Source organism: Arachis duranensis, chromosome 2 (genome assembly GCF_000817695.3).
Source record: "Arachis duranensis cultivar V14167 chromosome 2, aradu.V14167.gnm2.J7QH, whole genome shotgun sequence".
In the NCBI taxonomy this organism is placed as follows: Eukaryota; Viridiplantae; Streptophyta; class Magnoliopsida; order Fabales; family Fabaceae; genus Arachis; species Arachis duranensis.
This window is the reverse complement of record NC_029773.3, coordinates 90,522,951-90,588,715: the sequence shown is the minus strand read 5'-3', so window position 1 is coordinate 90,588,715 and position 65,765 is coordinate 90,522,951. Positions and strand designations below refer to the sequence as shown.

The window sequence follows — 65,765 nt, the reverse complement described above, 5'->3', positions numbered from 1 at the left end:
GTCACCGCTTCGTGAAATCAATGATGTGATGTGGTGTTGCAAGGAGAGGAAGCCACGAAGTCTTGCCTCACCAGCTCATCCTTCTCTACCTTCCCCCTTCTTCTCTCACAACCGAACGTATTTCAAAGGAAATGATGGTCACCGCTTCGTGAAATCAATGATGTGATGGGGTGTTGCCAGGAGAGGAAGCCACGAAGTCTTGCCTCACCAGCTCATCCTTCTCTACCTTCTATACATATATATGGCAGTGATTCGGACCTGTCAAAAATTGGGTCATTACAACAAGCAAGTCTAATACTTGGTAAAGAGTTATTTAATTATTATTTGAATTTAATCAAATAAATAATAAAAATATTATTTGTATACCAAAATTAACTACTATGTATTTTTGTGCAAATACATTTGCTATTTAACTCATTTTCAAAATGTGTATTTTATATTTTAATATATATTTTATAATAGTAACGAATTTTGATAATTAATTTTAATTTACACCTAATATAGTTAAATAAATAATTATAACACCTCAAATAGAATGTTATTATAATTAACATGGTGTGGGTACACATCATGCCTTCGTACTATCTAAACAGAAAAACTTTTTTATACTATCTTATTTCGATAAAATTTTAAGTATGTACTATTTAAACATAAAATTTTTTTATACTATCTTATTTCGATAAAATTTTAAGTATAGAATAAATCTGTTATCTAGTTATTTTTTATTAATTTAATGTATAGTTGTAATAATTATAATAAGAGTACATAAAAAGTATATAAAAAATATCAGCTAAAAATTATCTAAGTAATAAAATTAATTTATTATTTTTACTGTATTAATAATATTTTGTAATTAAATTGACTAAAAAAGTTAAACTAAACTGTAATACGTCAGTAAAATTTGTTTGTCAGGGAAGGAATAATAAATAGGTTCATATTTCGGTGATACAAATTTAGTTTTCAGTATTAATATAAGTAGTAATTATTATGATTTGTCCAACTAAAAAAATGAGTTTATAAATTATAATTTTACTTAGACTATCTAAAGTCAAATGATAAAAGCTGTATTAAAATAATAAAATTAATCATACCAGTAAAAAACGAAAAACAAATTACTATAATATATACACTATTATTTCAATCTAGCAAATACTTGTTAGAGATTTTTTATAAAAATTAGTTTTTTTATTTCATTAAATTTGTTTTAACTCACAAAAGTTTAGCAAGATGTGAGAGCGATATTTTAGATTCAATTTTTTCCTAAAAAAATATTACAACTAAGAGAGTATATTAGATTATATTTGAAAAAAAATTCTTTTACTATGATAAAAAAATATTGTTATATATAAAAAATAATTTATCACTTAATTTTTAATATCCATAAGAATAAGACTGTAATATAAAAAAAAATTTTAAAAATATAATCATCACTTAAAAAAGATCATACACCTTATTAGTAATTGATGATAAAAAAAATATTAAAGTAACTATTAAATATTACAAAATTATATTGCATACAACCGTTATTACTATTATTTGATTTTTTATCTCTCATATAAATTATTAAAAACTACTTTAAAAAAGTTTAAATTTGGCACAACATCTTCGTATTAGATATATTTAAATATATAATTATTATAAAATTAATTCATAATTTTATATTATATTTTTTGTATTTTTATTTGAATCCATTTTTTCCTAACTTTTTCTTCTAGTTATTTACGAACAATAAAAATTACAAAGATGTAAATTTGTATTACTTTAATATAAAAAAAACTTGTTTTTTTTCAAAAATAATTAAAGAATTATTGAAGGGTATCTTAAAAAAATAATTTAATTTTTATTTTTAAAAAAAATATTTTAGTAAAAATCTCCTTTATCCAAAATCTCCTTTATCCTTAAGATTTTGTCAATTGAATATTATCCTTTTGTATCAACAATAAACATCTATTTCTAACAACAGCAGTAACATATTCCAAATATATTCACAAATCAAATATATCAAAAGTTGCATTATGTATACTAATAATTCTACAACTCTGAGCGCATCAATGAGCTATCAAATGATGTCTAATAATTCTACAACTCTATAAATATGACAATAATAATATTTGTAAACTACTAATTTTTTCAATTAACATAATCTTACTCAATTTGACAAAAGTATCAAATTTTTTAACCTAATTACTCTCATTTCAGATTTAAGTATACCCGCAAGTATAAGGATGACAAAAATCGAAGATATAGTTAATTATTGAGTCAAGTTACCTTGAAATTTCAATAATAATCGCAACTCAAAATTTGAATGTTTCCTTCATTCATTAAGATGAAACTTATCATTTGGGATTGTAAGAAATAAGATTTGAATAAAAAGAGATAGAGTAGAGGAGAATGAAGTAAGATGAAAAAGTGAGTTGATGGTGATGTAGTGGGACGAAAATCTTGGAACAAGGATAATGAAATGGGAAAAGAAAAAAAAAGGAAAGAGAAGATTTGAGTTCTTTTGTTTAGAAGAAAAAAATGAGAAACAATGAAAAAAATAAAGAGTAATCTAGAAAGAACAATGGGAGGAAAGAGATTAAGTGGGGGTATGTGCCCACCACATGCTATGCTCTCTTTTTTTCTCTATTTTTTGAGGTTTTTATATAAATTGTCTTAATTTACATAAAAAAAGTACAATAGAACATGTTAAATAGTAAGTGTGAAGAGTATAATGAATTAGTCCTATGTTAAACAAAAACAAGGAAGAGTGAAAAGTTTATAAAATGAGAGACCCATTAACTTGATGTCTTAAGGTTTGGAGTTGGATGTGATATTCTCATCTTATGTTCTTTTACTTGGTTCCTCTCCGAAATATCCTTGATGGTCAAGAGCTCTCCATAGTAACCCAACAAGTGGTATCAGAGCCAATGATTAATCGATTTGGTGATTAAGGAGTAATCAAAATGAAGCATCAAAAGTCTTACTGGCAAAAGTGATTCGAGGATGTTGTTAGATAGCAAGTGTTGAATTAGTTCCCACAGTGGATGGCCCCACAGTGGTTTGGTGGTTAATGAGTATTCAAAGTAAAGTATCAAAAGTCTTATCGGCAAAAGTGGGTTAACAAGTGGTATCAGAACCGAGGCAAAAGTAGTCTGAAAAGTGTTATCTTTCCGACAAAAGTGTAGCAAGTGTGAGGAGTATAATGAACTCCCTACAGTGGTCCAACAAGTGGTATCAGAACCGAGACAAAGGTGGTCCAGATCGCAAAAACATGACCTCCTGAGTTGGGGGTTTTGTTATGGGTCCACTTCTTTATTCTAAAATAGTTGAGGGCTTATCCAGATATCTGAGATGGCAGATCACGTGACCCCTCACAACTTTTAAAAGATTTTGGAGTCTTACGATTGAAAAATATTCTCCTCAAGTGTTAAAAAGATTCGAATAATACAGATTCTAACGTTGAAAGAAATTCGTACAAACCCTAAAAAGATGGAATGATGGCGGACGATATAAAAGAGAAGCTTTTTCTTCCCCTCATTGTTGACATATACTGTACCCTAAATTTAATATTTCTTAGACTTTTTTTATTTGGACATCAGAATGTTTTAGCATGTATATGCTTCCTTTTTGGCAAATTATAATCTCATTGTCTTCAGCTCATTTAATCCTTGATTTTATCTAATTTTCTCGTCAAATAACTCAGGTACAAAATCAAGTGCCTTGTATGATGTAATATTTTACTATGAAATGTTTTGAAGTATTTTTACACATTTTTTATTCTCTAAGTTTTGAATTCTCACTTTAAAGGATAAAGTGTGATCTTTCACTATTTATTTTATAGGTGGAACAAAAAAAAATATGAGAGAAAAACTATTCAAGGGTGAGAAATTACACATTATCCTCTAAAGTAAAATTCAAAATTTAGAGAATCTAAATCTTTTTACACTAATGTAAATAAAATGGATTTGGATTCTCTGAAGTTTGAATTTCACTTTAAAGAGTAAAGTGTGATCTCTCACCATTGATTTCATAAGTGGGACCAACAATAAATATGAAGGGCACGGATTCAGTGTGCGGGAGAAGTTTGCACACCAAAACGCCAAAATACTCTTTGGCGCACCAATCAGCTATAAAGTATCAAAATTAAAATATTTATTTTTATGGGGTCTTTTTTCAAATTACACATAAAATAGAGGAGTAACTTTTTTTAATTTTTTTAAATGAATACATTTCAGTATTTCACTTAGTTGTTAAAAGCCACTAATCTCCTGCAAGTTCTCTTTCTCTCCTTCCTTTGCGGTTGCAAGCGCACCCTCCTTCCATTATCTCTACTGTCAAGAACCACTCAATCCTTCACACCTCCTCTCCTACGCTCTTTTGCACTACCAACCAACTCCTTCTCTTCCCCATTCAACCATGGTAGCTTCGGCACCGTCTTCTCTGGCACGCAGTCCACTGCCCACACTCGTCGAAAATTGCAGTGACTCATACCGTCTATCCCTTCAAAAGTGTCCACATCCTCATGCAACAGTTGGATCCACTTCTATAGTATAGAGATTGGTAAAGCCATTGACTAAAGTTGGAGTCTTTGTGAATCACAGTTGAGAAGGAAATTGTGAGATGGGTTGGTGAAAATTATGAACAATGGCGAAAAGAATCGAGAGTATTTAGCTGCATGTGGTTTAGCCAATGCCACCTTTACCACCAACGAAGACCCATTTAAGAATTTTTTGTTCTAAAATATTCTGCACCGTTCCTTCTGGCTGATCCGCCATGCAAGGGCGGAGCTAGAAAAAATATTAGAGGGGGGCAAAAAATATTTATACAATAAAATAAGACTAAAATAAAATTTTAAGGGGGGCTAAACTGAAATTTACATATAATTTACATATAAAAAATTAAAATTAGGGGGGGCCATTGCCCCCCTTTCCTTGTACCTAGCTCCGCCCCTGCCGCCATGGCCACTGCTTCTGTTTCTCTTTCAACTACGTTTTCGAATATTCTGTCAAAGTCTAAAACAAGATTCGGTGTTTTTGAACAATTAATTAATTTTTACGACAACTATAATTAATAAAATTAATTTAGCAATTACTAATTTTTCACAACACATCATATTATAATTGATGGCGCGACGAAAGAGTGAGTAACAGATGCAGTGGGGAGGTTTGGAGTCGTCGTCCGGCGGTGAAGATAGTGAAAGGCGCAGTGCGCTTGCAACAGCGGAGGTAGAAGAGGAAGTCAAAGGAACGACGAAGAGGAGGAAGGCATCTGCCCCTGTGTACACGCGACAACATCTCTCTCCTAATCTCATCCCTACCATACCGTAATCTTCCTCGTCGGGGCATCTGCGTCATGGTTGTTGTCGAGGCGTTGCTGCACACCTGAAGTATTGTCGTCTGCCGCGGTTGCGGGCTTTGGGGATGCCGTCATCGGAGGTGAAGGACCGTGTTGGTGAGGAGGGTCGTGCGCATTGGCCAAGAAGCTATCCTGCCCACACGCTGTGCTATCATCGGAGTTGAAGTCCGATTCTCTTCCACTTTGGTTTGGTGCTCCCACTCCGGCGTTTAATAATGTGCAAAATAATACAATAAAAAATATTTTATTCAATAAAAATTTTATCAATTTTGAATTAATTAAAATATTTAATTTTTTATTTTTTGATATAATACCACAAAACATTTTAAATTTAACAACAATAACCATCATAAAAGTAATATTTATAAAGTTATCCCACTGACACAAAAATTGTATAAAATATTAACTAACCAATCATATGAAACTAGGTTCAGAAAGATCTTTACCGTTAAATTAAAAAACTTACAATAATCTAATGGTTTCTCATTAAAAGTGCTCACGGGTCAGCCAAATCACTTTTTGGCATTTCAGTGCGCAAACACGTTTGGCATACTGAATCCGTCCCCAAATATGAAAGAGAAACTATTCAAGAGTAAAAGATCACACTTTGCTCTCTAAAGTGAAATTCAAATAAAATATTAATAATTACTAAGAGTTAACCACAAAAAACGCTCCCGAATTATTCAAACGCGGACAAAAATACACCCGAATTTTACCATCAACAAAAATGCCTTCAAATAATTTAAAAACACAACAATAATACCTAAAAGTAAATATATATTTTCAAAAAATACCTTAGAAATTGAATTTTGATGCAATTTTTTGCAAGCATGATTATAAAAATAATATATTATTATACATAAAAATTGGTAATTTTTTGTTAAGTATATAATTTTTTATAATTATTTTTGTTAATAACTAATAATACTTTTAAAAAAATCACAAAATAATATATACTTAACAAAAAATCATCAAATTTTAATAATAATAATATCTTATTTTTTTAATTATGCTTGCAAAAAATTACATCAAAATTCAATCTCTAATATATTTTTTGAGAAATACATATTTAATGTTAGTTTTTTTTCAAGATTATCTAACATTAAATATGTATTTCTCAAAAAATATATTAGAGATTGAATTTTGATGCAATTTTTTGCAAATATGATTAAAAAAAGAGATATTAGTATCCTTAAAATTTGGTAATTTTTCGTTGAGTATATGTTTTTTTTGTTAACAACTAATCATACTTTTAAAAAATCACAAAAAATATATATACTTAGAAAAAAATGATCAAATTTTAAGAATAATAATATCTCATTTTTTTAATTATTCTTATAAAATATCACATTAAAATTCAATCTCTAAGATATTTTTTGAAAATATATATTTACTATTGGGTATTGTTGTTATGTTTTTAAATTATTTAAAGTATTTTTGTCGATAGTAAAATTCGGGTGCATTTCTGTTCGCATTTAAATAATTCGAGGGTGTTTTTGGTGGTTAACCCTAATTACTAATTAATAACATCTTTAATAAAAAAAATTTATAGAAATAATATGATTTAAACTTTTTTTGGTGAATATAGTTTAAACTTTAAAGTCACGATGGACCGACAATTATAATAATTAAGTGGCATCAAACAAATTTTTAAATATTGGTTTAATATAGTTATTTTTTATAATAAACAGTTTGATATTCACAAATTATCTATCTATGGGTATTACATTATTAATAATATTTTAAAAAAAATTGTGTGATGATTCAATTAAATATTATAAGATTTTTTTGAAAAAATAAGTGATAAATTTAAATATTTTTGCTAATATAATAGTATACGATTAAATAAGACTAAATATTAATGAAGTACCTATTTATGTACCTAAAAATGAAATAAGATAATTGATGTATTAGTACATTTAAAATCTTGACTATATTAACTTAATTTAAATTTACTAAAATTGTTTAGGTATCAAACATATCAATTCAATTTAAATTTAACATGTTTTATTTTTTACCTCCAAATAAAACCAATTTATGCATGCACCTTTCTAAAATCAGTCCACAATATTTCAATGGATGAAAGAAAAGAGAGTAAAAAAGAAAGGGAAACTACTATTTTGGAGAGGCAATAAAAATTGCATGAGTTACAAAGAAAGAAGCTTCTTTTTTCACCATTGGATTCATTTAGATATTTCAATTTCAGTTAATAAAAAATATCATTATCTTTTTTCTTCAGAGTAAAAATAGTGTTTGGTAAAGAAAACATAAAGAGAAAAAAAATACCACTTTTGATTCAACTTGGAAAACGCTGAGAAAAATCTCCCCTTTGACACAAAGGAGAAAATCATCATCCAGAAAATTCTTCAAAGCTTAAATCTTTTTTTGTTTCGCACTAATTCTTCTTTTTCTGCAATCGAAGCTTTTTTCCTCTTTCCTCATTTGTTCAGGTTCGATCCTTTTGCTTCATTTCTCACTCAATCTTCTGATTCGCTTGTTGCGTTTTTACAAAATCTCGTGTTTGTTTCATTTGATCTGTTTGTTAGCATATTGTAATTTCAGTTCTGGAGGTAATTATTGGTTCTTAATGTTATTTGAGGCTTTTGGATTCAGATTGTTGTTTTTCGATTTTGTTATTTGCATGTTGGATTTCAAGTTCGAAGCTTGAAGTTTCTATTGTGCGATCTCGTGTGTTGTAACATCATGGATCATGATTCATTGTGTTTCAGCATCTAATCATTCATTATTGTTCTTCAATTTCTGTTTTTGGTTTCCCTTTCTGAACTTTTTTTTGTTTTGTTGTTTAGCTGATCAGGATTGTATAATAGAAGCACAAGCATTGAGAGGATCATAGATTGGGAAGCATTGTTTTCTTTTTTATTTTGTTTAGCATTTGGTTGTATATCACAGAAAAACTCACAAAAAGTTTTCTGCAACTATGAGAACTTCTTGGGCAGATTCTGCTGACAATTCAGCCACTCGTTCTTCCAATACCCATGCGCAGTCTAACCGGGCTGCATATGTTCCGCCTCATCTTCGCAACCGGCAAATGACTTCTGAGCCTCCTGTACCATCGAATTCAGCAGCTGCTTTGCCAGCTAATGATCGGTCGAGTTATGGTGGTCCAACTGCTTCTTCTTATGGGGGAAGTTCCTTTAATAAGCCTGATTTCGGGCGGCAAGGATATGGCTCTGGTTTTCAGACCGGTGGTGGTGGTGGTGGTGCCTGGAACAACAATAGAGGAGGAGGGAGGGACCGTGGAAGGCGCGAGGCGAACCCTTTTGAGAATGACGATGCTGCGGATCAGTCAATTGGTGAGCAGGAAAACACAGGGATTAACTTTGATGCTTATGATGATATCCCTGTGGAGACTAGTGGAGAAAATGTGCCTCCACCTGTGAATACATTTGCAGAGATTGACTTGGGAGAGACATTGAATCAGAATATAAAGCGCTGCAAGTATGTGAAGCCAACTCCGGTACAGAGGTATGCCATACCGATATCTCTTGCTGGACGAGATTTGATGGCTTGTGCTCAGACAGGGTCAGGAAAAACTGCTGCCTTTTGCTTCCCTATTATAAGTGGAATAATGAGGGAGCCATTTGTTCAAAGACCCCGTGTAGGACGAACTGCTTACCCACTGGCACTTATCCTCTCCCCTACTAGGGAGCTTTCGTGCCAGGTGTGCTTCTAATTATGATTTCCACTGTGCACTTTCTTGATACTGTATAGTTGTTTATGATTTAACCGTCCTTGTTATCTAAGAATATATTCCTTCTTGGCTTTATCATCTTACAGATACATGATGAGGCCAAAAAATTTTCTTACCAGACTGGTGTCAAGGTTGTAGTTGCTTATGGAGGAGCACCAATCAACCAACAGGTAATAACTTGTGACATTTTGCACTCTGATTCATCCGAAAACCTTTTTGCTTCATACTATTGATTGTTTCTTTCCCCCCCTCATCTCCTTGATGTTGGAGTTTATGCGAATGAATGCAATGTAGTTTGTTAGCCTGATTAGGTCACATCTTAAGTTTCGGGTTGGTTATAATATGATACATTTTGTAGCTCTATAATCTTTATTATGCTTACTGGCATACAGATGTGCAACCAACACACCAGAACAGCACATGAACAAAATTATTAAACTAAGGCACTTGGCTGTTGTTACTGGTAGAATAGTTTGGGCATTCACTTCTTTAATTTGGTATTATTAATGTTGTGTAACTTGTATTGCATTGCTCAGCTGCGGGAGCTTGAGAGAGGAGTTGATATTCTGGTTGCAACTCCGGGGCGATTGGTAGATTTGCTTGAGAGGGCTAGGGTATCACTGCAGATGATAAGATATTTGGCTCTCGATGAGGCAGATCGTATGCTGGATATGGGTTTTGAGCCTCAAATAAGAAAGATTGTTGAACAAATGGACATGCCTCCACCTGGCATGAGGCAGACACTGCTCTTCAGTGCAACATTTCCAAAAGAGATACAGGTATATCTTGTGATCGTTAGTCTGTTACTCAGATTCTCAAGTGGATGCATTAGTATTTCCCCCCTCAAAAGAGCTTCAAAATTGCTTTTGAAAGAAGAAAAATAATTTAGAGATAAAGTTCAAAGTTTGAAAACACATTTTTTGAGGAGCTTTTCTCAAAGATGATTTCTCTGGAACTCTTTAGAATCGTATATTTGACATGAGTGGAGAAAGTGCTTTGTACTTTAATTTTTTACTCAAGGAATTGGCAATAATAAACTAGTTTATCTCTACCTTTGTTGAAGCTTTCTAATTCATCAAGTTACTTATGTTTGGCTTTGATTGACTGTGAAGTTACTTATTTATACTTTATGCTGGGAGGATAATCCCTTGAGAGCAAGTTGGAAACTCCAATCAGTAGAGCTTGGGATGTTGACATCCATGTTGCAATCGAGGATCTAGATATATTTTTCTTTTAGCAATGCCAATGATAGTGCTTGCTCTTATGAAAAAATGTGTTGTTTTAACTGATACTTTTCTTTTTGCAATTTTTCCTAACTGCAGCGACTTGCATCGGATTTTCTTTCAAGCTATGTGTTTCTGGCTGTTGGAAGGGTTGGTTCAAGTACTGACTTAATTGCTCAGAGAGTAGAATATGTGCTTGAGTCAGACAAGAGAAGCCACCTCATGGACCTTCTTCATGCTCAGAGAGAAACTGGTATTGATGGCAAGGTAAACTGTTATCTCTGCTTACTGCTATTTGAACTTTTGGGTTTATGCCATTAAAGTATGCTGTAGCACGGTAGTTGTTTTGATTTGTAAATTTATCATATCCACAGCTCTTTGTTAAGAATTTTCGGGTTTCTTTTGCAGCAAGGTCTGACATTAGTTTTTGTGGAAACAAAGAAAGGAGCTGATGCACTTGAACACTGCTTGTGTGTCAATGGATTTCCTGCAACTAGCATTCATGGTGACAGAACACAACAAGTGAGTCCAAACACATTGAAATTTATATTTAGATGTAAAACATGTCAGCATTAAAGTCCCATTCGAACTATGAACTAAAAAAAGTTCTCTCTCTATATATACTATACATTTCTCTATTTATATAACTTAACTGCTCTGTATGCAGGAAAGAGAACTAGCATTGAGATCATTCAAGAGCGGAAACACACCAATTTTAGTGGCGACGGATGTTGCAGCTCGTGGTCTTGATATTCCAAGGGTGGCACATGTGGTAAACTTTGATCTTCCCAATGACATCGATGATTATGTGCATCGGATAGGAAGAACCGGTCGAGCTGGTAAAATGGGGTTGGCCACAGCCTTCTTCAATGAGAGTAATTTGTCCCTGGCTAAACCATTGGCTGATCTGATGCAAGAGGCGAATCAAGAAGTACCTGCTTGGCTCACACGTTATGCAGCTAAGGCTTCTTACGGCGGTGGCAACAGAAACAGGCGCACAGGTGGATCCCGTTTCGGCGGCCGCGATTTCAGGAGGGAGGGCTCGTTCAACAAAGGAACAGATTACTATGGAGGAGGAGGAACTGGTGGGCATGGGGTTCCGGGCAGTTATGGCGGAGGATATGGTCAAGGCGTGACAAGTGCTTGGGATTAAATTAGTGCCTTCATCACTAATAATTCATTCTCTTGTTGATTGTACATAAGTTTCAGACTCTAATGATAAAAAAAAGAGTTTCATCTTCTCAACCGTGCTTTTCCTGAAATCTTCTGGTGTAGGATTTTGGATTTAAAAGATTTACAATTTGTCTCGGTTTTGCTGGTTTTGGCAAATAAGGTTGAGAATATGAATGCTGCATAAGGAGAAGATAAAATCTGTGAGCAACCCAAAATTTCCTGAATAGATTTCTGTTGAGTCTGTGAAAGAGGGAGAGGGGTGTAACTTGTAAACATATTGGATAGGAGACCATGTTGTACATATTATTCAGTTTTAATTGTGTCATTTCCTCAAGTTAAGTTTATTTACCATGCACATAACATTCATTCCATTGTTCTATCAACGGAAGGTTCCTGCTTAATTACCTTCCTTTTCAACATAGGGTTGGCTTGGGGAGTTCCAATTCTAATTTCTTGGTTAAAATTTACATATAATTATCTTTTTGAAAATTGTTAGATGATTTGATATGTTTGATTAAATTATTATCGAATAATTTTTAATTATTAACTTTATATGAAGATGTGAACTTTTACGGTAATTTACATGTAATTGGTTTTATGAAAAACTTGGTTAGTCATTTGTTCAACATTATAATATATAATTAATTCAAAAAAAAATATTGACAATCATATAACATGACAAAATCATATTCTTGTAATCAATTTGTGTTTTCTATGAAATATTAAGCGAAAAAAGAGTATCAATTATCAAATAAATTAGACATAAATTTTTAATAGTTAAAATTAGGTAATTGCTACGGTAAGATGATAAATTTATACGTACCAATACGTTTAAAATATGGACAAGTAGTAACAAGTCACGTAGAATTTAGTTTTCACGTCACCACTTTTACTAAAATACCCTTTTAATTAAATAAAAATAAAAAATATTTATTTATTTAATTTTATAAAAAGACTTAAATACCTTTTTCTATATATTAGACAAAAATTACTCTTTTAGATTAATTAAATTGTTTAATTTTAAAATTTAAATAATTTAAAAAACAAAAACAAAAATACATTTAACAAAATCATTTGTCTCTTTATAAACCCTAATCAATTATTCATACCAAAAAAATTAAATAAATTTAAAAAGTATTAAACAAAATCACTTTGTTCTTTGTTTACTGGGTTCTCACACAACCCTCATCTCTAATTGTTCATACAAAAAAAAAAAAAAATCATCTGAAAAATTGAGGAAAAAAATAAAAGAACAGAACTTCATGTCTTCAACTTCCTGGATTTTTCACCAGCACACCCTCAACGAGCTTCTCTCTCATTCCCAATTCTGAGACTCAAACTCTCTCCTCTCTCACTGCCACTAGAGTCTCTCTCCGTCTCACTAGAGTCTCTACTCGTTCACACAGTCACACTCACCGGCGTCTCGTTGCTCCTCTGCTATCGTCGCCGGCGTTTCAACGTCTCGCGGCCTTCCCTGGGCTCCTCCTCGCCGGCGACAGAAGCACTCGTCGGATCGTCGTTGCTCGTCGTCTTCTGGTTTCAAGTACTCGCCGTCGCGAGTCGCCGTGGATCGTGGACCGTCGTAGAGTCGTCACTTGCTTCGTCGCTCGTCCTCTTATGGGGTCGGGTCCTCTTCGTCACCCAGTTGCCCTTGGTAAGTCCATGCATCATCACTTCCCCTATACTCCCTTTTCCAGATTCCCTTCTCCCTGTATTTTAAGATGATGTTGAATTGGTAATCAATTAATTTGTTAGTGATTGAATCTTGAATTTGTTGCTATCTTGCTGAATCATCACCGAGTTAAAATTTTTTTTTTTGTCTTTGCTAAAAATCATCAGAGTTGAATTTGTTACTGATTATCATCGAACCTTGAATTTGTTGCTGGCTTGCTCAAACACCCCCTATTATCTTTTCTATGCACTACTTGGGTATGTTACAGTTTTCATATGACCGGGCTTACAATTTGTTACTGTCTTGCTCAAACACCCCCTATTATATTTATCTCTACAGTTTTCATATTGTACATTGCTTCATGATTTCAGTTTGTCTTTGCATGATATACTTCAACCGATAGCTTGTTTCCCCTGAATGAATTAAAATAAAAAACTGTAAACTGAACATATACCCCATTCGGGTATTTGGATCAAATAAAAGCAAACAAGCTAAACCCCCAACTGACAAAAGGAAAATACAGCCAGTCTTATGATTGGACCAAGAGCAAGAATGTTCATTTGTTTCACATTTTGATAGGAACATGCGGGTCTTTATACACTGTGATCTGTGAAGCCGTTTTATGTGATTACATTCTATTTTACGTAATCCTTTTACCAAAAAAGGAAAAAGAATCTGTATCCCTCAACCATTTCTTAATGGATGCAGCGCTTTGAGATAGTTAATGGTGTCACTGAAGTTGAAGGAATAGCAGAGGAGAAAACTGCAGGTGCTGAAGAGGACGAATGTACTAATTACAAGATTACACATTTTCCTTAAATAGCATTTCAATTCATTCACTGATAACATTTTGATTTGGTTTTGTAGAAAAAGGAGTACCTGCTTTTTGGCTCAATGCAATGAAAAACAATGAAGTGTTAGCTGACGAGGTTAGTTGGTGCTATCAATAGTAACTCCTTTTTTTTAAATGTTTATTTTATGTCTTGCAACCAAGCTAATTTTAAGTCTTTGTGAAATAGATTTCAGAGCATGATGAAGGTGCTCTCAAGTTTTTCAAAGATATCAAGTGGAGCAGGATAGACAACCCAAAAGGATTCAAGCTTGAATTTTATTTCGATACTAATCCTTATTTCACAAACACTATTTTGACAAAAACATATCACATGATTGATGAGGATGAGCCAATATTGGAAAAAGCAATTGGGTGAAGACCCCTTCAATGGAAATAATCAAATCCATCTCAGGCATCAAGGTTATTCCTCTTTTAGGCCTTCATTTACTTTATAGCAAAGTGTGTACTAAAATTTTTTGTTAATGAATAATTTGTAAAGCCACATTGATCATATATAACCACAATTAGTTATTTGGAAAGTGTATTTTTGCGGCTTTCTCTTTACATCTCAAACTCAGTTTTTTTTTTAAATATATATATATATATTTTTTGGAAGTTCGATGTTTGAGTTTTTTTTTTAAGTCAAACCATTATAAAAAATATGATAACTTTTATAGGAGGGAAGATTAGGCCCTGGTTAGGTCATTTGTTTTTTGCAACCCTGGTTGTCTCTCTTTATCATGATTTTCCCTTCCACCTGCTAACAGTATATAGGTTCTCACAATCTGTGATTACTTTTAAGCTCTGGTATTCACCTTCAATCCAAAAGATAAGATGTGACTTGTTACTTTTGTAGGTTCAAGTCTGTGAAAGAAACCACCAACCCGTTGATGAGGTCACGGTATGTGAATACACAAACTTATCTAGTTGCTTATGAATATTCCATCCTCTTTTGAAAACTAGGAGATTATTCAATTGATGAATTGGAATGTGATTGCAGGTGGGTACGGTTGAAATTAAGCTTCCTGAAGAAGGAGTAGGAGGCCATGAAAAGACTGACAATATTTTTTTTTTTGGTATGAACAAAATAACCTGAAGGAATTAGACCAGAAATAGCAACACCAAATAAAATCTATTGTGTTCTTCATTTTTACTAAGTATTCCAAAACACCCTGACAATTGTAAAAAGCCTTGCTCACTTTTGAAATTATTTTTCCCTTTTCCACGTCCAAACTAATTTGGATTCGACTAATAAAGGCATAGTTGTAAGAACCGAATCGGACTGGCCAATTTGACTGGAAAACTAGTAAATCGGTGATCTGGTCGGTTCGGTTGAAGCTTTGGACCGAAGAAGGAATTAAACCCCTTAAAATCGGGCAGTTTGTCACAAACCAGACAAAACCAGCGAAAACCAGCCGATTTGATACAATCCGTGAACCAACCGGTCCTATGGTGCTCCCAACAAATACAGGTCTAGTTCCTTCAGGGTACGGTGTACTCTTGGGATTCTAGTCTCTGCTGTATGGCTGGAGTTATTGGTGTCCTCTCCATTGTTGACCTGAGGGACTTTTGAGGCTTGCATTAATTTTGAAGTTTTCTTCATGTTACTCTTATCTGCAGAATGGAAGCGTTGACTAAAAGGATTTGTTGAACTGGTTCCTTTTGCTGTTTGACTTTCAATATTGTCAGGCAGTCTTCCATCTTTGGGATCATTGGTAGAAAACTTGATGCGGCCTGATTTGCCATTAGTCATTTCTTTGGTAGCGACATTGGATTTCCTTGAGATTTGTGCTGGCTTCATGATGATAATTGGAAACTTTCTACGCCGGGGTGAACTTAAAATATCATCAGTGACAATGTTGGGTTGGTCTGTTGTCTTGGGGTCTGTAGTTCCGAGCTTTCACTCAGACCTCTGTCAGAAGGGTAATTTGTTTCCTGTTCTCTTGTAATATCTAGTGAATCTTTGTATCTCTGCATTGCTTCCAGAATCTGCTTAAGGGCTTTGAGATCCTTTCCTGAATTTTTAAACTGAAGATCTGCAATCCTTTTCTCAATTTCACCAAATACAGAGTGGGAGGGTTTTGAAGCTGTTGTCAAAGTCTCACTTCCCTTGGGAACTTGTAAATGAGGATCTTGGCTTGCATTAGGTTGCCTCCATGGGATTGGTTCAAGTGAAAATTGAGAATTTCCGATTAAGGTATTGTCCCTTCTAGAAGTCCCCAAGCACTGGTTTCTTGTTAAGGGGAAAGTGGACTTTGGTGTTGGTTAGAATCTCTCCGGTTATGGCAACGCTGTTGCTATTTCTGGTCTTAGCAGTCAGAATTCAGGTGTTATCACAGTTGAAAATGTTATTTTTGGATCCACTCCACCTATTTCTCCTGAAGTTTTGACTAAAGCTTTTAACTACCTTGAAAAACAGTTCTGATACGATAATAACTAATTTGATAAAGTGAAGCACCATCATTTCATTCTATTTATACGATATATTGCTTTGGCTCTGGCAATTCATATATGATAATAAATAACAAATTTGTTGTATTTGATTCAACTTTTGGTTCATTTGAGTTTTACTGAAAAGTTATTAGTCCCCCCCTTTCTCTCTTTTTTTGTATATCTTGTTAATGTTCTAGTTAATTAATCAAGAGCATTGCGAAGCCAAAACACATTAAATTACTCATCCATGATTTCTAGCAAAATAGATATGTTCGTGATTGCTATAACAGAATTACACTCAGATTCATCAACATAGCAAGTACAAGATCGGTCTACTTTTTCTTGATTTTCTTATATACATTCTCGTCTAACACCTATTCATAAGGATATTCAAGTTCATTTTCGGTGAACTTGAAATGTTGGGGACGTTGACCAGAGCAATGTAGATTCCACATTTTAAGATATCCTCTTTCAAGATTCCTCACCTACAAAAACCTACAAAATTCAGAACAATGCATCTTATAAACTACATACTATCTAAAACCTACAAAAGTCAGAACAATGCATCTTATAAACTTACATACTATCTAAAACTATCTGTCACAAAAAAGAATTTGATACATTTATAATTTGAGGCAAAGGAGAGGGAGTATTAAACTCACCCAGCGAGCTGTGTCAAATAAAGGGCAAGTCATGCGAACAGACTTAAGCTTATTAGTGAGAGCTTGAAGCTTTGGGCGACTCAAAGCCAGTGATACTGCCCTCTCTTCATACTCTTTCATGCTACATGGTTGGTTTCACACACAACAGTTAGTTAGTAAGTTATAAACAGAAAGGTAACAATAGCTGTCCATATCAGTAATCAAGAAAATTATAGTGCCATTTCAACGAACAAAATTATAATTACCCAATCACTTTCATATGGTGATCTTTAATAGATGAAACAGAAGGGAAAACTTGAAAATTGTACACATAACCGTGTGAAATATTTCCATCTCCACCAATATTTGCCAAAACTATTTTCCTCAAATCATTTGAACTGCGTTCCTTATTTGATGACAGCGATTTTTCTCCAACAATCTCTCCATTAATCTGTAGTTTCATGTGATTAGGGCAAACCTGTAATGACACAGATAGCTACATCATATATGTGGAATCGTAAGAGGGGAGGGGCGGCGGAAGTAAAGAGAAAAAGAGAGACACTGGAAAAGGATTAGTGTGTCAAAGTAAAAGCAAGAAAAATGCCCTGTTATTTGCTAACTATTATGTGCTTTAAGGGAAGGTTTATCGTTGAGGAAATTGCAAGTCTTTTCTTTTTGTTCAACTTTGTTTACTTCTTGTTTTTAATTAAATCAAGTAAACACACAACATCGAATGCAAATTGGTCAATGTCTTAACAATAATAAAATGTAAGTAAAGCCAGGTCATAGTTATTGTTCCTCTCCCATAATAGAACCAAGGCCTCCTACTCCTTCTTCAGGAAGCTTAATTTCAACAGTACCCATAATAGAACCATCAACCGACAGCTCCACCAAAGTCACTGCCACCTGCAACCACATTCCAATTCATCAATTGAATAATCTCCTAGTTTTCAAAAGAGGATGGAATATTCATAAGCAACTAGATAAGTTTGTGTATTCACATACCGTGACCTCATCAACGGGTTGGTGGTTTCTTTCACAGACTTGAACCTACAAAAGTAACAAGTCACATCTTATCTTTTGGATTGAAGGTGAATACCGGAGCTTAAAAGTAATCACAGATTGTGAGAACCTATATACTGTTAGCAGGTGGAAGGGAAAATCATAATAAAGAGAGACAACCAGGGTTGCAAAAAACAAATGACCTAACCAGAGCCTAATCTTCCCTCCTATAAAAGTTATCATATTTTTTATAATGGTTTGACTTAAAAAAAGAACTCAAACATCGAACTTCCAAAAAAATATATATATTTAAAAAAAAAACTGAGTTTGAGATGTAAAGAGAAAGCCGCAAAAATACACTTTCCAAATAACTAATTGTGGTTATATATGATCAATGTGGCTTTACAAATTATTCATTAACAAAAAATTTTAGTACACACTTTGCTATAAAGTAAATGAAGGCCTAAAAGAGGAATAACCTTGATGCCTGAGATGGATTTGATTATTTCCATTGAAGGGGTCTTCACCCAATTGCTTTTTCCAATATTGGCTCATCCTCATCAATCATGTGATATGCTTTTTGTCAAAATAGTGTTTGTGAAATAAGGATTAGTATCGAAATAAAATTCAAGCTTGAATCCTTTTGGGTTGTCTATCCTGCTCCACTTGATATCTTTGAAAAACTTGAGAGCACCTTCATCATGCTCTAAAATCTATTTCACAAAGACTTAAAATTAGCTTGGTTGCAAGACATAAAATAAACATTTAAAAGAAAAAAGGAGTTACTATTGAATAGAACCAACTAACCTCTTAAGCTAACACTAAGACTTGGTTGCAAGACATAAAATAAACATTTAAAACCATTAACTATCTCAAAGCGCTGCATCCATTAAGAAATGGTTGAGGGATACAGATTCTTTTTCCTTTTTTTGGTAAAAGGATTACATAAAATAGAATGTAATCACATAAAAGGGCTCCGCAGATCACAGTGTATTAAGACCCCCAGGTTCCTATCAAAATGTGAAACAAATGAACATTCTTGCTCTTGGTCCAATCATAAGACTGGCTGTATTTTCCTTTTGTCAGTTGGGGGTTTAGCTTGTTTGCTTTTATTTGATCCAAATACCCGAATGGGGTATATGTTCAGTTTACAGTTTTTTATTTTAATTCATTCAGGGGAAACAAGCTATCGGTTGAAGTATATCATGCAAAGACAAACTGAAATCATGAAGCAATGTACAATATGAAAACTGTAGAGATAAATATAATAGGGGGTGTTTGAGCAAGACAACAACAAATTGTAAGCTCGGTCATATGAAAACTGTAACATACACAAGTAGTGCATAGAAAACATAATAGGAGGTGTTTGAGCAAGCCAGCAACAAATTCAAGGTTCGATGATAATCAGTAACAAATTCAACTCTGATGATTTTTAGCAAAGACAAAAAAAAAAATTTTAACTCGGTGATGATTCAGCAAGATAGCAACAAATTCAAGATTCAATCACTAACAAATTAATTGATTACCAATTCAACATCATCTTAAAATACAGGGAGAAGGGAATCTGGAAAAGGGAGTATAGGGGAAGTGATGATGCATGGACTTACCAAGGGCAACTGGGTGACGAAGAGGACCCGACCCCATAAGAGGACGAGCGACGAAGCAAGTGACGACTCTACGACGGTCCACGATCCACGGCGACTCGCGACGGCGAGTACTTGAAACCAGAAGACGACGAGCAACGACGATCCGACGAGTGCTTCTGTCGCCGGCGAGGAGGAGCCCAGGGAAGGCCGCGAGACGTTGAAACGCCGGCGACGATAGCAGAGGAGCAACGAGACGCCGGTGAGTGTGACTGTGTGAACGAGTAGAGACTCTAGTGAGACCGAGAGAGACTCTAGTGGCAGTGAGAGAGGAGAGAGCTTGAGTCTCAGAATTGGGAATGAGAGAGAAGCTCGTTGAGAGTGTGCTGGTGAAAAACTCAGGAAGTTGAAGACATGAAGTTCTGTTCTTTTATTTTTTTCCTCAATTTTTCAGATGATTTTTTTTTTTGGTATGAACAATTAGAGATGAGGATTGTGTCATTGTGTGAGAACTTAGTAAACAAAGAACAAAGTGATTTTGTTTAATATTTTTTAAATTTATTTAATTTTTTTGGTATGAATAATTGATTAGGATTTACGAGGAGACAAATGATTTTGTTAAATGTATTTTTGTTTTTGTTTTTTAAATTATTTAAATTTTAAAATTAAACAATTTAATTAATTTAAAAGAATGATTTTTGTCTAATATATAAAAAAGGTATTTAAATATTTTTATCAAATTAAATAAATAAATATTTTTTATTTTTATTTAATTAAAAGAATATTTTATAAAAATTAAATACTGACATGGAAACTAAATTTCAGGTGACTTATTACTACTTATTTATATTTTAAACGTATCAATACGTTTGAATTTATCATCATACCATAGCAATCACATTAAAATTAATATATCATTATTTAATTAAATATATCAAATATCTTAATTTTTTTTAACTATTAACTTTATATGAAATAATAAAATATCTTTTATTGAAACATGAAATAATTTTACATTTCCATCTAACAATAAAAAAACGAAAAGAAGACTAATGCTTACATAATTCCCAATATCTAACCGAATATGAAATTTCTCATTATTTTTGTTGAACAGAATGGTGAAATTATTCGAAGCTTTTTCTGAAATTTAATTACCAAAAATGAATTAATTAATTATTTATGTATTCATTAGAGACCGTACTATATTATTGTTCATAAATCATAACAGGTAGACTAGTAGGCTAGTAGCAAAGGATCGAAACCAAAACCATCAAGGCTGTGTTCTGAGTCAACAATGGAGGAAACAGAAACGGAAACAGAAATTGAAGAAGGAAAGGATGCAATTTGGTGCAGAGAAACAGTTCCACAGGTTATGAAGCTTGTTTGTTCATCGCTGCCTCTCACTCTCTCTCAGACTGACCTCATCTCTCTCCTCCTCGTCAGTCCATGGCTCAATCGCACCCTTCTCTCTTCTCAACCTCTTTGGCAGGTCCTCCTTCTTCTCTTCTCCTCAATCACCTCTTCATTTTCCATCAAAGTTTCATTTTTTTTTAATTTTTTGCTCATTTATGTTTTGTTTTATTGGTTATTAGTCACTCAGTTTTCGAGAGTCGAATAATGCTGGGAATCGCCTTATTGCTGCTCTTTCTCTGGTTAGTCTCTTTCTTCTTTTTCTTTTAATTTTTTTATCCATTGTTTTACAATACTATCTAAGGATGCTATTAACTGCGTACCTTTAGTATGATGAGTGTAGAAGTTAGATGCTTTTAGGTATTTGGCAATATAGATTGATGAATATGTAGGATAGATGAAATGATACTGAAAATGTGTTCAAGTTAAACTCTTTTTGTCCAGTGAAGTGTGATGATTATACTGATGATGCTGCAGTTAGTAACTGTTGTGAACTTTAGATTTTCAAAGTAAAGATTAGAGATACTTTCCTGATTATTTTTCTTAGTTTCTCCTTTGTAATTGTTTCTTCAGCATATTTTAGTTAACGGTGTTTTGGACTTTTGGGATGAAATTTGCTTGGTTGTTGTAGCCTAGATATCGCCATGTAAAGAAGATTGACCTAGAATTTGCACGAGACGTTGAAGATTCGCATCTCATCCTTATTAAGCAAAAGGTAACAGATTCTTTTTCATCTAAAGTGAATACTATGTCTATCTGTTATGCTTGCTAAGTTGAAATTTTCAGTTCTGAAATCACTATCAGTTACTTCTTTTTATTTTAAAAGAAAGAAGATAACCTTAATTAACAATATTTGCACAACTACCTTATGATGTAAATTATATGCCAACTTTCATTCTAACCAAAGTTTTTAAGCATTTCTAGTGCTTTGAATCTCTTCAATGCTTGGAGTCTTTAAATCTCAATGGCTGCCAAAAAATCTCAGATACAGGAATTGAAGCAATAACCAGTTGCTGCCCTCAGCTGAAAATCTTTTCCATCTACTGGAATGTGAGGTGATTTAATATTTTCTTATGACATTTAAATTAACTGTTTATATCCTTAATTTTGAACTCAAAGTTCAATCCAAGGTAAAACACTGAACAATCATATTCTCAGGGTGACAGATACAGGACTGAAACAAACAGTTCAGAACTGCAAATACATAGTTGATTTGAACATAAGTGGCTGTAAGGTACATGATCCTTTGGACTAGTTTTACAATTTGATTCCTAAAGTGTTTTATCATTTATGCGAATATGAAAATAAAATTATGTTACATAAACAAATAGTATTGCATAGAATGAGTATCTAGCTAATCCATTCCTTCACTTGAAGCTTATAACTCAGATGAAAAATATAGTTCTGTGTTGCAAATGACTATACAAACCAATTTAAGTAAACTAGTCTTAAAACATCTAGCATATGGGAATTTGAAGGTCACTAAATGGAGTCAACAAAGCTCTTATTTAAATGAATGACAGTGAGTTATTTGGAACTGTGATTTCAGCCTCTTTGTTGTGACAGATGAAGAGTTGAAGCTTATTGCCTTAGTGCGGTTTTGTAATTACAGTTATGTGTTGAACTAAACTGAGGTGTTGAGAATTTGTATTCATGTCTTCAACAATTGTTTCTGAACAAGTTACCTGGATTTAATAATTGCAGAATATATCAGACCGTGGCTTACAATGTGTTGCTGAGAATTATCCAGAACTAGTGTCACTGAATCTGACTAGGTATTTGTATTGATTTCTAACAGCTTCTGTATCATCAAGCACACTATGCGATTATAAATATCAATTTTCATATTATGGAAATTTGTAGATGTCTTTCAAAACATTTGTGGATAGCTGTCTGAAAATGTTTGCTGGCATGTTAGATTCCCGTGTTTGTTTGTAACTCCTGTTCCATGCAAGATGCAAACATTTTGGCTCAAAATACATTTCATATTTATAATATATCAAGCAGCTGTACGCTTAGATGATTAAAATCAACATTGGAGTAAATTATAATTTTATACCTCTATTATGGTACTTTATATCTCATTATTTGGTTCATAGGTGCATCAAGATAACAGATGATGGGTTGAAGCAATTATTGCACAAATGCCTATCTCTTCAGAGTTTGAATCTCTATGCATTGTCTAGGTTGGCATTGTAACTTTTTTTAAAGTTAATGTTATCTTGACCTTGAATTGGATAATTCACATCATTACTCTGATTTAGTTTCACAGATGAAGCTTACAAGAAAATATGCCTTCTGGAGCATCTCAAGTTTTTGGATCTCTGTGGTGCACAGGTAAAATCTTCAGATTACTGAGATTTCTAGGCAGAAACATATCAAATATTGACCTCTGATAAAAAAAAAAAAAAACTTTGGTTTGTAGAATCTTTCAGATGAAGGACTTTCCTATATTTCTAAGTCCAAGAACCTTGCATCTCTGAATCTGACATGGTAAATGAAGCATCAACTGTAATATATGGAACTTTCTAACATATAAAAGTAACTGAGCTACATCTCATTTTGATTGCTAGGTGTGTCCGAGTGACTGATAAAGGAGTTATATCCATTGCACAAAACTGTACCTCTCTTGAATTTCTAAGGTATGTCAACTTGAGAAATTTGTGGAACTTGTATATATGGTATTGGTGGTGCAATGTCTAAAGTAATGCAGTGACATACACACACTTGCTGTTGCTTACACATATATATGTCCTTGCTACAGCAACAATGTAAATTGAGCTCTTTATATTAATTTTTAACCTTAAAAAACACTTATCTTGCTAATGTGTTGAAAGGAAATGTTTGCAGCTTGTTTGGAATAACTGGTGTGACTGATAAATGCCTGGAGGAACTCTCAAAGTCATGTTCTGACAAAATTACAACTCTTGATGTGAATGGATGTATAGGAATCAAGGTAAATTTGTGCTTGGAAGTAGCTCCATATATACAAATTACAAGTATTAGTTGGACCCGTTTTTTAACAGTTTACCTCTTTGCAGAGACGGAGCCGCGAAGAATTGCTACGGTTATTTCCAAACTTGAAATGCTTTAAGGTGCATAGTTGATAGTTGATGCCCTTTATGGTATTTCGCCAAGTGAAAATTTTTATTCTATTTAAAACATTTTACAAGCATATAACTGAAAAAGTTGTTTGTCTCATTCCAAGCAATTCTTTCAGCATTTTCTGTGTTGCTTTTTTCTTTTCTTTTTCTTTTAACAAATTTGTAGCAAAACAAGTGAGCCTCTGTATTTTGACTTCAAATAGTGTACTTGATTTTTTTGAAGATATCTGGATTGTGTTAAGGTTCAACTTGATTTATTTGGTCTAAATTGAGTTGCAAATCAATACTTAATGTTTGATAATAAAGAGGATCATTTTCCCTAGCTAAAAATCTTCCAACGCGCATGTATCTAACATCATGATGCTATTTCCTTATTTTTCTTATTTTCTAGTATATTATAAAGATAATTCAATATTTCACATGTAGTAAGAGGATTTTTCTAGGGCACTAAAAGAAGTTATTCCTTTCTTGATTGCACATGTGAGGATTTTTGTCATTATTCAACTAGGTAAAAGCATTTCCACTTGCAGAGTAAATGCTGATTCTACAATTTTGGCTATGAGGAACTTGAATTAGTCACAAAAATTTTATTTCAAACAGGGTGTTAAAAACTTAAAATAGATTAGATGTTAGATATAGAAAGATTTCTAGGATTTTTGTTTTCAGTTATTTTCTCTTTTTGGAGAAGCCCTATTTGTCAAGAAGAGTTGATATCAATTTCATAGCACTTGTGGGAGAGCCTAACATAACCTAAACCAGCTCTTTCAGTCCTATTTCACATGTCCCCCAAATCTTCTTTCTCCGTTGCTCTTTGTCTTAATATTCTTTTTTCCACACAACGAAGATAGTAAAATAAATTCAAACTTTTTATGCTTGTGTAACCATTGGATTATTTCCAGTTTCTAGTAAAAAATCTTCTATTAAAATATCTTGTGTTAGATGCATTAACATAGTTCAATGATTAGATTTGAATAATGAGGAAGTACATTTACAATGATCTAAATTTATCAAATTCAACTTGATGCACCATTTCGTTGCTTGCCTCTATTCCAATCTTCATTTGATCCTTTTTTTTTTTTTAATTTTGAGTATGATCGCTTAATTAATCCATGTAACTGATAGTAGCTAATGATACATAATGTGGTAAACTTAGAAAATTGTTAAAGCAAATGGCAGCTAAAGCAAAATAACTGAAGGTAAAATCAAACACATTTATAGTGATTACTTAGTTTAAAGTTCTTAATAAGTTGAACACCACCATTGCCACATTTAGCATACAAGCTTACCTTCCCTACAAACTTAATCCCTTTTTTCTGGCACAAATTTACTCACAGCAATATGTTAAACTAGTAACTATAAGGCTTAGGGGTGACCTAAGAAACACAAACTACCCAAATTAGTGATAATTAATACATAAGGTACACCAAAATAAATTGAAGACATTGTAGAAATACTTGTATGCACTTGAAACATATTCAATGCGTATTTTAAGAGCATTTACAACTACCCATTATTGATTTTTATATAACTTTTAAACATCAGAAATGAAAATGGATAGTTGTAAATGTTCTTAAAACACGGGAAACATGCAAGTAATTCTCGAAAACCCGGACACAATAGTCTCTTTCTAGAGTTGACCAAATGAGTGTGCAAGATAAGCTAGAGTTCCAACAAGTGGTGCATTGATATAAGTAGCTGGCTCAGATTGTTCATAATCTGACCGTTGATCAGGGAACCTATCATGAAGATCAGGTCCACCAACAATAGCACCTACAAGAATGTTAGGATTAGGGGATTGTGAGTAGGACATCTTCAAAGGGTTATCTCCTAGCAAGTAATCCACCTAAAAAGATCAAGTTCAAATTAACAGGCAGTTTAGATTGTTATTGAATAAGATTTTGTTATGTAATAATGAGAATTTAATTTTGATGAAATATCAATATAAATGTATTTCATAGAAATATTTAATTTATACTTTTATAGTATAGCATATGGTTCAATGATTAATTTTTTGTTTTATTAAATTAAGAGTGATATAATGAACACACCAATCCCAAACAAGTATTACTAAACTTTTGTTTTTTATCTATTGTTTATTTTTTGATATATTTTTTAATAACTATATTTGAATAGGAAAATGGAGACAGTAACGGTTACATATTACATAATCATTGATTTATTATCATAAAGTACATTGTTTCACACTGTTCATCGATGTGTTATATAATTATTCATCAGTCTCATTCTTTTTGTACCTGTTTCTTGGCAATTCTTCTGAGCATGTTTGGTGTTACTGTGGTTCCACCACAGTTAACAACTGTATGTGAAGAAGTCAAGTATTTGGCATATGCTAACAGTAAGAAAGAGGTAGATGTCACATATTGCATGTTGCTATCACTCATTTTGAACAATAGTCCACCTGTTTAAGCAAAACAAAACCGTTGTTAAACTAACCGTTACATAATAATATGAAGGACCACATAGAAGGGAGGGTAAGAGAAAAGTAACAAAAGGGATAGGGACCTTACCTGGGGTATATTCAGCAGAAGAGGACCCAGGGATTAAGGAACAAACAAAATTGTCTGCATGCCCCTTGTAGTCATGGAGTGATTGCTCCTTTTGGACAAGAAATTCCTAAAATCAAAGACCACAAAAATGGTTTAAGACTAACGGTTTTAGATAAAATTATTCAAGTTACGAGATTTCTATATCTGAGAGGTCTAGAGTTTGAGTTTGATCTTCATTTATACATCTATATCTGATAATTTAAGCTTTTGGAGAAGATTATTTTACATTACTAACTAATTTTGCAATAGAGAATAGAAGAAATGGGGAAGGGGTAGAGTTTGGACCTTGGAAAGAAGTATCCTTGCCCCAACATGCTTGTTATCCCACCCAAAAGTGTTATCATACTCTGCAGCACCAAGGATCTGACCATTGACTTGAATGTAGTTGAGATACATTGGATTCTTGGTGGCCTTGTGCAACCAAGCAGCACCCCACAACAACTCATCCTACCATGTCATGAAAAGAAACTTGAGTATGCTACCACTAACTGAAAAAAAGTGTCTTGTTGATTGGATCTAAAAAGTGGACATAAAAATTATGTGTACTTATTTAGCACGTGTCGACTCCGTGTGTAAGACAGAATGAATATAAATAACATATATCATATAATGTTCAACTAAATACAGTTGAAATTTACCTGATAACCAGAGTAAGAGCAATAATAGGGGCACACAACAGGCTTCAATGCATTGCTGTATGATCCTCTATATTTATCAGCAAACTGGAAGACCTATATCCAGATTTAATGCACATTGGGAAAACAAATTAGTTGGACCATTTTTCTCCTTTAAAAATTCTATTTTTCTTTTACCCGTTTGACTAATCAAGTTCAAGATTTACTTACCTTAATGGCCCTTCTGGCCAAAATCTTGGAGTACATGGGGTCACTTCTTCTGAAAACAAGGGAAGCTGCTGCAAGAGCTGCAGCAGTTTCAGCAGCCACTTCTGAACCAGGGTTGTTTGCATCAATCTTGAACACACTTCTTGGTGTGTCCATGTCCTCTGGTCTCTCCCAACAAGCATGGTCCTTCTTAGCATCTCCCACCTACAAACCCCAAAACCAATAATGTCAACCTCAATTCCAATCTTTTTCTTCCTAATCATATCAGCAACTATTTTCAGAACAGAAATACAAAGATACTAACAAACTTATAAGACAGATATAGAAACACTGAAACAATCAAAATGTTTCCATCATGAAACAAAATTTGCTCAATTTGTTGTCCATTGAAAACTAAGGACATACAGAAACAAAGACAACTTTAAAAAGTTATCTTTCAAAAACCAACTTTAATAAACTACTTTTGAAAAGTAAAAGATTTACCGAACCAAATCTTAATAAGTTACTTTAAAAAAGTAGAAGTTTTACCAAACCAAGCCCAACAGAGATACAGAAACCTGTAACAATCAAAATGTTTCGTTCGTGAAACAAAATTTGCTCAATTTATTGTCCATTGAAAAGCTAAGGACGGACGTCAACAAAGACATAACTTTTCTATCATGTCTATATTTACTGTCATAACTTTTCTATCATGTCTATATTTACTGTCCTAAAACACTTACAAAACACATGCTAAATTTACAATAATGGCCATAGTTGGCAAAGGTTCTAACCTGAACAAAAATGGTGTTTGGATATGCAGTAGCTTTGAGAAGATAATCAGTGCCCCAACGAATTGCTTCTCTTGCATTCTGCAACTCTCCTTTCATTAGTCCACCAAACTCAAGAACACTCCATGACAACATGGTTATGGTGAATGCCATTGGAAATCCAAACTTCACATTGTCCCCAGCATCATAGTACCCTCCAACCAAATCAACCTGCATTGCATTTTCAACATAAAAATAACCAACCTTTCACTCCAAAATCACATACAAGCACATGGTAATTAGTACCTAACATTGTCAATGATCAAAGTCATGGTATGATGGTGAAAATAATTAGAAATATTTGCATGTTCCAACAATATAAAATATTAAATATCATAAATAAAAATAAGTACTCGTAAATGTTGCCAGAGTATGTAAAAATTTCTAACAATGTTACACATTGGATAGTAAAAGTGTACATGACTTTGTTAGGTATATCAATATTTTATACATTATTTTCTCTGACAAAATAAGTAAAAATAAAATATTTTTTTGATAGAACGGATACATACATGAAGAGCTGAGCCATCATAGAGACCAGAATCTCTCCTCCAAGACATTCTCTGGTTAGGAGGGAGCTTACCAGACCTCTGGCCTTCAAAGAACATTATAGATTTTGTGAGGGCATCTCTGTAATTGTGACTAGCAATGTGAGGGTGATGGTGGTGAGGGTGCAACAAAGGGTGGTGATTGTAATGTAATGGAAAAGCATCACAATGTGGAAGAATAACAATGGAAATACAAGTGATGGTGAAAAGAGAGAACAAAGTAGTGATGGAAGAAACAAAGAAAGCCATTATCAAAGTTGTGTGTGCTTCTCTTCTTTCTTTACTTCCAAGTTCTGTTGTGTGTGTATTTATAGAGAGAAAAAAAAAAGGTGGTACTGTAAAGTAACGTTCTGCTTCTTTAGAATACAACAATAATTAGGTCCACATTCTGCTACTAATCCTACTACAAGGGAAATAAATAAATAAATAAAAAGATAAACTTGTGTTTGGAATTTGGATACTGTAATTTTGGACAAAAGTATCTAGAAACAATGAATATACTCTTTTTGTTATTTAGATATGAATATAGATGTAAATTTTCTTTTGTCTCAGACATAAATTTTTATATTTTTCTGTATTACTTAAAATTTATAACAGAAAATATTTGTCTATAATTCTCTATTTTTATAATATTTTTATTTTTATCTTAGGAATAACATCTAGAAGCAACTTAAGTATTCTCTTAACATTCATATCTTTCTAATTTTCTTATTGACATCCACTTAATTATTTTTAAATCTTATTATGATTTTTTTAATGTAATGCTTAAATTTTGTTTTCACCATTTTAATTATATCAAGAATTTATATTGACATACTAATAATGTAAAAGAATTTTACATATATATTTAATTACATATCACTATATAAATTTATAATTGTTGTGTAAATAATTATCCAAAAAATAGACATAGTTAAATGAGTTTGTAAATAATCAAAATTAAACTCTTGTATCAGTTATGAGTTATCTAATTTACATGAATTTTAAATATCGTCACTCTCTCTCTCTCTCTCTCTCTCTGCCACTCTGCCACAAGTGTTTATGGCTGTTTCATGCTTTCCATTTCTTTTATAATAACCCCTGTCTAAAATGGTTTTGGAAAGTTACCAATCTCACTGCAGGAAAAACAGAGCACAACTCAATGAAGGGAAATTGTTGTTGGAAGCATTTAAGGAAGTTTTTCACTCTGTCATAAACTCATAATTGACTTTTGTATATATATGAAATAAAATATAAGAGTTTAATTGTTATGAATTGACATTATTAGGTCTTTAATTAAATCTACTTTATAAATTATCAATCCTATTATATGTATATGAAAAAATCAGCTACTACATTAGCACTAGTATAGATATATATCAAAATATAAAATATATTTTAAAAATAAATTAAATAACATATATTAATAATATATATAAATATATAATAACTGATTTAGTAATTAATTTTTTTATATACCGAACATATTTGATAAATTATTTGTGTAAAGATGTGGTTCCTAATATATTGTGTCCTCTTTTTTTTTTATTTCATGTGAAGCATAATTTATAACTTTTGTTTTATATTATTTTTATGCTAAAAGAGTAATGATTAGATTTTTTAAATTTTATTTAATGAATTATTGTATACACATTACACAAAATAAATTTCAAACTTTTACACTTATTTAAATAGACAAATAAAATCATCACTCAACAAACCTAACTTGATTATATATAAAAACCCTTCTTGTTTTAGTATGTATTCTTAAAAATTCTCATTGTCACATAATTGTCTTTGTATTAAATGTCTTCAGCGGATTTTATCAACAAAAATTATTTTTATTTCACCTTTCTTTGAAAAAAAAAATAGATATTTAGGCGTGTCTTGTTTCGATAGTGGAGTTGAACTGTTTAAACTGTGTTTTCCAAGTTCACTGGAAAATTAAGGAGACAAGTACAGTGAGGAAGTCAAGTCAGTCAAAAATATAGTAATCATTTTACAATAAGTAACATTAGCTTACCTTAATTAGATGAACAATAAAAGGGCTTTTTTTTTTGTATATGCAAGTAAAAGTAGTGATATACTTTAACATTATAACTTTTAGTGTTTTTTAAAAGTGTGGAAGATATACAAATTGGAGGTCCGATTTCTATACTTCAAATTTTTTTTATTTTTTTTAACAAAAATCTCTCAGTCCGATTTTTGTACTGTCACAAATTCTTTGGTCCAATTTCACAAATTTCTCAGTCTGATTTCTGTATTCTCACAAATCGGACGGTCCGATTTCTGTACTTCTCATAAATCAGACAGTCCAATTTTTGTTTATCTAATTAAACGGCTCTACATTTGAGAATAACACCCTCATCAACCCACATTTTAAAAAAATACAGTTGCTACTCCAATATCAAAAACAAAAACCTCACAATAAAAGTGGATTAATCCTTTTTTTTTCTCTCTATCTCTTTTCTAACTATATTTGTTATTTGAACATCTGAGACATTATTAACAATGGATAGAGTAATAACACATGCACTCACTTCCTTAATAAGTTTACACCACTTTTTAATTTCAATTAATTTAAAATTAATGGAAATAAATTAAAAAGAGAAACAAAAAATTGGGAAAGACGACAAAACAAATCAAATAAAGGGTTGAACTAGTTATTTTATGAATGAATATTTTTAAAATTATTTTATTTGTTTTTATCTCACTTCTCAATTCTCATACAAATGCGTCCAACAATATTTTTAAATTTTTTCTTGAAATTAAATAATGAAGAAAAGTTATTTTGTCTCACAAACTATAAGTTCATTGTTAAATTTTGACTTAAATAAAAATAATATGCTATATTAAAATTAGTAAATATTAGTTAGTATTTTCTAATACTACTATAATAATAACTTTACTTATTAAACAAAAGAAAGAAAAAAGTAGTGATTGATATTAAATATAATTATTCATGTTCTTTCATCCGTGGATTTAAGTTTTTGGTATAAATAAGTTTTAGACATAATATTAAAATTTTTATCATAAAAAAATCTAAAAAAAAAACTTATGCAAAAATCTACGCTTCAAATAAAAAAAAGCTATTGTATTCGTGTTAGATATATTATTTATGTATTTTTTATTAATTTAATTTTTTAAACTAAGTATTTTTATGATGTATAAATTATAATTGAAATATATATAAAAAACTAAAATACACGTATAAATTCATAAATTTAATTTTAATATATTGTCAATATATAAAAAAAAATGATACATACATCTCATTACGTAATATTACGCCAACGAAAATAACTATTTTTTATGTCAATTATGTAAATGATCATCCAAAATATACGAGTATAATTAAACAACTATATAAATGATTATGCATCAAAATTAAACTTTAAATTTATACCTTATTTCGAAGAAGTGAAGTGAAGTGATGATATCTCCGGAATAAATGTGGTAGATGCTTGAACTCAGAAAGATGTCGGATAAAAGTGACCAACACAAGTATGGCAAAGACACTGACCCTTCAAATTTCAAATAAATATTAACTAACCGAAATAATAGTGGACCATGGTAAAGCCATATCCTACAAAGACTATATAAGGTCCCATATACACAGCAATGGAACTTCTATATGGATAAGCCATGGAAAAAACTTCACCCATTTTTCTATGTTATACATCACATGTTACTAAACCCTACATGTCAATGCATGCATTATTATTATTATTGAAGTGATATATATATATATATTATTTCAAGTTCTTTTGTTGTTTTCAATACTTGTCAATAGAAATGAAATTGTCTCAACTGAATGTGACTGAAGCATATATATGTAATTAAAGAGTGTTGAAGAAGTGAGATTTGAAATTTTGGGGTTTACATTGTTACCTGAATTTTTAATTAGGAAAAGAGATAATTAAAGTAATTGTTTTATTAATTTTATATTGAATTTATTTGATGATTATCCCATCAGATATTAAACTTGTCTCTAACCGCTTTAATTAAAATTTTTTACAGAAATATTTATAAATTATCCACTAAAATAGAGGGGGAAAGTAGTAATCTTTTGCTAGACACAAATCTTTGGTTTTATTTTCATTTTTTTTCATTACTTTTTTTATTCGAAAACATAAATAGTTCATTAGTGTGTATATATATATGTATGTGATCAAAATTAATATAATAAATCAGTCTTCAAAAAATTTTTAGTCGAACAATTTAATTCTCAACAAATTTTAATTATCAAATCAGCCTCTAATTTTTTATTTTGCTAGATATATCAATTTTCATAACAATTTTTGTAAATTTTTAAAATTCTTATGTCAGTCTTTTATATAAGTAAATAATTTAAATACTAATTTATCTAAAAGATAAAAATTTAAAAATTCATTTAATAATTAAAATTTATTAAAAATTAAAATATTCAACTAAATATTTTTTAAGAAATTATTTGGACTATTACTCCAAACAATGTTGGATAGAATTGAATTTACTTTACAAAATAATTATATATATTATACGATCTAACATAATACTATATGTTTTAAAAAAATCATGCTAGCTAAGAAAAAGAATGTACCTAGCATGTGGAGAAGAATAACTTTCCACCTTGATTCTCTGATCTTATAAATGATTGGAGTGATGTGTGTATTGCATATGCCATACAACATTAGTTGATTGGGTCCAATATAATTTAAATGTTTTCTTAAAATCTATATTTTGTTATATAGAAGGAGGGATAGTTCATCTATTCTTTTTAGCTCTCATTAAACTGAAGATAAGATTACGACATATAATGCAATAACATTATTGGCATCAATGGACCAATCAGGATTCATACATATACACGAAGAGGAAAAAAAAATGCTCTTATTAGGAATGAAGTCCACTTGATAAAATATTATACAAAAAAAAAGTTTTGTTTTAATTAATCTTAATTATAATTATTGTATTAAAATTATGCTGTAATAATAATTTCGTACATTCGCTTACACTATAATTATTAGAGAAAATTCCATTTTCCTCCCCTGCAAAATGTTAAAATGACACTCCCCTCCCCTCTATTTTATAAATGTACATTTTCCTCCCTTCTAACTTTTAAAAAATCTCCTCTTTAATCTATTTTAAATTTTTTGTGTTAACTAATGTTAACTTTATCCATTTTTTAAGAAAAAATAAATTATTTTTTAAAAAAAATACCCATTAAAAAATTTTTTATTTTTTATTATTATATTTTTTTACTAAAATATTTTTTAATAAATTATTTTTTATTGATTAAATTGTATTTTTTAAAAAATTTAATAATTATATTATTTTTTTCCTAAAATATCCTTCAATAATTTTTTAATTATTAAATTATAATTTTACCAAAATTTTCGTTAACGATTTTTTTATATTTTACTATTAATTTTTCGATATTTATATATATTATTTTAACATTAAAATTTTTGCTAATAGGTATTTTTTAAAAAATATTTTATTTTTTCTTAAAAAATGGATAAAGTTAACATTAGTTAACACAGAAAAATTTGAAATGGATTAAAGATTAAAGAGGAGATTTTTTAAAAGTTAGAAAGGAGAGAAATGTACATTTATAAAATAGAGGAAAGGGGAGTGAAATTTTCTCTTTTTTTCTAAAAAATAGATAAAGTTAACACAAAAAGTTTAAAATGGATTAAAGAGGAGGTTTTTTAAAAGTTAGAAGGGAGAAAAATATACATTTATAAAATAGAGGGGAGAGGAGTGTCATTTTAACATCTCACAGGAGAGGGGAGTGGAATTTTCCCTAATTATTATTATGACATGGTACTATAGAAATTTTATGATCTAAAATTAAAGATTCAAAATTTAATTTTTATTGATAAAAAATTTAGCACAATTCATTTTTAACCTATAAAATATGAATATTATTGATACAGACATAGAATACAATATGATACGAGACATAGGGATACATAAATTTTAATTTTTTATAAAACAGGAAGACATTGCATATATATAAATTATAAAGTATTTTTTAGATAAATTATAATTATATTTTAATTAATTTTAATTTTTTAATTATGTAAAATATTTAAAATATTTTTTACAATATCAAATAATAATATATATTATTTTTAAACTCATTTTAAGAATATAAATTAAGAATAAGGTTGGATAGTGGATACAATTAGGGATGGTAACTAAATTTATAAGTTTTAAAGACTTAAAAAAATTATATTTTTTATATTCACAAACATTAAAATTTTTGTAATTATAAATATTGTCTTTAAAGTAAAATAAACATAATTCAAAACATAATTATAAATATTGTCTCTAAAGCAATATAAATATAATTTAAAACACTCAATTTTCATTTTCATACTCTTGTAAGTTGGGTTGGGAAAAATTGGATTTTGACCGAAAAATTACAAAAATACCCCCTTGCTAGAAACAACTAAGCCCGGCGGAAAGTCCGTCCGCCCCGTCAAAATCTACGGTTTAAGCGGTGCGGGTTAGGCGGGCTTTTACTTTTTTGCGGTTCTAATTTTTCATCTCGGCCCACCTTTTTGACGGGTTACGCAGGCCGATTCCAGCGAATTAAGTCTGTTTGCTACCAATAGATACAACTGATATGTAATGATATTTAGGTGTGTTCAAACTAAAAAAATATTTTTTATTTTTATTAAGATACGGTTAAATACAAAAATACTTAAATACGTGTGTCAAACGAGTGTTAAATGAATATTATATCCACAATGTGTTTGACATGTAGAGATAACAACTTCAAAAAATATCGGTGCTTCATAGTTTAACCAATAAAATCATAACAAGATTAGAAAAAGAAAATATTAATTACAAGCTCGTTGGTCAGTCACTTTAGTTGATCAGTTGAATCGAAGAAAAGAGAAAAATGAAAATTTGTATGAAGAATGAAGTTGTAAAGCAAGAAAACTGGCTGGGAAAGAAAAAGCTTTTTTCCTCTTTTCCACATTCTTTGTGTCTGTTTGTCGCACACTTCAACAAGGAATTAAATACATTTTTTTCCTCCCCCCCATAAACATAACCTTAACAACACATTTAGAGTAAACCTTCTAATCTAATTAATGATTTTGACCTACCAAAAAAAAATGAAAGATAAAATTGTATTGTTACTTAACTATTTTTAAAACTAAATCTTTAGTTTAAGTGACAAGTCAATTAATCATTTTGTGTAAAATTAATTATACCTTAAAAAATATTACTATATCTCTGATTTTTAAATAATTAATAAAAATTATATTGTTCTTCATATTTATTTTTTAGTCAAAAATAATATCTATTATTTATGTAAATATTAAATTACTAAGACTCATTTTATTTTGTTGTGAATCAATTTAAATTTAGGGTATTAAAATATGTTTACATACAAAATTAAATTAAAGTTTCTCAAAAAAATATAAAAATAATGAAGTATACAAAAGTGAAAGGGTTTATAAGTGAGAAAGAGATTGCAAGGAATTTGACAAAGTGGCAGAAATACAAGAGCATGTGCATTCTGCTATGCTCACATGCAAGAGTGTTATGCATTTTCTTCGAATTGTCTCTGCACAAAGAAAGAAAGATTATCATAATAGACACACACACATCATACATTTTATGTTAAGTCCTTATTTTCATTATCAGATTCTGGCATTGCCATCTACCTCTCAATGAAAAAGCCTGACATGAAATTCTCTCATTATTGCCTTAATTGGAACTTCGAAAAATACTATTTACAACCTCCAAATCTCTCCAATAGTTTTTTCACTATATATTCAGACTCTAGTCAATTTATCATATATAATTTATTAGCATGTTCACATACATTATTGTACTTATCAAGTTTCATTTCTATTTTTTTAGATATTATTTATATTTAACTTAATTTTAAGAATAAGAATTAATTTTTGATGTACACAATTGTTTAACTAGATTTATATATTTACATGATTTTTTAAGTGGTAAATTTAAAAAATTAATTATTTTATTGACGTAACGCGATTGATTGTTTGTGTAAAATTGTTTTATATTGATAGTCTTTGAAAATTAAATTTTCTTTAATACTTAATTTTTTATTTTTATTTATTAAAATAATTTTTCCTCTTTCTTATCACTTTAGTCCCTTCTCCCTTTGTATCTCAAGTATTTCCATTTGATGGGGTGATGATGTGATGTGATGTTCAAATAATTGAACCCTTTATAGCTTAAGTTGGTTGGCTTCATAACTTGCTTTAGGAATAGACCCAATATTTTTCATCACCATGCAACGCATGATTATTTGCATGTGCACGTTGTATAAATATAACAATGGAAAAGCTAGCATTTGTGGATCATACACATGGATAAACCTTTAATAATATTCTATGGGCAATGTTAATTAACACTAGACTAAAATGTATTTTTTGTTTTTAAAATTTGACAAAAATTTTAAAAATATTTTTAAATTTTATTTTGTTTTAATTTTATTTCATAAATTTTCGATTTACATTAAATATCTTTCTAGTTGACGGCTAATTTTTCAAAAAATTTAGGACTAATTTAACAATAATTTTATAAGAACAACTTTTAACACAAGCAAATCAAGTATAATTTTTATGCATTTTTGTTGGATTGTTCTTAAATATTTTAACAATTAGCTATCAGTTGTATTTTTGATGAAATAAAAATTTTTTGAGATGAAATTAAAATAAAATAAAATTAAGGGATATTTTTAAAATTTTTACTAAATTTCAAGGATAAAAAATATACTTAATCCTTAAAACTACTAACTAATCTTTCCTTTCTTCTAAATTAAATAATGATGTCATCTTATAGTTTTATACCAAATTTTCTAGGGATTCTTTTTTCAGAAAAAGATAATTAGTTCCATCAATGCAATAATATAATTTTTGTATATTATCTTTAATTTGGACACTGTGTAAATACTTCAATTTACGTGAGTCTTTTTAAATAAAAGTGAATTTGAAGTTCTAAGCTGTTTAATTCAATCTAGTAGTGACTAAAAATGTATTCTCACATGATGATGTAGATGTATATAATTCATGTGAAATAATGTTGGAATAATGATGATGTACCTATATATTGTAGAACATCAAGCAACTGAAGCAAGAGTTGGGTTGCACAAATTGATGATCTCTTAGAATATGGTTTGGCCATTGTGAAGTCCCCTCAAACTGTCAATCTTAATAAGATGAGAAATGTTATATAAACATGGTTTTGAGTTTTGAATTTTGACAATCAAATAATTCTAAATACGGTTGTTATTAATTAATTAATTAATTAATTATAATTGAATTTTTTAAATTAATAAAATAAAGAAAATACATGGTAGTCGTTAAAAGAATATTAATATTAAAATAATATTTTTTATAAAAAGTGTAGACCAGTGAGATTGTTTTGAGTTTATGTAGGAACCATGATATACATATTTCCTGTTTTTGTATAATTTATCTGCGAAAATTGCTGTTTTATTAGGGTTTTTTTTTTAAATTTGCCTTGTCAAAAATAGCTTTAAAACAGAACTTTATTGGGCTCCTGTTTACATGTAAGAATAAACTGCTCAGCCCAAATATATAAATAAAAAACTTGAAAGGTGGAGCTGGCCTGTGAAATTTAAAACTTCCAGACCAAAACAAAAAAACGGTTTAATATTTATTATTTAGAGAATAAAAGATAAATGGTTGAATAATCTTCACTTAGTCTATTTTAAGATTACTAATTACTATAAAAAAATTTTTTGGTGATACAATATAATTTATTTATGCAATCTTCTGCTGATAAAAGCTCACCACTCAACATGGTAAGAAGCTAAGAGTGTAATCAATTATGCTATGAAATTCCTTTTCTAAGTTAGTTCTTATATATTGTATGAGTGAGTTATGATGAATGACAAAATTTACAATGTAATATTTAAACATCATAATAAAATAAATTAAAATGAAGACCGGTAAATAATCCTAGAGCACAACACTTGAATTGAACTTTGACATTATTTTACATAAGAATTTAATTTTGATGTAAAGTAATTTTATACGTGCATCTAATTAAGTAATGTCACATTAATAAAAAAACTACCTCTTATATTAATCGCATGATAATCATCCAAAAGAACGGATGTAATTGCATAATTGTATAAAACGTTTTACATTGCAAAATTAAACTCTTTAGATAATGTACATTATTTGTGAAATTTTAGTGCATATACCGAGAATACTGTACTATTAGAAAGGTGGGGATGGTTAACGAGACTAGCAACCATAAACCCTAATTAATTACCACAATATCTCAACACATGAGAGTTATACATATACTAATTATTATACGAGATAATACTCAATTTGGTCCTTGAACTTACACGCGAATTTCAATTTAGTCCCTGAGGTTTCAATTGCCTCTATTTAGTCCCTGAAGTTTATAAACGTGCCTCGTATTAGTCACTGAGACCATTTTTAGTATAAAAACGTTAATAGAGCGTTGTTATAGACTATCACATGTCACGTTAAAACTTGTAAAATGATGCAATTTTGGTTTTGATATTTAAATAGCTCAAAAACGACTTCGTATTACTTATTTTGTTAGGTAAAATTTTAATAAACACCATTTAGGATGTTGTTTTTGGGTTATTTGAGTACCAAAACCAAAACGACATCATTTTACAAAGTTTAGTGTAGCATCCGGCTATCACGACAGTGTTCCGTTAACGTTTGTACGTTAAAAATTGTTTCAAGGACTAACATGAGTTATGTTCACAAAGTTTAGGGACCAACTAGAGGCAATTGAAACTTTAAGGACTAAATTGAGACTTGCGTGTAATTTCAGGGACCAAATTGAATATTATCTTTTATTATACATAACACTAAATATAATAATCTACCATATACATATGATTCAACTCAAATTATAGAAGAATGGAATGCCAGTGTTGTTCAACCATTCACTACCTTGTATGAACTCACCAACAGTGAATTGGCTTGCTTCATTGGAACTATTAATAACCCTAAAACCTGGCCAATTTACTCTACCACTTGTGTTTGAACCTGGCCCCTTATTCATATACTCACCATAATAAAGTGTGTCCAATGCAAATGTCTCATTCCATTCAAGCCACCCTTTCGGATCAATCAGATCCTCCATGTAAGATCTAAGGTACACCGTTCTCGAGTATAGTTTCCATGGCCTCCCTAAGTAACTCTTGAACGACGATTTGACCGGAATTAGGTCCGATGCGGCGGCGATCTTGCAATTCAAGATCGAAATTCCGGTGTTCTGGTTCGGATCTTCTCTGCCTTGTGCGGTGAAAAGATTCTTTTGATTCTCGTTAGGTTTTCGTGCGTAGAGGTTGCAATTTTGGAAGAGTACGGCGGCGTTGCCGAATATGAAGTCAACGGTGCCGTAAATGTCGCAGTCGCGGTAGAATTGGCGCATGGAGTGGACGTAGAGGGTGTCTTGGTAGCCGACGAAGCTGCATTTGTAGAAGGCGGAGAAGTCGGCGCCGCTTCGTAGCGCCACGGCTTGGTGCTTGTCTGGCCCGGCTGAGTTCTCAAAGGTTATGCCCTTAGCTATGAAGCCTTCTCCTACCACAGCTGCATGCATATATTGCAACAAATATTAAGTTTAGGTAGAAACTCAGGTTCAAAGTGATAGTCAATAGTTATTAGATAATAATTTAATTAAAATTTTCAAATTATTTAAATTATTTTTTACTTTATGTTTAACTTGGATGGATAGTGAGATGAATTACAATATTTTAAAAAATCGAACCAAACATCGAAGTGGCAAAAATAAAAAATTCGAGTAATTTATTAGCTTTCGATAAAATCTTTTAATTTTTGACCACTTCACTAACAATTGATCTTTAACCTGAATAAGATTAATTTGGTAGTTGATTTTCGATTAATCAAATCGAATTAACCCGTAATCTAGTTTTTAGAATCATGAGATAAAGCATTGAAATTGTTTTATAGTAAATAAACATTTCATGAAATTATCTAATCTTGCATTATTATATATTATCAGTAATAAAATTAAATAATTAATTTTATTATTTATAAAGTCATTTAAACTTAAATAAATGTATATAATTAAATCACTATGTTAAATTCTTTAGATTAAATTGATAAACTTGTTAGGATAAGTGACTACCACATAAAAGAGAAAATATTAATTAGGTGATTAAATGAATAATTTCGTTAGATAATCAACAAAAATTTAGCTAATAATAAGTTAATAAGTATTTTTGAATTGTATTTTATATAAATTAATTGTCATTAATTAATAATGATTTAAATTTTAATTTTAAAAAATATAAAATTAATTATTATTAATTACAGTTATTTAAAGTTAATTGATTAAGAATTATTTATCCTTTCTTTTCTTTAAGCGAAATATGGAAGAAAAATTGCTATCCAATTAATTAGTTTAATTTAGTACTAAGTTCCTTATCCTTTAGCATTACTTATTAATTGGTCATAACATGTTACAAGCTATCATTGTGATAAGGCACGCAAGAGTTTTGCAAGGATTCTGAGTTTCTAACATTTAAACTTTATTGTACGTGAAATTGACCTGTCAGATAAATAAAGTATATATGTTCTTAAAAAAAGTAATTTTATACGCTGAAAAAGCCGAAAACAAGGCATAAAAAAAGCTAAGTAAGAAGCAAGTGGGCCTAAATAATTATTCTGAAATGTAGTTGGGTTAGTGTGATGAGTAATAGATTCAGATCCAGAATCTGATTCCCCTTTAGTTGGGGTTTGAACTTTGAACATGTGGACCCTGTTTATTTGACCCAACTCAATGGCAACTCTTCTTTTCAGGAATAAATGTATATGTACATCTTCTAACATTGACCCATACGGCCATACCAAGATAAAAAAATAACCAGCTAAAAAACATGACATATCAAATATTTATATAAAAATAAATTTAAATATTAATATAATATATTAAAAAATTTAATTAAAATAACCATCAAAATAACCATCAATATATTTATATATAAATACATGTGTAATTTAATTTATTTTCAATATATATTTTATACTGATAGCTGAATTTTGGTAGCTGATTTTGATATACACATAACATAATTCTTTAATTAAATTATCTAGTAATTTTCACATTATAGTAACTTTTTAGATTTTAGGTTAAGATGATATCCCTCAACTGTATCATCTATAGTTAAAGACTTACACACACTTGAGTATTCTCTTATTTTGTCTTTGTATTGCTTCAGAGTTCAATTGTGTCGGTACTAGGGAGATACGAAAATTTCAGTTAAAACAAAGAAATTAAAAGTTGTCGGCAAGTGATTATCCAAATCTATGTTATTTGAAAAAAAAAAACTAGAAAGGACATTATAGAAATGCATTACTTGCTAAGACTGTGATTCATGAAACCGAAGCAACTGACACAATAAACCATAATTTTGAATTTTCTAATAAAGTTTAGATATTAACAAAAAACAGATAAATAATCATAACATACAACAAAAATGATTTTGAGACATAAAAGAAAAAATTTAAAATATTTTTAGAATATCGATATTCTAATAATTTTAATCGTTAATTTTAATTAATATATTATATATATGTTTTATAATTTATATAATATATTAATTAAAATTAACAACTAAGTTTCAGAAATATTTAAAATTTTTCCAAAAGTTTATCTCTAATGAGAACATATCGTTCAATATCCGAAGGTTAACACATTATATATATGGGACGTAGAAGAAGACACTTCATACCCCCAAAATACATGCATCATCGTACAAATAGCAGTATTAGTATAAGTACTAAAGGGTAATTATTTTTCTTTTAACTTATTTTTATTTTATTTTTATCTTTTGTCAGCTAAAGATAATATATAACGTGTGACCTAAGGCACATACCACATCTAGATAGAACGTGTGTGGGTCAATATATATGTCATAATCTGGTACAAATTAAAAATCTCGCTGTACTATTAAAGCAAAATTTGTTAACATTTTACTCATTATTGATGAAGTAGATTAAATGATCATGGACAAGAAATGTCTCACCCTCATAAAAGTTTGCCTTTTATAATTTAATTATCCTACGCAATATATTTCTATATATAATCTAATCTAATGGTGTTTTATTATGTAATGATTGAAAAGGAAACTTTGTACATATATATGTACTACTATATTTTGGATGGAATCATTGTTAGGATTTGGTTGAATTAGTCCCACATTACTTAGGATAGTAAATAGAATGGGTGACCTAGGCTATAAATATGAGGCTAAGTTCTCTATAATTGTTTTGCACCAGTTGAAAACACTTTAAACTTGTATCTGATTTTTCTTTTTCTCTATACTCTTTGATTAAAGAGTGTTGTGAGGTGTAGTTAGATATTTGTTTTGAGAGAATGTAGGTATACGGCCGTGATTTTTTCTCCAGTAATTGGAGTTTCTACATTAAATTCTTGTATTGTGATTGTGTCTGTTTTATTTCTCTGTCAAAAGTATTTTCTCAAAGAAAAATGGTGTCTTATTCCCAACAAGCATATGGACCATAGCCTATAACTTTTTCAGCATTGTATTTAATCACGAAATATCATCGAATGAATCCTCTAAGATTTTAAAAGGGCATAGCCTTTTTTCCTTTAGACTTTTCGTGGTTATATTATTTCTCTAAATTTTAAACAAGTGATGAAGTGTCCCACAATAAAAGATATGTAGCATTAACCAAGTTGGGTTGGTCTAGTGGTTAGTTCATTAGTCTGTTTAATCAAGTGTCGGAAGTTCGAATTTTGTCTTATGCATGCAGCAATCAATTTACCAACGACAAACCCTTAAATGGAGTTTAGTACCGCGACAAATTAGTCATTGGTCGTCGAGAGATATCGTGAAAAACCAAAAAAAAAAATGTAGCATTTTACTTTCTAGGCTCTAACTATAATAAGCTTAAGCTGGGTTGAAACTATAGAACCCTCTATTATTATTTATCATGTGTTGTTTCTAGATTCAAAAGATAGGGTTTTATTGTTGTAAATAAATTATACAACAGGAAATTTCTTAAAATTTTGATACAATATTCATAAGATTTTGAAATATCAATAATTTATATATATTTTTTTAAAGTTAAAAATGAGACTCAAACTTGAGAATTGAGACTTTTAGATAAAAATAAAAAAATTATGTCATTTGAGTTATAATTCGTCAATAATTTATATCTTATTATAATTTATAATACAAGTTGAATGAAGTAGTTGCAAGATGCCTTTGAGAAACCCAATGGTGCCCGTGTATATATGTTCAGAGTTCAAACCAATATATTATTTAAAATAATTTCTCAACAATTTGTTTTACTATAAAAGTTCATCAACCAAAATCAAGGATTTCAGTATCATTGTTGAGATAACATGTGAGCTCATTATTATCAAGTTGCCATGCTTTTGTTGTCTCTTCTATGTATTTTTTTTTAATTGTTCCCTATTTAATTTGTCTTTAACATAACAGCCACACCTCTTCATAATAATAAACCAATTTTCAAACTTTATTAAGCCATTTCATGAATCTCACTTGTGATTAATGACAAGGGCCTGCACCAGTTTTTGTTTTCTTCCCTTATTTTTTTTTAATTATTGTGTAGAATATATATGAAATAATTCGCACCAATATGTATGTCTCATATTCAATAATGAACTAAATATAGATTTATGAAAATGAATAAGGGTGAATTATAAAAATAAAAAAAAACTAAACCTACTAAAATATTGATACATTTTTAACAATATATATGAATTTTTGTAAGGTTTAATTACTCTGTTAATTCCTATAATTTTACCAAATTTTTAATTAAATTTCTATATTTTTTTAATTAAGTCCTTATACTGTTTTTAATTTTGTAATTAGATTCTTTTTATCAAGAACTTTAAAATTAATAGAAGATTTTTTATAAAATACATGCTGTCAAAAATTTAATTAAGTTTTTAATTATAAATATCTTTAATTTGTGAAGAAATATTCAGTTAACTGATTCTAATATTTTTTACACTAAAAATAATTTAATTATAAAATTAAAAATAATATAAAAATTTAGCATAAAAAAATTATAAAATCTAATTATAAATTTAGTAAAATTAGAAGAAACATAAGAATAACTAAACTTTTTGTAACTAACAGTTTTAAAGAAAAATCTAGAAATTATTTTACCATCACGCATCTTATTAATCTTTAGTAAATAATTTTAATACTTCACTCTAAAAAAATTAATAAGAAGCTCAAATAATTAATAAGCAGAAGAATTTAAAGGAGAAAAATGGTTACCAACAGTAGCTGATTGAAAAGTGGTCCAGCCATCGACAACATTCCTACTCGCCTTGACAATGGTCCTTCCAATGCCATCTCCAATAAACATCAAATTACTCTTCTTTCTAATTACTTCCACATTCTCCAAGTATGCTCCACTTTTTATGTATATCACAAACCTAATATATATAATCACACTTAGTAACTAACAAAATGTTAACTAAATCATAACATGTTAACAAGGCATTAGTATTACACTTATTGTATGTACTTTTCTACACCTAAGATTCTTTTTGTACTTTGAGATAAAAATATATTAGGCTATATTCATCTAGTTATATACTAAATAAACTTCTTCTATTATTTGAAATAAAAAAAGGGTGATTAAATTTTTAGAAGACATAATTTGTGTAACAATGAGTCAAAGTTGAACTAAGTAAAGGATAAGAAGTTTGATTACTGCATTTTAATTTCATTCTTCAAAATAAAAATATTAGTAAATTTTACTATAAGAAAAGTAAAATTCTTATATATTTAGAGTCTAGTTAATACTTAAAATAACCCCCGAAATTTGACTACCAACTCAATTTGATCCTCTAATTTTTAATTGACCTAATTTATACCCTGAAATTTTAAGGCGTGACTCAAATTGGCCCTTCCGTCCAACTCCGTCAACGGAGTGATGACATGGCACCCAAACCTCACCACATGCCTCTCTTTCTTCCTCTTACCATCGCCATCACCACTTCCCCTCTACCAACACCCTCCCTCCCCCAACAAACAACAACATTCACAACCCACCAACACCCACACATTTCCACCGCCATTTATGAACGGCCTTTCTATTATTTGATCCTTCTCTTTCTCACCATCTTCCCTCTACCAACGTCTTCCCTCCCCAACAAACAACATTAACAATCATTAACATTAACAAATTGAAGAGAAATAGAAAAAGAAAAAGAAACACAACACCACACTTTAGATCCCTCTTAATAGGAACACAAAGATGGGTGCAATGGGTGAGGGTGATTCTGAGGGTACTTCGAATTTGGGGCAATGGGTGGTGTGACCTGTGATTGATGGTAACATTTGGAATGCATTGTTCAACATGTATGCTAAGTGTGGTTACATGAAAATGGGGTTCAAGATTTTCAACATGATTGTGCATAAGGATGTTATTTCTTGGGGTGCCGTTATTTGCAGCATGGCGATGAATGGTCATGGTAAGCAAGCATTGCAGCTCTTTTCACAAATGGTGGTTCATGGTGTTGCCCCTAACGATGTTAGGTTCATTGGTTTGCTGTCTGCTTGCAGTCATGAAGGAATGATGAGTGTAGGTGTTATGCTCTTCAAAGCTATGACGGTGGAAATATGTGGGTGTTGGTGGATTGTGAATGCTGTTGTTTGTTGGCGGAGAGAGAGTGTTGGTAGAAGGGAGGTGGTGATGGCGATGGTAAGAGGAAGGAGAGGCATGTGGTGAGGTTTGGGTGCCACGTCATCACTCCGGTGACGGAGTTGGACGAAAGGGCCAATTTGAGTCACGCCTTAAAATTTCAGGGTATAAATTGGATCAATTGAAAATTAGAGGGTCAAATTGAGTCGGTGGTCAAATTTCGAGGGTCATTTTGAGTATTAACTCATTTAGAGTCCAATATGCTGTATAAAAAAAGATCAGTTAATTTTTTTAAGTTGTGCTAATTCAATATAGAAAATAAAATAAATACACTTAGCATTTTTCTTAGCTAAAACAGCTTCAATGCTCTTATAAATAATCATTCATACGAGATTTTACTGAAAATGTAATGCAATGAGTGAAAGGCATGAATGATTTTCTTTAAATATAGTATAAAATAATTTTAATAATATAATATATACCTGGTTGTGCTGGAATTAGGAGCCATAGCTACAGCTTCACCAATAGTAGTAAAATTTCCAGAACCATCTTTAGCCACAACAACATCAATCTTAGTTTCATTCACATTTCCACCTTCTAGAAGCTTCCTATCCTTAGCAGAAACCCATGAAGGGAACCCTTTCTTCATTGTTCCATATTCAGCAAACACTTCTTCTTTCTTCAAACTTGTCTTCACTTTCTTCAACATTGCCAATGAGTTACTAACATGATGTGATATCTCAATCACTTTCTCCTCTATCAACCCTCTCACAGCATTCCCATTTTTGCTTTGTGAGAAACCATCAAGACAAGTGTACAAATTTGTCATTGCCCCACTTAGTAGAGTTTGCAAATCTTGGTTGGAAGATGATGATGATGATGATGGGTTTCTTGAGAGATCAAGAATGGTGGTGTTGAGTTCTACTATGGTGTCATCAAAGAGTTTGAGACAATCATCTAAGGCTCTTTTCTCAATTGTGTTGAGAGTGTTTTGGAGATTCTTGATTATGGTGGTGCAGTTGTTGGATGAAGATTTGACTTCATGGACTGTGTGGTTGACTACTTTGGAGATTATTTGTGGCATTGTTCTTGTTTCAAGGTTTGGGAATGTGGATAAGGTTGAGACACAGAGATCAGGGTAGAGTGTTCCTTTGCATTTTGAATGTGCTACTAATTGGATATGGTTTTGGAAATGGAGATGTTTTTTCCCTTCTTGTGGTGTTGTTGATTTGAAATTTGGGGCTTCAATGAAATAATTGAGATGTGTTGCTAAAAAGATCAGTGCAAAAATCATGGATAGGATTGGTATAAAGGGGAAACATGGTGATTGTTTTCTGAGGTTGTTCATTGTAAAGAGCTTAAGAGGCAAAAATAAAAAGTGTAGTAGCAGGTTTGGTTAAAGGTGTGAATGTGTGGCTGTGTAGAGTGCTATATATATAAAGAGAAAAGAAAAATAGTATTTGAACTCATTTTACTTTTACACACTCAAAATATAAAGAGAAAAGAATATCATGCTTTTGTGTGTAAAGTTGAGCATTGCATTTGATGTTAAAAAAGAAAAAATGAAATGTGTTGTTTGAGTTTGAATTTTTCTGTAGATTATGTCACAGAGATGACATGAAATTTGACCCTTTTTGAATTTATATTAGTTTTGTCAAATAGGATCATAATGTGGCATGGATTTTAAATGCTGTCTAAATTAATGGTTCTTAAGAGGATGAAATGTATGATTATGTGTGACAGCTTTTAATCATTTTGGCTCCTGGCTTAAGTGTTGCAGCTATGCATCTAGGGAATGGAATGAAATTTGCACCCAAAGGCCAAAGCATATGATTTGATTTTCAACTTTGTTGCTATCTATTGTAAGTTTTATTATTTTACTTTTGTAGTGCAACAATCCTACACAAAATTATAGTTTAAGAGACTGAAAGTAAGAAAAAAAAACATCAGAAAATGGAGAAAGAAAGCAGAGTTGAAGGGACTATGTTCTCACACACAAAATAGAAGAGGAATACTATAATAATTAACCTCCTACTACCACAATTTTTGCCCTAAGCACTTCATATTCGTAACATAGCAACATTCTGAATGCATCTTCATTTGTTAAAAAAAATGCTAGTGTTTATAATTTTACATGATTTGCAGATGACATTTTTAATGATATTTTGAATGAAAGCTGTAATAGAGAAGATCGCGATATATCCTGGTTCAATTCCAGCAGTAGGATCTACATCCAGTCTCCATCACAAAAAATGTAGAATTTTTCACTATAAACAAATTCAAGTTACAATTATCAATTCAAGCCAAATACAAAAACAAATTTACTGATGACAGTGACTTACAATTACAATTCTATGTCAATAAAAATTAATAACAATAATGCTTATTTATCAACCTATAGTACTATGCTGTTACATACAGAACATAGAAAATCATCTATAAACCGCAACTAACCTATAACAGCCATATCAGAATTATCAAACTCAGCCTAATCTTTGCTTAGTACTAACATGCAAAAATTGCTGCTACCACAATCTTTGCCCTATGCACTTCATATTTATAACATAATAACTTCCTCAATGCATCTTCATTTGCCCAAAAAGAAAAAGGCAGCTGGTGCTTAAAAATTTATTTTATTAGATAGAGATATTTTATAAAATTATCGCATGATTTTGCAGAAAAATATGCAAATGACAGTTATAATGATATTGTGAATGAAAGCTGTAATAGAGAAGATGAACATCACGATATATCCTGGTTCAATCCCAAAATGGGATCTACATCCAGTCTCCACCACGACAAATGGTAGAACTTTTCACTATAAACAAATTCAAGTTACAAATACCAATTCAAGCCAAATACAAAAACAAATATCTCAAATGCCACTCATGGCCTTTTTTTTTATGTTATCACATCCTAGCTCTCTTGCCTTTCTCATGACAGAAATTGATGCTCACTTTCTAAGCTCTCTCTTTCTTATAAATAGAATAATTCATATCAGCTATCCTAAAATAGAATGAAATGATGAAGACATGAAAACTCTCAGAGAAAAAAGATAATTGCACAATATCAGTCAAAATATATAAGTAAGTTTTTCCTTCCTTTTTTCTTTGAACATTGCAAAGTTTGTCAACTTTCTGCCTATTTTGGCTTATCGAAATTCTGTTCTACATCATTTACTTCTTCTTTTGATTTTGTATGAGGATGGTGTCTTCCATGAATTCAGCTTTCGTATTGATGCAGAGACCACACCTCGTGAAATCATTCTTGACCAGGTTCCCCTGCTCTCCAAATTGAGCTTACTCCAACTTTGCTTCAATTTGTTTCTTGCTGCACCAAAACAAACACATTATAACAACTCATACAATTTTGGCTCAGCACACATTAACTTATACCAAATCCAACAAAGGACACGGGCAAGCAAGCAGGAGCAACACCAAGAAAGGTAATGAAAGACCTTCCATTTGGGTGTAAGACAAGGCATGGTGGTGCAAAAATAGCTGATTGAAATAAGAAGAAAAAGAAGAAATTAATAAAAAAGGTAAAAAATGGAAGGGAAAGATTTCATCATTCTCAAGGTATGATCCTTGAATTAACAAAACAAGCTTCAATAGACAGAGAAGCATCCTTACAAGAATGGAGGTGCACAACCGAACTGCATTAAACTGACAAGTCCCAGAAGAATCATTAAATGTCCCTATACATGAAGAACAAAGAAGAAGAAATTAAGAATAAAAAGGATCAAAATTTGGAAATAAAAAAAAGATTACGTAGGAGAGAATGAATATGATATAGAGAGATAGCAAAAGAGTTACCTCTCTATGCCTTCACCCATGTGCCGTCAACACAAATGTTGGGGATGTGGGAAATGGATGGCCAAATGTGGGGGTCCTTCCTCTCTATGCCTTCACCCAACAACCCACATTCTCTGATGTCGAGTGCACTTAAAGAGGCAGGCAGCCTTATTATGTTCTTCAGCTTAGGGCACTCTGCAATCCATAAATATCGGAGGGACTTTGACTGTGACACCTCCAGAGATGTCAAATTTTCACATCTTTCAATTGTGAGATACTTGAGATTTGGGAACGCTGGCAATGCGAAGGATGTAAGCGAATCACAGCTGTTGTGGATTTCTAATGTCTGTAGCGAGTGATGTTGTTGGTGTTGCATTGGGAATTCTACATTCTTGCAGTTTTTGATCCGCAACTGTTGCAATGAAGGAGGCAAAGAATCCCCTGGAAATGATATGGCTGATGAGCACTTTGAGATCTCTAGCTCTATGAGAGAGGTTGGTTGGGTGTGGGTCATGGCCTCAAACAGAGAATCCACAAGCTGCTCTCCATTAATATCTACTTTCTCCAACATGGAAAGTGGTTGGTCCCGCATTCTTGCTTCCTGTTTGCCATATATTCTTAATTCGCTTAGGATGGGAGCTCTTGGCAGATAACAACCAATCTCCTCGCATCCTGAAATGCGGAGTAATTTCAAAGACGGAAGGAAAGTGGGCAAATCTCCTCTTAACTTAGGACAGTTGTGTATCTGAAGTGTCTCAAGTTGAGGAAATGGTGCATCATCATCATCATCATCACATTCATATGACTCCCATTCCTCCCAGCAAGGCAGTTTTTCAATACTCAGATATTTAAGGGATCGGAAGGGTGTCTCCTGATGCTGATGAGTTCCATCACCCTTATAGAATGACCCACCAATCTTCTTCACCTTCTCGAACTCTCTAATAACGAGCCTCTCCAGAGAGGGTAACTGTCCAAGTGAAGGAAGCACCCAACAATTCCTGCATCCACTCAGCTGCAACACAGTCATGTTGTGGTACGAAGACTGCCCTACCCAATCCGGAAACATGCTACCTCTGTAACCCCTGATGCATAGCTTCTTCAAGTTTTTGTGAGGACGTAATTTGTCGAGTACATCTTTTTCAGTTTGGGAATCACAAACCTCACTCTCTTCAAATGATGACCAATCCAAATATAAAGCATTCAGGTGTATTTTTTCATCCATTCTTGCACTCGATGCTTCACCACTATTCTTAACATTATCTAATTTCTGAATCCACAATGACCCATGAAGATGTGCTAGCTCTCCCAATTCCCCAACTCCATTCTCTTCATGTTTTCCCGCAATATAGAAACTTAAAAATTGCAAATCTTTTAATTTGCTCATCTTTTTTGGCATCTCTTTTAAATCAGTGCCATCAATATCAAGATGACGCAGATTCACAAGATTTTGCATGTTGGAGGGAAGCTTTTTAAGTTTTTCACAGTTTGCCAACTTCAAGGTTTGTAAATTGTACAAATTATTCAAGGACTTGGGCAATGTCACCACATGATTGCCAGAGAGATTCAAATAACGCAAGTGGATCAATTCACCAACTGAATCAGGCAATGTATCAAATTTTAAATGATGTAAATGACAAAACACGTAAGCGCTTCAACTGTGCTAGTAAGCGACAAGTATCAAATCCCTCTTTGCTTTCACCGTATAAATTTGTCTTGATTTGAAACAGGGTCCTCACATGACTTAAACTCTCACATGCTTCCAACATCTTCGGGACTGAATTATTGTCGTGGACATCATATGACAAATGACGAGCTTTAGTATCATGTTGGGCTATATTCTCGTGTTCAGAGATTCTAACAAAGAACTTTTCACCATAGAATGTCGCTAGATCATGCATGAGATCGTGCATCACATAACCATTCTTTGAAGGTTGAAAGAATGATCGTGCAACTAAATCATTGAAGTATTTATATCCAACTTCTTCTAAAATGCTTCCCTTTTTTGGTTGTTGCAAAAGATCTTCTGCCATCCACAACAATATCAATTCACCTCTATTGAATTCATAATCTTTGGGATATAAAGAACAATAGACAAAGCAGCGTTTTAAGTGTGAAGGGAGATAATGATAGCTTATTCTCAATGCAGGAAGAATCCTACACTCATCTTCAGAAAACTCCCAAATCTCACTCACCAAAACATCTTCCCAGTCGCTTACATTATCCTTTGTTCTCAACAAGCCCCCAAGAGATTGAGCAGCCAAAGGCAGTCCTTTGCACTTCTTGACAATTTTTCTACCAACTTTTTCTAAAGCCAAACGATCTCTGGATTCAGTAGGGAAAAATGCATGATTTGCAAACACATACCAGCATTGTTCATCATCCAACAAACTCAAATTGTGAGTTGGAATAGTTTTCACCATAGAAGCAACAGCATCAATGCGGGTTGTTACAAGAATCTTTCCTCCCTGACTTTCACATTGGAAGGGGCTTAGAAAAGTTTTCCAATCATCATAATGATTGGTCCACGTGTCATCGACCAAATATGTCAGAACTTACAACGAGAGATGTGGATGGAGTTCTCCATGAGGATATGTCCACCTTGGCACACTCTTTTAGACGGTGATGATTTTTCTTTGCTACAACAGACTCTAGTGTACCAACTATTTTTTCCATGTCACCAGTATCTTCGATATATGAATCAACAAGACGAGACCAGGAAGAAGAGTTACCTGGATCCCTTTGAGTGGCGGCAATGGCAGCTTTAGTGGAGATCTCATCGAGCAAGTCATCAGCAAGATAGAGAGCATCTTGGAGATCAAGAAGCCACTTCTTGACCCTTTTGTCAGTGAACTGCTTCTGCTCAGCATCATCAAGAACAGGTCCAACCTCATACAGACTTTTCTCCAACCTTCCAAGCAAGATGTTCCTTTCCACGAATGAGTCATCTTCAAGTATTGAAGAAAGCTTCTCCAAAATACCATCAACAAAGGAGGTGAGATAAGATCCACCATCAAGTTTTGCAGCCATGATTGGATCTCAAGTGCAGCGGATGAGATCACAACAAAGAAAGAAAGATGAAGGATGAGGGAAGAAGGGTTCACAATTGCAATGTAGTCTCTGGTTTTCTCAAACAGGAGCTAAGCAAGGGAAGTGTTTGATTTGTGTGGTGACTAAAATTGACTTGATCAATGATCAGTGCTGCAATAATGCTGGCTTTTAAATTTTAATAAAGATGATGATGTCAGAGCACAATTACGGAATTACCCACCCGAAGTTCCAAACAATCATAACCTCATCTCAAGTTCCATTGTTGATGTTTCATTTTGTTTTTGCCTTTTTGGTGATATTTGGAGGCCCAAATATTAGTGAAGTCTATTATATTGAATATTTGACTTTTATGAAGAAAATGGTGTGTTGGGACTAAAGGCCAAACTGGTGGAAAAAATGTCTAGTGTTAGTGGTTTTTTTGTTGTGATGATATATTTTAATTGTCACATGAAAAACAGTAATCGTGAAATTATATTTGAGTGTGAAAATTCTGCGCTGTTGCGTATTTGGAGAGCAAATTCTTTGTCCGAGTTAAAGAGTCTGATATTGACGTCAGTGATAGGAAGAGAAAGGAGGTTGAAAGAGTTGGGTATAGGATGGTAGCACTGATGGGAAATAGTGTATTTCAGTTTCGTCTATTCTGCCTCGATAGCGATGAGCATGTGCGCCTAAGGTTTGACGTTCACGGGAGAATCACGGTTGAACAAGTGATAGTGTTTTCTGCGGAAGTTCGTGATATTGGTGGTAGTGGTTCTAACAGCTCGAATTTTGTCTAGAATGACCCACCTCTTACACTCTGCTAGTCCAATAGTAGACATGGACGTTGACGATAAGGAGCCCGATGAAGAGTATGTTGCCAATAGTCACGAAAGTGCTCCTCTGAGGATGATGACGAGAATGAGTTCATACCAGAGACTCCCATTGGTGGATTAGTTCGATACCTTTTGCCTGTTCCGCAACCAATTCTAGAGTTATCAGCTGTATTCGGTCACTACCATATTTTAGATTTGGATGCGATGCACAAGGTAACTCTATTTTCCAATATGGGAGCGGATAATTACAACATGATAGTGGTGTGGAGTTTAGGATTGGTTACAAATTCAAAACTAGAGAGGTAGTGCTGCAAGGCGTGAAGAATTACAGCATTTAGAGAAGTGATGGATACCAAGTTGTGGAATCGGATCGGTTAAAATACCATGTGCGTTGCCGGTAATTTACTGATGGTTGTCCTTGGAGTCTCCATGTCACCCTCTTACAGAATCTCGGATATTGATAAGTGTTACAGTATTTTAATGCATTATCTTATTTGTCATTCTTATTTTGATTAGAATATCATTCGATTATATTTTAAATTGTTAGAGAGATGCGTAAATTGGACAGACCGCACACGTGTTTAGTCCCCACCATGTCTCAAAATCATCAACAGTTGGATAAGCTAGGTAGTAGCAGGCGAGGCCTCTGTTTAAAAATAAAACGTTTTAAAAACTTGGATTTCAAATTAAGTTCTTCAGCATATTCAAATTTAAAATATAAATATAAAATTCGACTAAGAAAAATAACATAACGTAATAACATATTAACATCGATAAACAATAATTAATAAATTTCTTTTATTTATTTAAAGAAAAAGCCTAATAAACAGTTAATCAATAAATTAACTAATTAGTATATTAACTTTTACTATAAGTAAATTCTAACAAATGTTAATAAATTGTCAACTAACCTATTTTATGTTATGTAAAGATAATTCATTCTACTCATGTGTAAAAATACTAAATCTATAAAAGTATCCTAATTATAATCACATACAATTATTAATTTAAGAGATAAAAACAACACTAATCTCGAAATCAATGGCTCCCGCAATGTTCAGCAGCCATGTTCCCAAGATCAAGGAAGTAAGAAAGGTAAGGGAAGCGGTTTGTAGTAGTATCCACTCAAACTCAGAATTCTCTCACAAACACAAAGGGTAAGGAAGTGGTAGCAGTAGCATTAGCATTAGCAGTAAGGTATTATTATAGTGAAAGTTTGTCCAATAGCAGTATAGCCGATTTTTAAATGCTCCCAACAACGGATCTTTAGGTACAAAATAGTGTTTAACAATGCCAAGTATCAATATCAAATTATCAATATCCACTTGTACATTTTTTATTAACCCACCTACCATTCTTGTCTATGCCATAAAAAACTAGATGAATCTCTTTTTAGCAGACAGAATGCAGTGCCAACGATCCACTTGTATATTTTGTAACATTCAATGCAGATGCACACTTCTACTACCTTATTTTAAAATAGTTGCTTTTATATTGTATGTCCCTAATATATACTGATATGGAAATGACTCTCTTTATTCATAAAGAAGAGCTTTATACTGTATATTACACTGAAAATGAACACTAAATTCAAACACAGCCAAAGCTTAGTGTATAACTGAACTCAGTTTTCTTTAGGGCATTGATTCTGAAGAGAACATACTTGGAACAGAAGAGCCATGGTGAAATCCAAGCAACCTGAAGAATGTGGCCACTTATATTAATACTATACAATTCTAATGCGTTCTCTTTTTTAGCAGTTACTAATGGTGTATCATCACATCCATCCTTCCATTGGCGGCTTTACAACTACTAATAACATTCAATAGACTAAATGTCTCTAAGAAAAAGTTCTCCTGCCCCAAAATTTCTTTCTGCTGAATTATATTGACATGTTCCCATGATGCTTCTTGTTTTATTCCTGCAAAAGAATCCGACATGTTTTTGTGCTTTTACCAGGATAATGTTTGCTTCAATGATTGAGTAGATATTTCTAAACTTATTTCACACAATTTATTTTCATTAATTTTTATCTAATGTATTTTTGTAATGAGACTTATATTTTATTTTTAAATTGAATCCAGAATTTATTCAAGTATATATGCCTCAACTTCATAGTGAGAGATCCATTTTTCAAAAGCTTCTGTTAAGCCAAAGAATATAGCTAAAGGCTAAACCTTCAACTATTTAGAGCATGTTTGGGTTGTTTGTCCACTAATAATATAGGTTAGGATACTCAACTTCATTAGTCATTGTCAATTTTTGTTTGACAATAAGGTTTGATTATCTATGATTTTTTGGTGGAACCACCAAGGTGTCCTTCTACTTCTTACGAAGGAAATCTTGTTCCAGTCTTAGAGATTGAAATCCAATCAATCTTATTGCAGCTAGGGAATGAAATGAAATCTGCACCCAAAGCATATTATTTGATTTTCAACTTTGCTGCCATCTATTGTAAATTTTACTATTTAATTTTTGCACTACAACAATGCTACACAACCAAAACTTGTGTCTGAATGAGATGCCAAAATTATAAGAAGATTGAGAGTAAGAAAAAAAAAATCAGAAAATGGAGAAAGAAAGCAGAGTTGAAGGGATTGAAAGCATATAAAAGAGAAAACCGAATTGAATTGTACATTTACTGAATGTGAATGAATTATAATTATAATTCTACGTCAATAAATTAATAACACTAATGTTTATATACCAACCTGCAGCTCTATACTGTTAGACATAGAAAATGGAAGAGGGATGCAGATTTGAATGATTAAAAGGTGATTATTAAATGATGCATGATTTGCAGTAAATATATGCAGATGACAGTTATAACAATATTGTGAATGAAAATTGTAATAGAGAAGATGAACAACATGATGTATCCTGGTTCAATCCCAGAGTGGGATCTACATCCAGTCTCCACCATAATAAATGGTAGAATTTTTCACTATAAACAAATTCATGTAATAAATACCAATTCAAGGCAATACAAAAAACAAATTTCTCAAACGGCACTATAGCTTTTTCTAGATATTCTCACATCCTAGCTCTCTTGCCTTTTTCATAACAGAAATTGATTCTCACTTTCTAAGCTCTCACTTTCGTATGAACAGAATAACTCATATCAGCTCTCCTAAAATAGAATGAAATGATGAAGACATGAAAACTCTTAAGAAAAAATAAAAGATAATTGCCTACATTCTCGAGTTCAAAGGTTCTAACAAAGAACTTTTCAGGATTGCCTTGAACCTCTGGATCATCTTCTCACTAAGCCTCTTCCCTCGGATCAGGTTGATAATCCCAGGATCAGACAGCCTGTCGAAAGGAACATTGAGAAAAGAAGAAAGGAAAGCTCCTGCAACAAGCTCAGCAACCATGTTCACAAGATCATGGAAGTAAGAAAGGTAAGGGATGAAGTATGTAGTAGTATTCACTCATAACTCCGAATTCTCACAAACAGAAAGGATGGTAAGGAATTGGTAGCAGTAGCAGTGAAGTATTATTATAGTGACAGTGTGATGCATGTTGGCATTATTATATAATCAACCAATAATATTTATTTTGATTTCATATATCCTTTGCCTTTGGTCTTAAGACAAAGTTCATGAGAATCTTCTTGTTTTCTTTGTCCAAAACCGTGAGATGATTTCGGTGCCTTGAAAGGATGCTGGATTCCTTCTGATCTTTCCAATTTTCAAATGCCCCCTACAACGTTCTTAGGGGCAAAATAGTGTTTAACAATGCTAAGTATCAATATCAATATCCACTTGTACTTTTTTTTACTTACTTTCAAGGAGAAAACTAGAGTACATAGTAATAATAAAACTTTATTCTATTAATGTATTTTATAACTATATCTACATAAAAGTTTACAATTATAACTAGTGCTATAAGCTAAGATGATAAGCCAAATACCCCCTCCATTCCTTCACCAAAATATATATAGCAACACTCCAAATTTTAAACGCTGCAAAGGTTGTACACTCTTACTCCAACTTGCTCCAATCTGTTTCTTGCTGCACCAAAACATACACGTTAGAATGGCTCATAAAAAAATTTCTTAGTCCATAATAACCAAATTTAAATGTGTCCTCACAAAGTTAATTAATTTTTTAATTCAACAGAAACGAATGCTATGTAAATATTATAAATGTGGCCAACATTTTGAAACCTTAAAAAAAAAACTTATTTCAAAATGGAGGGAGTATCACCCTTGAATTTTAATGCTACGTCTCTTTTACTCTATACGCAATAAGTTCATCCATAGCTTTCTTAGTTTTATGCCAAACAGATTAAAATAGTCTTCATGAATTATACAGATATAGAGGTTATTAATGATATATTTGTTTGATATCTTGAATCTTGAGTGTTGATTTTAGAGAGAAAATATTCATCAAAGTGAATCCCTAATATGTAATGCACTAATACTTATTGTTTTCTTTTCCATTGGTGTTTTGATGTCCTTGTTTCCATGCTTTGAATAAAAGTATAAAACATAATATTTATTGATAGTCACCTGAATCAATGAAGTGGCAGACAAGGCGAGTGCACCATCAATCCTTTGAGGAAACAGGCTCCTAATTCATAATTCTCATTCTCTCTGTGTTTCTGTTTAGCTACCATATGTAAACTCCAAAATCTATCAAATTATATATTTCAAATATATCAGATAAATTAGCATGTTTTGGTTTCAGAGAATGAATTCTGATTCTATTTCCAGTTTTCAATATTATTTACAAAGATATTTATAATTTAAGATTTCATGAATAAAATATGAAAACTAACATACCTATGCTCATTTACTGAGTTATTTCAAAAAGAAAACTACATCATTTTTGTAATTAATAATAAAAACACAAAAAACTAAACAGAAGACATGATCATACACCAATCCATCAGTGTGCATACTCACCTAGAATAGCAGTGTAAAAAGGTGTAGCAGAGGGTTCATCAGAGATGAAGCAATTTGATACACATGTGATTTGGGATTATTATTTCCCGAAAGTACCTATTGACTAGAGTGGTGATTAAGTGTCAAAGAGGATTCGGTTTTGTATTTACAGCAAAAAGAGTACGATAAACTTTTCAAATAAAAGCAAGATTATGTAGGAGAGAATGAATATGATGTTGGAGTACATGAAGTGAAGTGTGTTTGGGAGAGAAAGAGCAAAAGAGTTACCTGTTTTAAGATGTTGAGTCAAACCGAATCCATGTCCCATTAACAGAAATGTAGGGGATGTGGGAAATGGATGGCCAAATGTGGGGGTCCTTCCTCTCTATGCCTTCACCCAACAACCCACATTCTCTGATTTTGAGAGTCTCTAAAGAGGCAGGCAGCCTTATTATGTTCTCCAGCTTAGGACACTCATAAATTGATAAGTCTCGGAGGGACTGTGACTGTGACACCTCAAGAGATGTCAAATTTTCACAACTTTCTATTCTCAGAAATAAGAGATTTGGGAACGCTGGCAATGCGAAGGATGTAAGCAAATCACAGCTGTTGTGTATTTCTAATGTCTGTAGCAAGTGATGTTGTTGGTGTTGCATTGGGAATTCTACATTCTTGCAATTGTAGATGCCTAGATATTCCAATAAAGGGGGCAAAGAATCCCCTGGAAATGATATAGCTGATGAGCACTCTGAGATCTGTAGGTCTATGAGAGAGGTTGGTTGGGTGTGGGTCATGGCCTCAAACACTTACTCCACAAGCTGCTTTCCTGAGATACTTAGATGTTGCAGTGAAAGTGGTAGGTCCCGCATTCTTGCTTCCTGTTTGCCATCTATTCTTAAATCGCGTAGGATTGGAGCTCTTGGCAGATAACAACCAAGCTCCTCGCATCCTCTAATGAAGAGTGATTTCAAAGACGGAAGGAAAGTGGGCAAATCTCCTCTTAACTTAGGACAGTACTGTATCGAAAGTGTCTCAAGTTGAGGAAATGGTGCATCATTATCATCATCACATTCATATGACTCCCATTCCTCCCAGCAACGCATCCTTCGAATAATGAGAATTTTAAGGGATCGGAAGGGTGTCTCCTGATGCTGATGAGTTCCATCACCCTTATAGAATGACCCACCAATCTTCTTCACCATATCAAATCTTGAAATCTCCAATCTCATTAGAGCGGGTAACTGTCCAAGTGAAGGAAGCACCCAACAATTCCTGCATCCCCTCAGCTCCAACTCAGTCATGTTGTGGTACGAAGACTGCCCTACCCAATCCGGAAACATCGTACCTCTGTAACAACTGATGGATAGCTCCTCCAAGTCTTTGTGAGGACGTAATTTATCAAGTACATCTTTTTCAGTTTGGGAATCACAAACCTCACTTTCTTCAAATGATGAGCATGACCACTCCAAATATAAAGCATTCAGGTGTATTTTTTCATCCATCCTTGCATTCGATGCTTCACCACTATTCTTAACATTCTCTAGTTGCGTAATCCACAATGTCCCATGAAGATGTGTTAGTCCTCCCAGTTCTCCAATCCCATTCTCTTCATGTTTCCCCACAATATAGTCACTTAAAAATTGCAAATCTTTTAATTTGCTCATCTTTTTTGGCATCTCTTCCACCGAAATAGAGCCAAAAACATCAAGATGACGCAAATTCACAAGATTTTGCATCTTGCTAGGAAGCTTTTTAAGATTTCTACACTCTCTCAACTTCAAGGTTTGTAAATTGTACAAGCAACTTAAAGACTCGGGCAAAGTCACGATGGATGTGTATGAAAGATCCAAATAACGCAAATGGATCAATTCACCAATTGAACGATGCAACAAGTTTTCATCATCTGAAAAAATTTTAAATGACAAAACTCGTAAGCACTTCAATTGTTCTAGTAAGTCACAAGGAACGACTATTCCCTCTCGTAAGCACTTCAAATTGACTTGCAGCAATGTCCTTGCATGCTTTAAACTATCACATACTTCCAGGATCTTTGAGACTGAATCCTTGTTGCGCAAAACATACGACAAATGACGAGTTTTGATATCGTGCTTGAGTACATTCTTGACTTCAAAGGTTCTAAAATAGAACTTTTCACCATAGAATGTTGCTAAATCATGCATGAGATCGTGCATTACAAATGAAGTTTTATAAGCATTATTAGAAGGTTGAAAAAAAGATCTTGATGCTAAATCACTAAAATATTCATAGCCAACTTCTTCTAAAGTGCTTCCCCCCCTCGGCTGTTGCAAAAGACCCTCGGCCATCCACAATAACACCAATTCATCTCTATCAAATTCATTGTCTTTGGGATACAAAGAGCAATAAACAAAACAACGTTTTAAGTGCGAAGGAAGGTGGTAATAACTAATCCTCAGCGCAGGAATAATTTCAATTTCCTCTTCAGAAAATTCCCAAATTTCACTGTTCAAAACATTATTCCAATCCTTTTCATTATCTTTGGACCTTAATAAGCTCCCAAGTGCTTGAGCAGCTAGAGGTAATCCCTTGCACTTTTTAACAATTTCTCTGGCAACTTTTTCAAAAGCTAGACGCTCTCCAGAAAGAAATGCATGATTTGCAAACACTATCCAACAATCTTCATCATTCAACGCACTCAAATTGTAGGCTTGATAATGAAAACCTTTCACCATGTTTGCAATCTTTTCGCTACGAGTTGTCACAAGGATCTTACTCCCCTCACTTCCACATCTAAAAGGAATCAGAAAATTTGCCCAAGCTGTGTAATTGTTACTCCAAAAGTCATCCAAAACAACCAAGAATTTCATCCCTGTTAGCTTACTCCTTAAATGTTGTTGAGCTGAGTTTAAGCTATTCATATCACACCGACTAGAAGTTATTTCCTCTATTACAGTCTTTGTCACTTTAAGAACATCAAATTCTTCCCCAACACAAACCCATGCTCTAACATTAAACTTTTGCTGCACTTTGTCATCATTAAAAACCAACTTAGCCAAAGTAGTTTTTCCGATCCCACCCATACCCCAGATGGGGATGACAGATAGTTCACCATCATCAGTATCATCTAACAACAATTTGACTATATCCTCCCTGTCTTGGTCCCTACCAACAAATACATCAGACTTTTGAACAAGAGATGTTGATTCGTTTCTCCCAGACATATTCTTGGCTACAATCTTTTCTAGACGAAGGATATCTTTGTGTTTTGCAATCTCTTCTAGTCTAGCAATGATGTCTTCAATCCTAGTAACCATCTCCCTATCTTGCAAATTGAGAAAGCGAGACAGGAAGTTACCTGGTGGATCCTTCTGAGTGGCAGCTTTGGTGGCCACTTCATCCAACAAGTCATCAGCATCATAGACAGCATCTTGGAGATCTTCGAGCCACCTCTTGACAGCAGAGTCAGTGATCTGTTTCTTCTCAGCATCATTCAGCACAGCTTCAACCACGTTTAGAATGGTCTTCAGCTTTTGAAGCAGCTTCTGGTCAACCTTCTTTCCTCGCATCATGTTGATGATCGCAGGATCGGACAGCCTATCAAAAAGAACATTGAGAAAAGAAGAGAGAAAAGCTCCTCCAACAAGTTCAGCAGCCATGTTAACAAGAACAAGAAAGTAAGAAAGGGTGAGGGAAGTTGTTTATAGTTTGCACTGGAATCCGAAAATTCTGATAAACACAAAAGGGTAAGAAGGAAGTGGTAGGTTGCAGTGTAGTTTAGCCAAGTATATGGTATTGTAAATTGACTTCAAAATTGATATGCTTATTGGTCTTCTGGACAAGTTCACAGGATGCTTCTGGGTCCTTTCCTCGAAAACAGTGACATGTTTGAATGCTTTCATAAAGTGTATGGTCCACTGCATCCTGTAGCCAATGGAGTGATGTTTGCTTCCATTATTAAGTTGAAGCATAAATTCTTCTTTTGTTTTTACATTCATTCACACATTTCTTACTTTTTATCGAAAAAGTTATTTTTATTTTCTAAATGGAATCCAAATGTATTGAAATGATAAGTGTGATGTTTAACATCATGGGGACCATCCTCCACCAACTGATGAGAAAATCAAATGTGAATGGTCCTTAGTTGTATTATCAGCTTTACATACAGTAACCTGCTTTATACAAAACAATAAGGTTTAATTTGTGTTTATTTTGATGCTTTCCACATTTAACCAAAATCACGCATTCAATTCATAACTATTTTAGCAACAAACTGCAGCATCTATTCTTAATATATAAAAGTAGATACATAAGTTTACCCACATTATTTTGAAGTTATTCCTCTTCTTCTATGAACGCCATGTCAGCAACATTGCTTATTTGGTAAAATGTTAGAATCAACCAATCAAATCTTGCCAAATTAACTTTTATTTTCAAACAAAAAAGAAATACAAAACAAAACTCAAAAACACAATAAAAACCAACAACTTAACTTTTTCCAAATCAATCCTTATTTTTAAAACAATAAAAACACAAATTAACATTTACCCAAAAAAAACGCTTACCTTTCTCATACTTCTAGAAACCCTCTTCCTCTTCGCACCTCTCCGTATCATCCCATGAGCCATTGTTTTTTCCTACCTACATCCTCTTCCGGTCCCATGAGCCATTGTTTTTTCCTCGAAACAATTGTCCATTGCGATGTCCATCTTCGATGGAGCCGCATTGCATAAATTGCAGAAACCAGGCCAAACTTCATTCCTCCTGTTGTGGTTTTCCTGCCGGAGCTCAATTCTGGATCTCAGCAGTGGTAATGACAGACTGAAAGAGTTAATACCCAAAATTGCTAGATTAAAGAGGCAGAGAACAATCCTTTCAAAAAAAAGAAGACAATAAGATATGTGCCTCCAACATATGATTCTGCAGCTTGGTTTGTTTAACATAATTTTTATTGCACCTTCCTTATTTTATTGTAAATTGATTCATAAGGTGATTTTGATGACTATTTTAAAAATATAGAAAGACAATTATTTGAAACATTTAGATCTATCCAATTTAGACAAACAAGAATGAGGAGAAAGCAATATCTCCGGTCGAAGAGGAGTGCCAATTTAGCTTCAAGTTCAGGTTAGTATAAAAGAGTCTTATAACATATTCTATTCTGTTTTTTGTATGGATTTTTGGTACGAATAGAAAAAAAATTCTTTTGTAATTGTTTACAAATCATTACGTAGGATTTAAATAAAATATTTTGTATTATATTTAAAATCACAAAAATCGGTGTAAAAAAGATAATTTTTGGGTCAAAAAATTACATGAATAGTAATTTTGCAATCCGTAGAAAAATATGGATATCTTTTCAATTTTATTGTGTAATAAGATTGTCCAATCCATTAGTTAAATCAAATTGTTGAGAAAAAAATTGAGAAGCCTATTGGTATTTTTAATATTTTATGGGATAATCTAAAAAAAAATACTTCAATAATAATTTTACAACCCTTGAAGAGAAAGCTATGTCTTAGATTAAGAAATATTGCCAATTCAGCTTTCACTTAGGTGAGTACAAATTATTATATAACATGTTTTATTCTAATTGTTGCTACTCATAGCTAATTAATAGGAAAAAATTCGTATAATTTGTTATAATTATTTGCTATGTAGGATGAAAATGAAATCTTTTGCATCTATCTATCTATCTATCTATCTATCTATCTATCTATCTATCTAAAAGCTGATACCAACTCTCTCCACAATGAGTTTAAGCCATATTTTCTTAACTAATGATGACATATCAGCAATTCTAATGACTTAGGCAAAAGATGAAAATCAATCAATCACTATTTAGTAAAATATTTTAAAAAAATTAAAACAAAAAACCCTTATATATTATTATTCAATTGAAAGATCAAGTACTAATTAAATGCAATAAACATACATTAAAAGTGTCATAATAATAATAATAATTATAAAAACTTTCAGTTACAAATATTCAAATTCTACAACTTATACATATTAAGACTCTTACTATTCTTCATTTCTTAATCTCTCATACTAATTGTCAAAAATTCCTTAAATTTAATATAATATCCACAATGAGTTTAAGCCGTCTTTTCTTTGCTAATGATGCTACATCAGCAATTCTAATGACTTGGCAAAAGATGAAAATCAACCAATCACTATTTAGTAAAATATTTTTAAAAAATTAAAACAAAAAACTCTTATCTATTATTATTCAATTGAAACATCAAATACTAATTAAATGCAATAAACATACATTAAAAGTATCATAATAATTATAAAAAATTTCAGTTACAAATATTCAAATTCTACAACTTATACATATTAAGACTCTTACTACTTTTCATTTCTTAATCTCTTATACTAATTGTAAAAAATTTCTTAAATTTAATATAACATTTTATATATTTTTCATTCTCATTCCGCGCAATGCGCGAGTCTCACTCTAGTGGATAATAATGAAGATGTCCTTGTCGTTCTAATTGTTGCTATACTCTCAAATTTCCAAGAAAAGAAGGTAAACTATGTATGCTATGTAATACTATCTATATAATCAATAATTTAAAATATAGAATAAAATATATTTTTTGTCGCTGAATTTTGGTAAAAGTTTTAAATATATTTCTAAATTTTATTTTGTTTTAATTTTGTTTCCAAAATTTTTTATTTGCATTAAATATATTTTTGACA

The 65,765-nt window shown here is 31.8% G+C and overlaps 7 protein-coding genes and 2 pseudogenes across 12 annotated transcripts; 4 read left to right on the top strand and 5 right to left on the bottom strand.

Moving 5' to 3' along the window:
- The first annotated feature begins 7,579 nt into the window (after positions 1-7,579).
- Positions 7,580-11,779, top strand: LOC107475984 (DEAD-box ATP-dependent RNA helicase 37). Its single transcript, XM_016095696.3, has 7 exons — positions 7,580-7,787; positions 8,145-9,019; positions 9,136-9,219; positions 9,586-9,828; positions 10,372-10,539; positions 10,681-10,794; positions 10,940-11,779. Exons 2-7 carry the CDS (start codon positions 8,276-8,278, stop codon positions 11,423-11,425), a joined length of 1,839 nt encoding a protein of 612 aa, XP_015951182.1. The 5' UTR covers positions 7,580-7,787; positions 8,145-8,275; the 3' UTR covers positions 11,426-11,779.
- Positions 11,780-11,795: 16 nt separating this feature from the next.
- On the top strand, positions 11,796-16,445 carry LOC107476123 (uncharacterized). The gene is made up of 6 exons (XM_052257972.1): positions 11,796-11,834; positions 12,697-13,099; positions 13,985-14,046; positions 14,137-14,369; positions 14,806-14,850; positions 14,950-16,445. The coding sequence occupies exons 1-4, from the start codon at positions 11,796-11,798 to the stop codon at positions 14,323-14,325; spliced, it is 693 nt and encodes a 230-aa protein (XP_052113932.1). The 3' UTR covers positions 14,326-14,369; positions 14,806-14,850; positions 14,950-16,445.
- Positions 13,643-13,753, top strand: LOC127745388 (uncharacterized; annotated as a pseudogene).
- A 163-nt stretch (positions 16,446-16,608) lies between the features above and the next one.
- Positions 16,609-18,727, bottom strand: LOC107476084 (probable UDP-N-acetylglucosamine--peptide N-acetylglucosaminyltransferase SEC). 3 transcript variants are annotated; one of them, XM_052257519.1, is made up of 6 exons: positions 18,505-18,727; positions 18,029-18,073; positions 17,884-17,929; positions 17,290-17,501; positions 17,045-17,165; positions 16,609-16,877 (listed from the first exon to the last, which is right to left on the bottom strand). In XM_052257519.1, the coding sequence occupies exons 3-6, from the start codon at positions 17,896-17,898 to the stop codon at positions 16,854-16,856; spliced, it is 372 nt and encodes a 123-aa protein (XP_052113479.1). In that variant the 5' UTR covers positions 17,899-17,929; positions 18,029-18,073; positions 18,505-18,727; the 3' UTR covers positions 16,609-16,853. The 3 variants fall into 3 exon arrangements, 2 of the variants coding, with proteins under 2 accessions (XP_052113479.1, XP_052113478.1); XM_052257518.1 differs by having other exon boundaries at positions 16,609-16,867; XR_008006002.1 differs by having other exon boundaries at positions 16,609-16,867; positions 17,298-17,929.
- Positions 18,728-18,978: 251 nt separating this feature from the next.
- On the bottom strand, positions 18,979-19,089 carry LOC127745387 (uncharacterized; annotated as a pseudogene).
- Positions 19,090-20,796: 1,707 nt separating this feature from the next.
- Positions 20,797-24,348, top strand: LOC107475983 (F-box protein At3g58530). The gene is made up of 12 exons (XM_016095695.3): positions 20,797-21,097; positions 21,201-21,260; positions 21,650-21,733; positions 21,943-22,073; positions 22,177-22,252; positions 22,723-22,793; positions 23,118-23,204; positions 23,283-23,355; positions 23,444-23,511; positions 23,592-23,660; positions 23,869-23,974; positions 24,060-24,348. The coding sequence occupies exons 1-12, from the start codon at positions 20,903-20,905 to the stop codon at positions 24,123-24,125; spliced, it is 1,086 nt and encodes a 361-aa protein (XP_015951181.1). The 5' UTR covers positions 20,797-20,902; the 3' UTR covers positions 24,126-24,348.
- A 965-nt stretch (positions 24,349-25,313) lies between these two features.
- LOC107475982 (endoglucanase 17) lies at positions 25,314-29,235 on the bottom strand. The gene is made up of 8 exons (XM_016095694.3): positions 28,853-29,235; positions 28,305-28,511; positions 27,535-27,735; positions 27,328-27,420; positions 26,975-27,136; positions 26,651-26,756; positions 26,378-26,541; positions 25,314-25,965 (listed from the first exon to the last, which is right to left on the bottom strand). Exons 1-8 carry the CDS (start codon positions 29,135-29,137, stop codon positions 25,750-25,752), a joined length of 1,434 nt encoding a protein of 477 aa, XP_015951180.1. The 5' UTR covers positions 29,138-29,235; the 3' UTR covers positions 25,314-25,749.
- Positions 29,236-39,716: 10,481 nt separating this feature from the next.
- On the bottom strand, positions 39,717-47,868 carry LOC107475981 (pectinesterase). Its single transcript, XM_016095693.3, has 3 exons — positions 47,022-47,868; positions 45,165-45,325; positions 39,717-40,452 (listed from the first exon to the last, which is right to left on the bottom strand). The coding sequence occupies exons 1-3, from the start codon at positions 47,831-47,833 to the stop codon at positions 39,758-39,760; spliced, it is 1,668 nt and encodes a 555-aa protein (XP_015951179.2). The 5' UTR covers positions 47,834-47,868; the 3' UTR covers positions 39,717-39,757.
- A 1,374-nt stretch (positions 47,869-49,242) lies between these two features.
- On the bottom strand, positions 49,243-62,966 carry LOC107475980 (putative disease resistance RPP13-like protein 1). 4 transcript variants are annotated; one of them, XM_021136086.2, is made up of 5 exons: positions 60,515-62,966; positions 50,355-51,492; positions 50,172-50,236; positions 49,935-50,039; positions 49,243-49,869 (listed from the first exon to the last, which is right to left on the bottom strand). In XM_021136086.2, exons 1-2 carry the CDS (start codon positions 62,714-62,716, stop codon positions 50,359-50,361), a joined length of 3,336 nt encoding a protein of 1,111 aa, XP_020991745.1. In that variant the 5' UTR covers positions 62,717-62,966; the 3' UTR covers positions 49,243-49,869; positions 49,935-50,039; positions 50,172-50,236; positions 50,355-50,358. The 4 variants fall into 4 exon arrangements, with proteins under 4 accessions (XP_020991745.1, XP_052112961.1, XP_052112962.1 ...); XM_052257002.1 differs by lacking the exons at positions 49,243-49,869; positions 49,935-50,039; positions 50,172-50,236; positions 50,355-51,492 and adding exons at positions 57,076-58,206; positions 58,707-58,829; positions 59,103-59,205 and having other exon boundaries at positions 59,370-62,963; XM_052257001.1 differs by lacking the exons at positions 49,243-49,869; positions 49,935-50,039; positions 50,172-50,236; positions 50,355-51,492 and adding exons at positions 57,075-58,206; positions 58,707-58,829 and having other exon boundaries at positions 59,103-62,963.
- Between the last annotated feature and the right edge of the window lie 2,799 nt (positions 62,967-65,765).

Bases quoted from the DNA above. Each gene is read 5' to 3' on its own strand.
- LOC107476123 (XM_052257972.1), top strand. From the start codon at position 11,796: ATGCACATAACATTCATTCCATTGTTCTATCAACGGAAG. The intron at 11,835-12,696 runs GTTCCTGCTTAA...AAAAAATAAAAG, and splicing joins CATTGTTCTATCAACGGAAG to AACAGAACTTCATGTCTTCA. The intron at 14,047-14,136 runs GTTAGTTGGTGC...TTTGTGAAATAG, and splicing joins ATGAAGTGTTAGCTGACGAG to ATTTCAGAGCATGATGAAGG.
- LOC107476084 (XM_052257518.1), bottom strand. The intron at 17,166-17,289 runs GTAATTATAATT...CCAACCATGTAG, and splicing joins CACCATATGAAAGTGATTGG to CATGAAAGAGTATGAAGAGA. The intron at 16,868-17,044 runs GTGAGTTTAATA...AGGTTTTTGTAG, and splicing joins TATTTGACACAGCTCGCTGG to GTGAGGAATCTTGAAAGAGG.
- LOC107475982 (XM_016095694.3), bottom strand. From the start codon at position 29,137: ATGGCTTTCTTTGTTTCTTCCATCACTACTTTGTTCTCTCTTTTCACC. The intron at 27,736-28,304 runs GTTAGAACCTTT...TGGGGTTTGTAG, and splicing joins CAAACACCATTTTTGTTCAG to GTGGGAGATGCTAAGAAGGA. The intron at 27,137-27,327 runs GTAAATTTCAAC...ATGACATGGTAG, and splicing joins GCTCTTACTCTGGTTATCAG to GATGAGTTGTTGTGGGGTGC.
- LOC107475983 (XM_016095695.3), top strand. From the start codon at position 20,903: ATGGAGGAAACAGAAACGGAAACAGAAATTGAAGAAGGAAAGGATGCA. The intron at 21,098-21,200 runs GTCCTCCTTCTT...ATTGGTTATTAG, and splicing joins CTTCTCAACCTCTTTGGCAG to TCACTCAGTTTTCGAGAGTC. The intron at 22,074-22,176 runs GTGATTTAATAT...TCATATTCTCAG, and splicing joins TCCATCTACTGGAATGTGAG to GGTGACAGATACAGGACTGA.
- LOC107475984 (XM_016095696.3), top strand. From the start codon at position 8,276: ATGAGAACTTCTTGGGCAGATTCTGCTGACAATTCAGCCACTCGTTCT. The intron at 9,020-9,135 runs GTGTGCTTCTAA...ATCATCTTACAG, and splicing joins CTAGGGAGCTTTCGTGCCAG to ATACATGATGAGGCCAAAAA. The intron at 9,829-10,371 runs GTATATCTTGTG...TCCTAACTGCAG, and splicing joins CATTTCCAAAAGAGATACAG to CGACTTGCATCGGATTTTCT.
- LOC107475981 (XM_016095693.3), bottom strand. From the start codon at position 47,833: ATGATTTTTGCACTGATCTTTTTAGCAACACATCTCAATTATTTCATT. The intron at 45,326-47,021 runs GTATATATTATA...TATATATATTAG, and splicing joins CCTAATTCCAGCACAACCAG to GTTTGTGATATACATAAAAA. The intron at 40,453-45,164 runs GTAACCATTTTT...ATATGCATGCAG, and splicing joins TTTTCAATCAGCTACTGTTG to CTGTGGTAGGAGAAGGCTTC.
- LOC107475980 (XM_021136086.2), bottom strand. From the start codon at position 62,716: ATGGCTGCTGAACTTGTTGGAGGAGCTTTTCTCTCTTCTTTTCTCAAT. The intron at 51,493-60,514 runs GTTTGTGATTCC...GAAGAGAGTGAG, and splicing joins CATCATTTGAAGAAAGTGAG to GTTTGTGATTCCCAAACTGA.